The 72,089-nt window shown below is 33.3% G+C and overlaps 2 protein-coding genes and 1 non-coding gene across 4 annotated transcripts; all 3 read right to left on the reverse strand.

Moving 5' to 3' along the window:
• Positions 1 to 3,636: 3,636 nt before the first annotated feature.
• LOC126696740 (aspartyl protease family protein 2-like) lies at positions 3,637 to 6,028 on the reverse strand. The gene has a single exon (XM_050393436.1). It carries the CDS (start codon positions 5,510 to 5,512, stop codon positions 3,881 to 3,883), a length of 1,632 nt encoding a protein of 543 aa, XP_050249393.1. The 5' UTR covers positions 5,513 to 6,028; the 3' UTR covers positions 3,637 to 3,880.
• A 14,119-nt stretch (positions 6,029 to 20,147) lies between these two features.
• LOC126697978 (U4 spliceosomal RNA) lies at positions 20,148 to 20,298 on the reverse strand. Its single transcript, XR_007646347.1, has one exon. It is a non-coding gene; the product is annotated as a U4 spliceosomal RNA (small nuclear RNA).
• Positions 20,299 to 23,892: 3,594 nt separating this feature from the next.
• Positions 23,893 to 29,870, reverse strand: LOC126696741 (persulfide dioxygenase ETHE1 homolog, mitochondrial). 2 transcript variants are annotated; one of them, XM_050393437.1, is made up of 10 exons: positions 29,501 to 29,869; positions 29,266 to 29,394; positions 28,772 to 28,879; positions 27,256 to 27,390; positions 27,014 to 27,055; positions 26,846 to 26,905; positions 26,707 to 26,760; positions 26,148 to 26,172; positions 25,922 to 26,038; positions 23,893 to 24,099 (listed from the first exon to the last, which is right to left on the reverse strand). In XM_050393437.1, the coding sequence occupies exons 1-9, from the start codon at positions 29,735 to 29,737 to the stop codon at positions 25,932 to 25,934; spliced, it is 897 nt and encodes a 298-aa protein (XP_050249394.1). In that variant the 5' UTR covers positions 29,738 to 29,869; the 3' UTR covers positions 23,893 to 24,099; positions 25,922 to 25,931. The 2 variants fall into 2 exon arrangements, with proteins under 2 accessions (XP_050249394.1, XP_050249395.1); XM_050393438.1 differs by lacking the exon at positions 23,893 to 24,099 and having other exon boundaries at positions 29,501 to 29,870.
• Positions 29,871 to 72,089: the final 42,219 nt, after the last annotated feature.

Below are 72,089 nucleotides of genomic sequence, written 5' to 3' on the forward strand. Positions count from 1 at the left end.
TTCAAAATTCATTCACATTAAGCCATGTAAAGTTGTGTAAAAATATATTATTACTACAGTTATTGTATGCTAGCATTATTCATTTGCATTTATTTATTTTATTCTTTCTTTATGTATCCAAAGATGAAGAAAGAGAGTGAATGATGGTTATTGTATGCAAAAAAATTAAAACAATTAAAAAAATTAAGAAAAATTGATATATTAATGAAATATAGCAAAAAATATATAATTTGATGTGAAGTATTTTGAAAAGTGAGTATGTAAAATAGAAAAAAAATTATGATATTAAAATAAACATGAATTTTTAAACAAACTAATGTTCATCCATCCCATTTTCTTCACCAACCCCATCTATACATTACCAAGAAAAATGATAAGTTCAATGGTCACTGAGTCCATCTTAACAATACATGTAACCATATAATGTCAAGATAAAACATCATTGATGCATGATGCATCCTTTCAAAATGAACTGTTGCTACGCTATTAAACCTATCCAACTTTGAATTTCCTTATTGAATTGTTGATTTTTAGGTCCCCCCACCCACCCTCCATTTTTATGAATTTGTAATTTTATATGATAACCAGACTAGTATTTATAGGCTGATGCACATTCAAATCGATTCAATTTAAAACAATGGTCATGACTCAATAAACCCTACATAAGTACATTTAAGACATAATGTGAATTATATCATCTTATCGTGCTAGCCAATTATGAAAATTTTATAAAAATTAGTAAATAGATTGCTATACAACTATTTGAAGTTGATTCTAAATAACAATTAAAACTAAACTAAACTTTTTCGCTTCTTCCTCTTCTTACGTCCACTAGCTGAGGCAATGGAGAGTTTTAAGTTGCCCTTTTATTTCTTTGTTAGAATGAAATAAAAATACATTTTTCACCCTATATATTTAGGATAATTTTTCATTCTAGTCCAAGGAGGTATAAAAAAATATAATTTCATTTTTAATATTTAACATTATTTAAGTAACGTGTACTTTTAGTCATATAATCTATTTAATGAGTAAGTGATTTGTTTAAATAATACATGTGAATGATTTTATGAGCCACCATATAAGGAATCATAGAATATTCATCCAAATCAGTTTGAAATAAAACTTTATCATATTCAAATTTCAATACCGTCATTCCCTTTGGATTCTATGACTAACATGATTGTTAAAACTTAAAACAATCTAAGCTTGCAATCTCTATCATATATGACTACTAATCCAAATTAAAATATGCCACATACCATTTCATATATAAGAATTCTAAGTCAAGAAATATCAAAATATTCAATTTTTTTGATGTTGGAGACTTGGGAGTATAGTAAAACCATAGGGAGATGGTGAGGTCACGGCTTTAAATTCTGATTACGTTAGTTTCAATAAGAGGTTGCTTGACTATGCTTGCACTGGAGAGACCTCAATTTAAGTTTAGTCCAATTTAACTTAAGCCCAAAGCCAAACTCAAGGCCGAAAATTCCAATTCAAACTTGGAGAAACTTTGGGTTGGACTTGGACTCACAATGTGGGTCAATCTAGCTTGCCCAATTATAAGCCCTACAGGCTCCAGATGGTTTTTTTTTTTTTTTCCTGAAAATGAATGGGAAAGCTTTTGAAAGTCAAGTTGCATGTTAAAGATAATGGGGTAGTATTAATTGCCAGGTTAGTCATGATGAGAGTGATGGTTTTTAATATTTGTTTAATACTAGTTTGGTTGACCACGTGACAAAAATGATGATACCTATCCCAGATTGGTGGCAGCTTGCCAAGGAAGCCCACCTTGTCGACAAACAGGTCAAACTTTGAAATTTCAAGTTTTGTGGTCTCTGCTCTCTCTCTTCAATCCTAATTGGCTAATTGCACTTAAGGACCGCTACTTCTTGTTTTGGAAGCATGTGATATTCACGTACCTTTTGAAAATATTAAGGACATTCATAAACTTCACGCATGAAATCTGTATATTGATGAATAACAACATGAGTTATCAGATCAAATCCAAAAAGAAATTGGAAAGTTTTATAATTCTGAAATGTTAAAATCTAAAGTCTTCAGAAGTCCTTCCATTCATGTTCTGCTTAAGAAGTTTGCACTAAGGTAGATGAAATGACACCTTCAAATGAACCTCTAAATGAGACCTTGTTAAAGATATATATTCCTATAGGGTTTATGTTGATAAAGACTGTTGGAGATAGACATGGGTTGTCAGATTGATGAAAGTTTTTCTACTAGCCAAGATAGTAGGCTCTGGGTTTATGTGGTTTATTATTTGTAATAGTCCAAGAGGCTGAATTATATTTTAAGGTCTAGCTAGACCTAATTCTAGCTCATGTAATCTTTATATATACCTTATTATGATTCATTGTAATATGGATAGTTCTAATATCAAAGATGTAGCCATCAAAGACTTTAAACTATAGATGTAAGCCGGCAGACCAAACTACGTAACACCCTTGTTTTCTCTCTTTTTTTCTGCATTCTCCTTACAGTATTTTCTATTTCATTTTAATTTCAACAGACCTCATCCATCAAAAGAAACTATAAACCATCCATTAAGCTAGGCACACTTTGTGATAAACAGTTATACACAAAATAGCTCAATATACGTATTTATGAATTCATCAATTGTTGTGGTGGGACTTTCCCTCTAAGTTTTCTTGATGGCTTCAGTTAGACACGAACGATTCAAGCAAGATGCCTTCAAATGACAGTCCCTTTATGCATGTAATATCAACTCATTTAGCAAGCCACACTTCAAACATCCTTTAACAAGTGTGAATTGATGCACATATGTTTTGTAGTCACCAAACTTGCAAGAGAATGCTTGGACTAACTCTCCTCGCCAAACAAAAAGCATGGTTGTGAACCAGAACTTCAACAGTAAAGCTTGATTCACTAGTTATCTATATAGGAAAACTCTTGTTGTAACCTTGAAAAACTCTAGGAGATAATCTCTGCATGCACAGTGATGCAACCCTACCACAAACTGAGTATTAAAAGAGAGGGATATCAGTCATCTAAAGATTTTGCCTCATTTGGAGATCCACACCAGGCCTGTCAAATCCACACACAAAAGTGTTTATCTACATCAAAGTTGACATGAAGAGCAGTCTATAATACCATTAGGGAGCTCATCCCTTCTTTAAGCTTCGACTGACTGACAGCTTACTGGTAAAGCTAGAATTACTAATTTAAGAAGATATGATGATTAAAGGAACAGAATTGCAGGAAAAGAAGATTTAAAGGAATAGCAATTGGATCAACTAATGCTCCAAAACTGTGTCAATTTACGACAACTAATCGAAAATAGGAAATGACAGAAAAAGATCCAAGAATATGAAATATAAGGTAAACACCCCTAGTAGTTGACCCACAAGCAAGTAGAATGCAGAAATTCATGTAGAAAATCCCAAATAGTTGAGATAAGGTTTCTGTAGTTGTGAATCTACTAAACAATGATATAATAGGCCTTGCACCAATTATTTTAGCTAATTTCTTGTATACAAGTGTTTAATACCAATCAAGAATAAGGGATAAGCCTCAATTAATACTAAAGTAAATACATCATATCAGTCTAGCATCAGTGATCCCTCAATTAAACAACAATTTCAAATCAAAAGACATAACTAACTTCAAAAGGGAGCAGATAATATATGTATAAAAGCAATGGTACATTTTTGTTAAAGCAAATTATGACCTTGTTTCTATAATCACCTGGTCTCAAAAGATTGAAAAAAACAATGAATCTACTTTTTGTGTTATCTTTCATAGGGGAAAAAAAAAAAAAAAAAAAAAAAAAAAAAAACTCTCCCTTCCTAATCACCGTTGTATACAATTTTCCTTCCATTATCTCCAATCTTCTATAAAAACGTCAAACATCAGCACACTTCATTGGAGCATATCCCAGCCTAGACTTCTTTATGTCATACCAGATGTGAAAATTCTGCTGCTGGTAGTTTCCAATTATTGAAAGACTGGAGCGACTAGTTCCCATAATTGCCAAACAAACAATACCCTCTGGTTCAAGCGGGATGAAGTAATTCTCAACTGGGAAATTCCACACAGCTCCATCTGCAAAATGAATTTCAAATTCAGGCAGCTCTATCTTCTCAACTCCAGACACGTTGTAACAAGGACTCAGAATGGGAAAGTCTTCTAATAACGGGTACCCTCTAACCTTCTTCACAAATGCCTCCTTGATAATCTCATAAGCAGGTTCTGCAAAATAACTTAGGGTGGTACCAGAATCGATTATTGTACCACCAGCTCCTTCTGGTGACAAATTCCAAGTCTCCTCTGGTATGTTAAGCACCTCTCCTCCAACCACAATTGCTTTAATCTGAAGATAGTAGAATGTATCAACCAGATTCTCTTTACCAACAACAAATGAAGTAAAATTCAGATTGGGATGACTCAAAAGGTCCTTGTCTTCTCCAAAAATCAACTTGCTGCTAACATTTGTGTCACTATTTCTATCCACAAGACAATACGAAAATGAGTGACCATAGAGAGACTGCAGCTGGGAGGAAAAGGAGAGAGCCCCCTTTCCCAGTCCTAACAATCCTGCGGCCCCATGGAATAGGCCTCTATTCCAATGACCACACCCAAACATCACATTCTCCACCCGCCTAAATTCTGACTTCCCGGAAGGTGTAGTAAGATTAACCGTGAACGTTTCAATTGCAAAATCTCCGGTGGTATTTGAATTGTCTCCATACCAATAGTAGTAAGGACATGTTTGATTCTCAGCTTTGCAAGGCCGAGGAGGATCAGGGGATGAGACCAATTGACACCGATGATCATGGCAGCTTATATTTCTAAAAGAACTGGAATCTTTAGGATCATAATGGGGTCCATTTTGTTCAAAACAATCATAACAAGGAACACATTGAATCCAATTAAGGTCACTACCAGTATCAAGTATCAAAGAGAAATGTTTAGGAGGAGTACCCACAAACACATCCATGAAGTACTCTCCAGAGCCAAGAGTCACCCCAGATCCCAAAGTCGCCATGAGCTGCCCCGAAAGGTCGCCTGCAGAAGATTCCGGCGCTGCAGCCGGAGGAACAACTGACTTAATCTGCTTCTTTGATTGCTCCTTCTCTTTATTTAGCCTTGAAATGGTATTTTGGTTCTTCTTCTCCACAATCCTTGTATGAAGAGTCTGAATTCTAGTCAAGTCCTTGTTTGTGAACTCAGCCACAGATTTTTTAGGCTCCTTTTCTTTGCTCAGTGGATTGTGCTTTAAGTGGAGCTTCAAAGTCTGTTTATGAGGTGCATCTCTACGTTCATCTCCTTCTTCATTTAGTACTGCTTGCCTAGTTGGTTCTGAACCTCTACAACCGGTACTCGAAGAAGACGAAACGGCATTGAAGCTAAGGTGATCAGGCAATTCGATACCAGCGAAGGTAGAGCCATTACAATTGTGGATTCCGGCAACAGCTTCGAAAACTCCGAGGAAGAAAACAAAGAAAGCTAGACTGCGAGCAACCTTACCAACCATGGTGACAAGTTCTCCTTGTTTGGTTGCAGAGAAAATCCTACAACAAAGTCGACCCCAGAAAATGAGCCCGGAAAACCCAGAAAGAGCAAGCCTTTGTTGAAAAAGTCAATGCTTTGAATGAAAAAAAGCAAGTTCTGAACTTTCTTTCAATTCCAAACAGAAAAGGGTGTGTGAAGAGAAAAACCAAGAAAGTGAAAATTCAGATGAAACAGAATTTTCAGTGAAACAAGGAAAGAAGAACAGGAATATATATGAAAAAAACCAAGCAGGACTTGCTTTCAATCCCAGAAACAACAAACCCAGAAACCCAGAAAGCAATCTCTATTGAAGCTTAGAGAACTAGAATAGGCTCTGTAAAAATGACAAGGAATTAAATATTAGGTTCAGTTTTATAACAAAAAAGTCTCTTTGGAACTAGGAAAGAAAGAACAGAAAGGAAGAGAAGTCTGATGAGTTTTGGGTCTGTGTGTGTGTTTTTTGTTGTTGCTATTGAACCGATGTTAAAGACTTTGAAACCATGAAGTAGACAAACGCGGTTTGAAAGATATTTATATATTATAGATTGTTTAATTAAAACTTTCAAAGAGGAAAAAATAAAGAGTAAAAAAGAAACATTTATTTATTTATTTGAAGTATTTAAAAATGTGATTTTACCGGGTCTCCCTTGAGTGATTCTTCCTCTCTATTTCCTCCTCCATTAATTTCATATATCACTGAATGTATTTGCATTTTTTTTTTTTTTTCATTTTTTACAAGCTGTAGAAGAAGCCTCTGCTACTTCACACAAGTCAAAGAAAACGAAAGCTCTATTCTCACGCACACACTCTCTCTCTTTCTCTCTATGAGCTTAGTTTTACGTGGTCTGAGTTTTGACCTTGTCTTTTCCTAATTTTAATTCAATTAAATAGAACACGAAAATCAACCTCTCTGACCAAAATATTAAGAAAATGAATATAGTAAAATATGGATTACTAGTGAATGAGACAAGCATAGTAATAGTAAGAAATGAGAAATTATAGAGTTCTCTTATGGATCATGTCACTTGTCCATTATTCCACTAAAAAATTTTTACTTGTTTAAAATTACTGAGTCAGTAATTAATTTCTATTTTAAAAAATTTTCTAACTAATAATTTTAAACAAGTGGAAGTTTTTTAGTAGAATGGTGGACCACATCACTTGTCCACCATGTATAATTTCTCAGTAAGAAAGGGATTGTCTCATTCAAATTATTCAATGGCCTAGCTAATACCGAGACAAGCATAGTAATGATCAACTAGCCTCATCACACGCGATTCGCGCGTGCGATGAGGCTTTTTTTTTTAGTGGTCTTATTTTGTAGAAAAAAACACTGTGTAGGGTTGCATTTTTATATATATAATTTTTATTTTGAAAATCTAATTTATAAGTAAATAAATTAATTTGAAAATTAATAAGAAAGTGGTCCTATTTTTTAGGCAATGTGGGAGTTAGAGTTGCATTTTTACCAGATTGTCCTTTAATTTTATCTCTACTTAAATATAGGGGTGTGGGGTATTTTTGAACTAAAAAAATAAGAAATCCAAACGAAGGAAGCCCCTTAAATAATAGTATAGATTAATAATGATCACATTCTCAAAAAAAAATTAATACTAGTAATAATCAAAGTTATCTTTTTTTTTTTTTTTTTTATAATGTTTATTACAAAATTACAACAATAATCTTATAAATTATTGTGATTGTAAGTTTTGGTGTCCTAGTGTAACATTCATTTGGTTTGTAAGCGCTTTATTTGTGAGATATTTGACAAAAACTTTCAATGTTTTTGTCAATCAAGTCAATTTAAAATGAATAGTACCTCTAACATTTTTCAAATTTTAATTTACAAAATGAAATTGAAAAAAAAATGTTTAGATTCAAAATTAAGAGTTCTTATCTTCACAAGTATACATTGGTTTAGATTAGTATATTATGATAAATATTGAAGTCTTATATAATGTATATGGAGAAAGAATTTTTAAAATTTTTTGTGTTTTTGTTCTTCTATATTGATATAAACATATATATATATAATTCATAATTAATCTTACGAGTCACATCTTATAACAAGTTAAATATATATAGATTACTAATGAATGAGACAAGCATGGTAATAGTAAGAAAGGCATTGTCTCATCTCTCATTCAATGGCCTGGGTAATGCTGATCAATTAATAATAGTATGAATAATAAGACAAGCATAGTAATGATCAATCAATAATGATCAAACTTATCTTCTTCTTTTTTTTGGTTTATTACAAAATAATAATAATAATTTTATAAATTATTGTGATTGCAAGTTTTGGTGTTGTGTGACACTCATTTGGTTTGTATGCGCTTTATTTGTGAGGTTTACAATTGATGAAATCATGTTTTATATCTGACATAAACACTTTCAATCAAGTCAATTTAAAATGAAAAGTACCTCTAAAATTTTTCAAATTTTAATTTACAAAATGGAATTGAAAAAAAATGTTTAGATTCAAAATTAAGGGCTCATATCTTCACAAATACAAATTGGTACGTATATGGAAACAGAATTTTTAAAATTTTGTCTTTTTGTTCTTCTATATTGACATAGACATCAACCCAATATTTTTCAAATCTTTATAATAATTCATAATTAATCTCAAGAGTCACATCTTATAACGATTAACGAGTTAAAGATAAATAATTTTCTACCAAAAGAGAAGATAAATCGTTATTTTGTTAAGGAATTTTGTTTGGTTTGTTCTCAGTGATTATATTAAAAAAATATCTTCAAGTCTCTATTGGCAATTGAAAGCCTATTAACCTAGAGTGTTACTTTGTTACCGAATTTAGTTTGACTGACTCTCAGTGATTCTCTGTCTCTCTCTCTCTCTCTCTATATATATATATATATATATATATATATATATATAAAAGTTCTTGTCTCTGTTGTCAGAATAAGCTCTTTCATATTTTGGTGTATTTAAAATCTATTAACCCATAAGTTAATGAGGGGTAATCTTCTTTTATCCTTTTCCCTAACCAAGCAATGGTAATACCATCTTATTATTATTATTATTATTATTATTAATCAAAGATGGTAATTACTAAATGAGGTTTTTTTTTTTTTAATACTTAAACCTATTTTAAATATCAAAAAACTTTTGAGATGATAATAATAACTAAAAGTAGTCCATGTACGAAGAAGCAGTCAAACCCAATTTGTGCTTTGTGCTTTTTTTTTTTTTTTTTTTTTTTCTCATCTCCACAAATTTTAATGTATGACATAATGTGCGTATATAATAAGTGACCTACAGGGATAAGACGTTTCCTTTTTTTTTCCCCCTTTTGAGTTTGGACCAACGACCATTCGCCAAGCCGTGTACCTTCCCTACCATGAATTCAAACGTAAGACACTTGAATTTTTTCTCTTCAAAATTTTTAATCAACCTTCCTTTTTTTTTCTTTATATATTCAAACTTCAAACTAGATATTCTAATAACTTTTTTTTTTTTTTTCTCATTTATGTGTTCAAACTTCAAACTTCAAAACCATCATTTTTATTCCCTTCAAAAAAAAAAAAAAAAAACTATCATTTTTAACAACTTTTCCCCTTTTTTTTGGTTCCCTTTTTCTTCCCCCTCAAAAAAAAAAAAAAAAAAAAAAAAAATTCCCTTTTTCTTTATGTGTTTAAACTTCAAACTAGCCAAGCAACAAAACAATTCTCGGTTGGGTGGGGGTAGGGTTGTACAGTCTAGTGAAGCATGAGAGCATACTCAGCACAAGGTTCAACATTCTTGGCGTTTTTTTTAAGAGTAAAATACAAAATTAACTCTTGAGATTTGGATTGATAACAAATTCTACTCAGACTTTTCGGAAATATATATATATATATATATATATATATATTTTTTTTTTTTGGGTAAACCATGATATAATATTAAACTAGAAATTTACAAGTCTATTACAAAACATGCTAACTTTATTGAAATATAAAATTTATTACCTTAGCGTATACTGCACTTAACACGGTTTGAAAGTTTCTCTCCTCCTCCAAGTCTCTTTTTGCTTTCATTTTCATCTTTGATTGTTATCCATGTACAATTTACTACTCAGATACTTATTGGTGCATATAATTGTCACAATACAGTTGCTATGAGACTGCATTTTGGCAATTAAATTGACCATAAATTAGTTTTTGTGAAAATAAGCATAAATAGTGTTAAGTGTGGTTGTACTTATGAAGAAAATTGGTGTTCAAATCACAAACATAAGGTATTATAAAAGATGTTATTATCATTAGATTATCACTTAAATCCATAAAAGAAATAAGTGGCTATACTATCTTGACAACTATTCATCATGGCACTCCATATGTAATACAATGATGAAATCTTCAAATCTTTTCATTAAAATTTAATTTAAATATTTGTGTTCCTTTCAGCATATATATCACATAACCTCGTATTAATTATTTAATTTAAGCATAAGAATAAACCCAATCTATAACTTTTACCAAGTTTTAACTTAATTATCAATTTGTTAAAATTTGAAGTATGATCCTTCCATCCATCAATTTTTTACCATGACATGACTAATTATAATATTTGTCATGTTAATGATTATCATTAGTTTGGATTAAATCCAATGTTTACGGATTAAGATCCTCTAAAGTTCTCATTATAACTCTATTATGGAGTGTGTTAAACCATATCGATTCATTTTGAAACGATTGAATTAGATTTGAACACATTATCAACCAAAAAAAAATAGCTATCACTATTTTGGTATGTATTTAAACTACTAATGATGTGATGTAAGAGTAAAATTCAATCTACTTGTTTCAAAATAGATGTATAGGATTTTAGAAATTTAATGATAGAGTTACCATAAAAACTCTTGGGCCCTAATTGAGATATCCATGTACTTAGGGAATCAAGGTACAGTTTAACATTTTCCTTTCCTTCTTATCAAAGTGCCCTTAACATAAAACTGCCAAGTGGCAGATTCACATTCTTCTTAATGTCATTTTTATCGGTTGAGATCAGTCCAAGGTGATCAACGGAGAGTTTTTTTATTTTTTATTATTTTATTATTATTATTATTTTTTTTTTATGCATAGACACAAGTAGCTGTGAACAAGATCTAATAAAAAATGGAGAATGTTTGCCATAATTAAGTTGTCTAGAATGTTCAATAAACTTTAAACCTTGTACCATAAAAAAAAAAAAAAATATATATATATATATATATATATATATATATATACAGAAATATGAACACAAAGAAACCAAAAGAGAAAAACGAGGGGAGTCTAGTAGTGTGAGCAGACGCACATGCTGTTGCCGCCTTGAGCCATTTGTTTTTTGGTAATGGTATTTATTGTGTGGATCATAATAAATTGCATGCGTAGTGGTTGGTTTGGTTGGACCATTGGACTTGTAGCATTGTTGACTCCAAAAAAAAAAAAAAAAAATTACGTTTAAACTTTTAAAATAAAGAATGCTAAAGTGGCTTTGAAAGGGGAAAATTGGACCATTTTACGATTTAAGAGTGCCACCGGGTCGTGTGTGGTATAGACACTGTGGATAGTAATTTTTGTCTCCCTATCTCTTTCCATGTGATTGTGACATAGAAAAATGCGACACGACGCCCCTTTCTCTTCAAACTCCCAAGTTTAAAGAAAGTTTCAGAGGAAAGCAATATGGCTCTAACATCGATTTTTCTTTTTCTTATTTTTGAGAGCTAAAATAGGCTCCAATTCTTCCATGTCAAGTAAAATATGTTTGGTAATTCGCTGAAGGGGTCAAATATAACGACAGTCAGGTAAAAGATTTGAGATTAAATAATTTGACTTCAATGAATATGGTGAGATTTTAGACTTTAGAGTTAGAATTCAGTTTGTAATGTTGACGGGTGAAGTTTCCGTTTGATATGATTAATTTTGTCAATTTATTTTACTATTCAGCTTATTTTTGCTATTATTTATAGGCCATACTGCACTTTTTGGTATTATTCATAGGTCCTACTATATTATTTCAACTAACTTTTATCTTTATCTATAATATTTTTAATAATTTTTTTTTTTAATTTTAACAAAATAAACAAATTCTAAATAGACCTAAGAATGCTTTTCTTTCTTTTAAATGGCAAGTAGATACTATCTTTATTGTTTTCTTTTCACCGAACTATCACATAGAGGACTTTAAGGATTATTTAATCTGACAAAAAAAAGGGTAATTGATATACTTTTTTCATTTTATTTTGAGCGGCTATATGTCCTTTCTTATTTTCCTAGATCATAGCAAGCATAGGTAGGCCAGTTTCCTATCTTAATTAATTATTCCATAACCCATTCTTTCATATAAACTATAGTACATAATGATCACTGTAATTAAGAGTTGATATATCAACATTTTTCATTTATTAAACGTTAGTAAAAACAATTTTTAAACATTTTAAAATATGGGTTTAGCTTATATCCAATATTTTTTTAACTGGAATTTTCTTTTGTTTTAATGAGGAACTGTTACATTATCCACTAATTAAATAAAAAGTGGAGATTAAAACTCACTATCACTAATCATTATATATTTAAAACAAAATGACATGTCTAGTTAAGAAAGTATTGGAGGTAAGTCAAACCCTTAAAATATAAAGATGATTTTGAACAAATGTTAGAATGTGGACAAAATATGCAAATTTACTCTCTCTCTCTCTCCCCCCCCCCCCCCCACCCCCAACAAAAAAAAGAATTTCACGGTGTTGTGTAATTGATCTATTCTCTTATGAACCCTTGCCTAATTAACAGCAATGATTTTTCTTCTTTCCACTATGCCAAGGTTGAAAATCATCTTCTACAAGCTGATCCTTAAATAGGGAATACTACCCAATTTAGGTTATCGGTGTCGACTTGTCGGTGGCGGCTTTACTTGTAAGTGAAGTTGTTCATATTAAGACCCTGACTTGCAATATATATTTCACCAAAAAATTATTACTATTACTCTCGCAATCATCGCATGTATTATATGTCACTCTCTTTCTCCATTGTTCTCTTTTTTATCATTATTTTAGACTTTTTCTCACTTTATTGCATTTATTTTAGCATTTGCAATTCTCACTTTATCTCTTATCAATCATTTTTTACTTTTTTTTTTTTTTATTAGAAAGAAATTGTAAAACTTTATATATTTATGTGTTTTTTTTTTTTTTTTGTGATATCGACATATTCAAATCCTTTTTTTTATTATTAAAATTTGTATAATTTACGTTTCTTAATTTCTTATTGACTATCTAAAAAAGATTTCTTGAGCCGCCATTGATGTTTGTCTCATGGTCCAAAAAGATTTCTTGAGCCGCCACTGATGGTTGTCTCATGGTCCATGGACCATTGCTTGAAGGTTGAAAATTGAAATCATCCTCTACAATTAAGTTGATCCCTGAATAGTGAATATACTACCCAAATTTAGGCTATCATTGTCACATGGTCCATGTCAATAGACATTATTTATGTTGTTGCCTTGTTACTCTGTGCAATTTTGTGGGCCATTTTGTAAACATTTATGAGATAGCGATCGGGATTCGAAAGTGTCCGAGGGTTAGGTGAAAACGGATCAGATTTCAAAGATGTGAGGCTGCTTTGTAGAAGTAGAACATACGAGTTGGCTGGGAGTCTGCAGATCAAACTTGGTAGTTGGTACCATCATTCTCAATTCTATATAGAAAAAACTTTGCAGAACATTTTATGATGAGATACAGCATAAACTATATATTAATTTCCTCGTAGCCTTGTACTCTCCAATTCTTGTGTCCTCCAATAATTATATAATATTTTCTGACTTTTTTTTTGAGGGGCTAATATTTTCTGACTTTGACAGAAGAAAATGCACATTTGAAATCTTTTACTGTTCTAGGTGTAAAATTAGATATATCTCTTAATTTGTCTCTATATTTAATAGTAAAAGATTGGTGAGACATTAATAGTTAAACAAAAAAAACTTCTTGATTATGTCACTAACAATTGTTTCTAAGAACATGTAGAAGTCACGTTGAAATAAAGAGTCTTATCAGCTATGTGGTATTTTCTGGTTCTCTCCTGCAAGAAAACTTGGATTCAATCTGATTCATGAAACAAATTAATTAATGTCCATAACTTGGAATTAAATTATAGGAGAAGGTTTATGAGTGCACAAGAGTACAATCCGCAAATATATATATATATATATATATATTTCTAGGCTTGTAAGTAAAAAGAGACTAATGTATATTATCTCCAATTGGAAAAATATTGTTCAAATTTCATTGTGGGGTCACATTTCCACAAGTATTCCTTAGTGGCTTTTGGGCTCACATACCAACCAATTAGTATTTCTTCATGCAGCAAGGTAAAGCAAGAAAGGCCAACCACATAATCAAAAGAAAGAATGTGAGACTTTTCAGTAATTTGTGTAATTAATTGTTTATAAACAATTTGAGTAGCGTGGGTCGCTTCTAAAAAACTCCAAAAGTCCAAACCTAGTTAGGCATATTTCTCAAATGACATGCAGTCCGTTGCATCTCAACCTGCAATATTCCACAATATTGGTAACACAATAATGACTAAAAAAGAAAAAAGAGTTCTATAAGATTGTGAAAGCCAGATATCCATTAATGTGTGACTATATATGGCATTTACACTGGTAACACAACATGTTTAAAAATCATACTACCATATGAAATTCTGGAAGAGTTTTATTTTGACACACAAAAGTACTGCTACTATAGATGAAGCTGCGGCATTCCCAACACGCAATCACGTTAGGTTTACCTTCCAGATTCATTATTAACCAATTTATTATGTTGATGGAAAGTGCTTGTTTCTTGGAGAAAGTAATAAAAGATTTTTAGCAATGGGAAATCCCATTTAGATGAGATTTTCCATTACAGCTGTGTCTTCTTGTATTTGTATTTGTATGTCAAATGTGGGCATTGTTTTCTTTCAATTACCTGTACATATAAAGATGTCAAAGCACGATATCTATGCATGGACTTGGGAGGCTTTTGCTTAGATAGACTGAACTCTTTTACCGTGTCAAATCTTTTATTTCACATCAGTTTTAACAGTAAATCCTCTAGTCCTTTTCACGAGTTTAAAGTTGACAATAACATGTTAGCAAATGTTGATTATTATGTCATATCATCCATTTTAAAATCCTTTTTTTCAAGATAAGAATCAATCCCACAAGATTTATTAATTCAAGTTACAAAACTATCGTCGGCTATTAAAAGAATATGGAGTATTGTGATTGAATGGGCGGTTGAGTTAAATTTTTACTCTAATAAACAATTGCAAGTTTGTGGTTGCTACTAACCTATGGCAATTCTCTTATGTTTGTCCAGACTTTTAAGCAAAGAATTGTAAAAGTATATGTTGCGTATAGCATATGCTAAATTTCACGTTATGTATTTATTAGGTTATATTAAACTCTGAAAATGATTACAAGGAATTCTAATTATAATTTAATAATGAGTTATGTTTATTGGTACCTGAAGAGCAATTGTTAATAAACCATTTTAAGAAAATTTTGACACAATTCTAATGAGAAATGTAAAAAGCTATCAAAAAAATTTAATTGCTTTACCTTTTATTTTTTTTATAAAATATTGTTAAACATAGTTCTTAAAATAATACTTTTAGAACATCTGTTAACTTTTACCTAATTTAATTAATCTTTTTTAAGGTATAAAACACACATACAAAAACTATATATACATATATATATATATATATATATATATATATATATATATATATATAGTGATCAATGACATGGGTAAAGACATAATTAATGAGCTAATTTGAATTCAATCTTGAAAAAAGAAAGAGACAATGCTGTTTTGCTTCTTATGACAGCTATGCCATGGCATGGTGCTATCTATCACTCAATTACATCTAAATCTAATCTTTGAAAATATGAAGTCAAACCGAGGGTGTAATCATCTCAGTTAGTGAAATTAAATTCGATCTCGGAATTTTTAGCCAAAAAAAAAAAAAAATCGATCTCGGAATAGGACTATAACTATTCTTTATCTCGTAGCCAACGACTTCCTTCCTTTAAAAAATTTAAAAAAAAATTAAAAAATGGAACATATGGGAAAAATTACCTGACTTTGGTTCTTGGTAAACAAAGTTTAGATCTACTAAACGTGTGAGTTTGTTATGTGCATAGTTTACTTTGACTGGTACTGAATAAATGATAATAGAGATTGGTCTTCTTTTTCCTTTTTCTTTTTTTAAGAATATTAAAGTATAAGACACACGCGGGGAGAGAGAAAAAAAGATATTGATTCATAAAATTAGTTTAAATTAGCTTGTAACCCCATGATTACATTTAAAAATAAACAAACTTACATGCATATTAAAAATCCTGCACAAGTTAAATACTATTAATGATTATTCTTATATTTGTAGGTTCCAGTTAGTTCAACTAGTAAAATCTTTCCATATAAAAAGGTAAAATCTCAACATGAACCGCTTCATATGATGGAATACCATTGTATCTCTCTCTCTCTCTCTCTCTCTCTCTCTCTCTCTCTCTATATATATATATATATGTATGTATATATAATTGGCATTCTTATATTTTGTCAACTCTTAAAATAGCATTATAAAAAATATTATTTGGTAAAACATGCAAATTTTTCATTTTTGTTTATTTTATTTTAGAAAAAAATATTTTATTACTTCTTAACTTCATTAATTTTTGTTATTATGATACAATAAATTGTTTTATGTGTGCATTTTTCAAATAAGATATGAACAACTGTTTTTTAGAACACGGTATACTTTTTTTTAATCTATTTGAATTCATTAGAATTTTTTGTGAGAAAATCTAGCTAGATTTTTTAAAAATAGATTAGAAGTTATTTTAAATGGGATCTGAAATTGGTTTAAAATATACATAAAGTAGTTTTAAATAGGCTGAAAGTATTACACATTCAAAGGTTTAGGTAGAAATATAATAAATTTTAAATTGAGTCATTTTTTTATTATTTTATATTTTTTAAGTTTAAATTCATGAACTTATATGTATAGACACTTTTCAAAATGAAAAATGGGATGACACTTAATACAAATTCAAGTCCATTAAAATATATACATGCTTGACAATAGTGTAAAAAGCCTATTTTGTGAGGTAATGTTTTCAAGATTATTAAGTTAGTTCTAACTTTTAATACCCATTTATGACGATTTATTAAAAGCGCTAACCACGTTTGAGTTCAGTTACTTCTCATACTTATGGTCTGGCTGTTCAATCCGTTTACTTTTACAATTGGGACTAGTGGGAACTATAAGCCTCTTGTGTTTGCACCATGGTTCTTTGGGTCCTGTTATGTCTCGTGAATGGTGTAAGTTTCTTGTTCTTTTTCTTCTCCCTTTTTATTTTTTATTTTCTTAAGATATTTCAAAATTTACTATATAAACTTTACAAGCCAATTAGTCACTGATCACAAAAACGTGATTTGGACATTTATTTGTTATGTTGTTGAAGTAGCACCAATAATATTTACTACCACGTGAGTTATGCAAGCATTCTACAGTAAAATTGTAGGATTTTTTTTTTTTTTTGGTGTGTGTGCATATTTCTATGATGTTAGATTTGGATAGAATTCATGTTCTTTTTAGCGTGAAACTGCTAGATTAAGCTGATAAACACTTTTGTCAAAACTCATTCTCGCAAGTTCACACACTAACTCACATGCAATTGGGAACAAGATCACAATGGGGGTTCCCAAGAGATGTTGACCTTTTGATCATCCATGGGAAGGTGTATGTTGGTTATCAAAATCATAAAGGTAAAAAAGAGCTCTGTGGATTGTCATAATGTATGCTTGAATTTACTATTTCCTTACTCCAGGTATTTTAGTTCATGGAAATAGCCTTAGCACTAGACATTTTCTTTTAAAGGTTATTGTATGTGTTATCTTTAATGTTGAGAGGTGTCTATTGAGCAACTAAGCCCTTTTTGTTTTTGGATAATTTTTTTTTTTTAAACTCTAAATAGTGAAGGTCATAACAAAAATAGTACTTTTTATTTATTTATCATTTTTGGCTTTGAAGGGAAACCAACCAACTACTATAAATGAATTGTCTTATTATGGAACGGTTCTTATAGGTCTGTGGTCCGAGCCTTATGATAAATGCAAGTTATCTTTAGCTCTGAGCCTCAAATCATTGGAAGGTATTTGAAAATGGAATGTTACAACAAAAATAACTCTCAATCATACAAGAAATTATGTGGTACTTATGGAAGACCACATCAACAATGCCAAATGGTCCTCCACTCCAATAATATAATGTCATGTGACTAATTTAAATGAATCAGTATCCTAATCATGCACTCCAAAATTAAAATTGAAAATTGAAAACAAGAATCTTGTCAATTCCCATCTTTGGTGCTAACAATATCTCTATAGATTCTTCACCCAAAAAAAAAAAAAAAAAAAATCTCTGTGGAAAAATAATTCAGAAAAACCACCCAACAATCTAAGCAATCTCATGCCTCTGTCCACAAATACCTAAAATTAAACAGAAACACATATTGATTTGAAAATAAAAACGTCAACTTTAAACTTCAATATATGTAATCTCGTGCCCCTATTACCAAATTGAAATACCACACTTTAAACTTTAGTGTCTTTGGCTCTTTGCGTTGGGATGCGGAAGTAATATTGACAACTTCGATTGCAGCACTGATGAAACTAATTCCAATTAGATAAATACCTATTTCAACAAATTCCACACGATCACATTATTAGCTTTTTCATATATTTTAGTTAAAGGAAATTCAGGCGTTGGGCTCCACAATGCTCGGTAAAATCCATGCCCGGTATTTTTCCTCTATTCTAGTCTTCTAGAGTATTTGTTTTCAAGCAAAAGAACACCTAACGGTGAGAAAATCCAAGCCAAAAAGCCTTGCAAAACCTATTCCAGATCTGGTTGCAAGCGATTGGGGACTAGGAGAACGACAAAGCTCACCGTCACAATGGTGCCAGAGTAAGACACAGGATTGTCGTTGACTACTGATGTTGGAACTGAGATATGTTTTTATTTTGTTTTATAATTATTTTATTCGATAGGGTGTCATTAGGATAATGACTCGTTTAAACGGGACATATGGCATCATATTATTAGAGTGGAGGACCATTAGACATTGCTGATGTGATCCTCCATTAAGGACTGAATAATTTCTCCAATTATACGAGTGACATACATCTTCTAATAATTTAAGATTGAACCAATTTTCAGTTTACTTGTCATAGTGTTTATGGTAGGCTCTAAATGCACACTATTTCTGCCAAGAGACTATATTTTACTTTTTGTTAAAGCCTCATAACTATATATATATATTTTTTTTGACAGTTCCGTATAGTTAAGGACTTTAAGATTGTTTAAGGTTCTTTTAAATTTCTGTTGCGGTGAGAAATGTCTAGCATGTAGAAAGTCACATTTTCTTTTGCAATTTTCTGCTGTGCCAGACAACATCAGCACCATCTCTGTTTTCTTTGGTGTTGAAGTAACTATCCTGGACTCTATAACCATTGCAGCATCTTGGAGCATCTTGTAGTTTACTCTTTTAATGTATATTATTTGATTGTTTCAGCAAGCTATTCAAATATGGGACCTTTAAATTTAGACTCTTCATTCTATGATATAATTTACTGTTGCATTCTAAATATGTTCACCTTGTAAAAAAAATAAAAGGAGAAATTGATAAGATGTGCAAGGATTTGGCTTGTTTTATGAAACAGTAAGTTATGTGGTGGCTGGTTATAAGAAAAGCAGAAACACTTTCTATTTCAACAAAAGAAATTTCCCTTCTCTTTCCAGTAAACGTTAATTTTTATTAAAGGAGTAGCCTATATTTAGTTAAGATGGTGGGAAATGATTGTTTGCAATGGGGTTTTTTACCGGTCAGGCGGTCATATATAATAAATCTAACCTCATGTCCTAATCTTTCTGCACAACAGGTTGTGTGTTGCAAGCTGCATTTTGATTTGGGCTTCTGGTCCATTTTAGAATCTACCCTATAATCTATGTTCTCTCTCATGATTCTTGATCCATATGTGTACTGATATGGTCGGAAGCCAGCTCTTCAAAATTGGAGTTGTGAACATGAATCTCCTCAAAGCAGTTGGATTACAAGACTGGCTGATCTGTTCCATCCTGGTTTACCAAAGGAGAGAATACTTTTTGGGTTCATTTTGGGGGCTGTCATTTTTATTTTGCACTGCCTTTTTCTATTGTCTTTATGGGTGGGACTTCTTGCATGAGGCATTGCTTTATCATCTTACCCAATACCCGTACAGATCCAAGGCACAACTTCTCCATATATTTTAATCATGAAATCTTGGTGGTGGAGAAGCTCATTTCATTTTTGCCTCAATTCATTGTGCAGTTCATTCTTGTTTAGAGTTTTGTACAAGATCTCTCGTTTTGCTGGTTTTTACAGACGGTGCATTTGTGACATTCAACATGGTTTGTATGCCTGCCCTACTTGTAGTGTTTATTACTTTTTTTTTTTTCTTTTCAAACTATAAAACTCAGAAAACTGCCGAATAAAAGAGTAACTTGTAATTTAAGTAAACATTTGGAAGTAGTAATTGTAGGGCTTTACCCCGTAGGGAGCCCTTGCAGAAATTCTCAAAGGCCAGGGCCAAGCCCAGGCCTAAGAGGGGGTTTGGAAATAGTTTTCAACCAGCAATAGACGCGCCTCGGTTAGAACCTCACTAGCTGCGTCATTGCCCCGAGCGCAAAGATGCTTTGTATTTTTTGTGCTTTTGCTCTGTTTTTATATTCAGCTCCACAGCTCGGTATCTCATACACAAGCCATGTGGGACTACTGCAGTTCCCTTCTTATTATATCATCGTGCATGTTTGGTTTCTCCTTATTCATTCATTACAGTTTAATGCATAAAACGTGTTTCTCCACCAACTTGTTAGTTTTTACCAATGAATCAGTATAGAAGTCCTGTTCTAATTGCCTTCAGATGGAGAAACAAAAACCAAAAAAAAAAAAAAAAAACAAAGAAAATTTTCATAATCATAGATTGCAATTAAAACCACAAGTGAACTAATAAATCAACCCAACTGGTCTTAGTAGTAGCCATAACAACATAGACATGTATAGTTAGTAGTTACCACTCAAAACTAGAGACACACGTTCCTTTAAACAACAACAATAACAACACCATGTTCCTTAACTAATATATAAATTATGGAAATGCCTCAATTACTGATTGCACAGCAGGAATGTTTGAAGAAGAAAAAGATATTTTCTTGTCTTGTCCAATTTATGAGAGAAAGCTAGGAGGTATTAGGGGTTTGGGTTTTTTGAGAGAGTCATTAAGTCATTGTTGTAATCTTTCTATTTTATTATGAAACTTTCTATTGTTGATGTAGGTAGATTGTCAGATCATGAAAATTCTTGTGTTCTCTTTACGTGTGTATTTGTTAGGTGCAATTTGCACAACAATACTATTATTCCTTCGACACAAGTGGGGGAGAGAAAGACAGAGGAATCCTAAGTCAAACAATGAAACATTACTATCATGGTTGTTAGTTAGAAGAGTAAGTGAACAATTGGGCTGTTTCCTCTCTCTTGGAAAATTAATAATTTTAAACTATCATAGCTTTTGCTTTCTTTACCTCTCAACAAATATTCTTTATGATGTTCAGACACAAAAGAATTAAATTAAGTCCTCACTTAACGCTACTTCGCCAAGTGGCTTAAATTCTAAAGACTAGCACGTAACTGATCACATATTTTATAAACACGGCACATTTTGTAGGTGAAATTTGAAACTTTTAGCGAGTCTAATTTTCAAACACCCCCATGATATACACAGTATTATAAACTATAAAGTATAAACAACACCACCACATTTGACCTGGTGGTTCTTGACCTATTTTTTTAAGCAACACGTTGAACAGCATAACTTGTGACTGTGACATCATATAATTCTACTTATCAATCACTGTAACTCTTTGAGATTTTATATTTTCAAGCCATTTTTTATCTAGACACTAATTCTAAATTATGTCCATGACAAAACAAGTACTAACACGGTAACACACCTAATTCCTCATGTCACATGCTTACATTACGTGTTTTGGTAAGTTTAATATCTTGTAAGTGCTTTTCAATAGACTAGACTATATTTTATAATTTAAGTAGAAAGTCTTTATGTACAAGAAAAGAAATACAAAAATTCCGCAGTGTCAACCTCAACACAGTTCGACATCTATGACTAGCATGCTCAATGTTCATAAGACGAGGATCATTATTAATATAATACCTTTATAAAATTCAATTTTCTGAATATTTCAAAGACAAAACAGCTACCAGTAGGGCAAAGCTTACAAGAGAAAAAAAAAAAAGCTCAAATATTTCAAAGACACAACAGCTACTTTGAAAGTTGAAACATACTTCTTTTTTCTGGGTAAGTTCTCTCAAGCATACTTAAATAGTTAAATATCATTCTTCCAAAAGACTAGCTCAAACGCTCAATGTCCAAATTCATTCTAAAACCAAAATGAAAGGTATAGTCAAACTTCAAAGGTAAGTCCTTTTCCATTTCAACAGCTAAGAAATTCTTTTGCCAATACCTCATCTTTTAGAACTTTTAAGAAGAGAATTGAAAACATAATTTGCACAGTTCCGTGACATGTATAGCAAAGATAATGCTGGGAAGTTATGGTTAAAGTGTGTTTGGCAAAATTAAAAAGTTACTTTTAGAACTTTAAGGGCGTGTTTGGATAGAACTTATTTTGCTGAAACTGAAAACTGAAAACTGAAAATACTGTAGCAAAATAATTTTTAAATGTGTGAATAGTACCGTGGGACCCATTTTTAATGAAAAAGTTGATAAAAAATGAAATTTATGGGTCCGTGAACAGTGCACGAATGCACTGTTCACCGGAGAATGGGTCAACCATTGCGGCTGAAAAGGCCAAAAAAAAAAAAAAAAAAAAAAAAAAAGAAAGGAAGGAGGAAACGCAGACGCAGCAAATAAAAGTGCTATCCAAACTAGCACTAAAGAAGAGAATTGAAAACATAATTTGCACAGTTCCGTGACATGCATAGCAAAGATAATGCTGGGAAGTTATGGTTAAAGTGTGTTTGGCAAAATTAAAAAGTTAGCTTATTTTATTATTCAACTTATTTTTCTACTATTTACGGCCACATTGCACTTTTTAGTATTATTCATAGATCTCACTATATTATTTCAACTAACTTTTACTTTTATCTATAGTACTTTCAGCAAAAAAAATTTCAGTTTCAATAAAATAAGCGAATCCCAAATAGACCAAAAGTCAACATTTTTCATTCAATTCCACGGCTGAAGTATAATGTGCTTAAGGGCATAGCTACCAAATGGCATCTTCTCCCCAATTAATCAATCAATATTTATATACATACATATAAATATATATATATATTTATATATATATATATATATATATAAAAGTTAAACAGTTTGTTATGCTTTTATTGATCCACATCAACGGTCAAATCATTCACTAATTTTCAACATTCTCTCTTTCTTTTTTTAACTATTTTTTTTTCTTATTAACTTCCCAACTTATTGTTACATTTTCTCCAACTTTTTTATTCCCTTTACCTTTTTGTCTCTCTACTACTGTCTACTTTAATATCACTTTTTCTCTATCTCTTTATCATTCTTTATTTTTGGTTTTTCTCATTCCCATCATTTTACTATAAATTTACAATTCTCTCTTCCATTTCTGGCTTTTTTTTTTCATCTTCTTATTATATATTTATTTTAAGTATAATGAAATTTTGATGTAATTTTTCTAAGATTTATATGAAAAACAATTGATTTGAAATATGGCACTCTAGCTCAAATTTAATTATTTTTGCAACAATTGAAACAAAGTCAAGCAAAAGAAAATAATAATAATAACATACAGGAATGTAAAAAAAAAAAAAAAAAATTTGAAGAATATTTGTATTTTTATTTTACCAAAATGATATTTGCATTCTTGAGTAGGTATGAAACACGTTTATATATATCAGTCATTATATCATATAATTTTCAAATTTGTAAGTATGATGAAGTCACTACATCACTCTTACCGTTTTTCCATTTTATCTATAAAATAGAACACTCAATATTAATATTCTTACAAAGAAAATTATTGATTTTTTTTTTTTTTAATACAGCGATAGTTAGAGGTTGTCTTAAAAAAAAATTATTCAAATATTAGGGGAAATTAATAACAAGTTGCACCACATGATGTGCGGGAACTTGACTAGTAATAGATAAGGGGGGTGAGATCAAGATGTATATTTGCTTATTGAGGGGAAAAAAAGAATAGGAACAATGCAAGTTGAATTGAAGTACCGTGGACCTTACTTATTACTGAATGTGTAAAATACATGAAAGAGCCTTAGTAGCGTCACATACATCACATGTACATAGTTACATTTACCAATAGATTTTTAGTAGCGACTCTCTGGTCTGCAGAATGCATAGCTCTACCAAATTGTAGTTTTACATTGAGTGGATCTGTGGCTCTGAAAAAAACCCTCTTTTTCTGCACATAAATTGTAGCCATTAAATAAGATGTACACTACAGAAAAAGGGACCCAATCAGGATTGAATGGTTTTGAGAGCAAAATACATGGTTCTTACAAATATGGAGGTTTCAAGAGCAAAATACATGGTTCCTACAAATATGGAGGTGCGCTATTGAGCAACCTATGAAAACAAATTCCACCTAGGAGATTGGTTTGCTATTGATTGTTTTTTGAATAAATATTGGGATATTAAAAGTAGCTAGGAGTTAGGACAAGTAACAATAACAAAAATTCATTTAAAACAGCAATCCATACTAACATCTGTACAAGCTCTGGTAACATATAGAACCAAACTTTAATGGAGGTCCCCATTTATAGTCTGAACTAGTCCCTAGAAATTAATTTCTAATAACACATTAACTGGGCATGGAAGTTGTATTACTGGATGGAGTAAAGCTTCCTAAATAAACTCTTTAGTAATTGCACGTGAAGTAAATATTATCGTGTGCATTATGCAGTAAATTTTCTTAACAAGCCTACATCAAAGCACATGAAGTAAATTTTATTGTGTGCATTATGCAGTGAATTTTCTTAATAAGCCTACATCAAAGCAGCAGAGATCATTGAAGGGCTTATACATCTACACTGCAAGGTAACAAGATAAGCAAATGTCTGGTGCAAGATTTCCTATCACTTACAAAAGAAAAAATTGGATATGTATTATTTAATAAGACTAGCAACGGACATCCAGCTTATCAAAGAGAAATTTTTGCTAGGGGAAACCAAAATCAAGCATTGAATTTTAATTTTTCCAATGAACACTGGCTAAATTGGCACCTCCTCCCCCATAAGTTTAAAACCCACTACCAATTAAAAAAAAAAAAAAAAAACCCTTTAACTTTCCATATAGAGATAGAATTTTACTAAAAGCATTGCCTTTGTCACAAAAATGGAACATATTACAAAGAAAATATCACTATTAATCTGGCATTAAAAAATGGGCAATTTCTCCAAAAAACAAGGCCATGGCTTTTAGCCAACAGGATGATAACCATGAAACTCTCTGCAGGCAAAAAAGATCTTTCAAGCATTCAATAAAAAGATGTTGAAGAGTTACCATCACAACTAAGCATGTCAATTTTTTGCCCCCTTAATGCCTGGTAAGAAAGATGGAGTTCCAGCTATCAAGACATCTCCCCTAACATCCATTATTGAAAAAAAATGGTAAACCCTGTGATGTCTATAAAACCACCCACTTCCATATAGCTAAACTGGAGAGCCTGTATCTACTTCAAAAGCCCAGGTCTTACATTAAGCTTTTGTTGTGGGACCGATCCAAAACAAGATGGCCTAGTTCACTTTTAAGTCTCATATTAGGGATTTTATATTTATCTTTGTTTTTAATATAGAGAAAATTTTGAGTTATTAGTGGGTGCTTTTCCACATACAGTGCACATTTTCATGCTACTGCATAGAGGATTGTAAGAGCTTATCAGTCTTTTGGGTTCTTCACTTGAATTTTGGTAAAATAATTACATTACTTTATTTCAAGGGCTAGCATTAATTTATCTTTAGTGCTTCTAGTCGATAAAATTATTTTATGAGGAAAGAGAAAATTCAACTAAGGAGTTTCTGATATGAGACTTTGTTTGGAAGGGTAAATTGCCTAGATTTGCCCTTAATTTTTCTCTTTTTGGGCTCAACTTCCATTCCACTTGTTGTCTGATAAATTTTTGCAGCCAAAAAATCTGCTACTGGCTTAGATTCAGACACATAGAAACAGCAAATATACTATTAAAAACAAACCCCTCAACCCCATTTCTCCTCTGAAAATCATACCTGACCAGATCTAGTTTGACGTGGCCTCAACTGGCATCGTAGTCAAATCTTGCAACCCACAAACCATATTTGCAGGGACAGCAATGTCAATCATTTTTGGATAAGAAAGGTTAAGATCTGTAAAACAATTTATCAGAATATATTCAAATGATAAATGCCTAAATGTAAAATATGATATTAATCTTCAATGATATCAAAAAAATTTGCATTGCTAGATACTACTTACTTTCCATTATATTCTTGAATCCTTCCTACAAAAAAGAGTTCACAGATCAAACAAATTAATGTTATATGTGGAAGAAGTATTGACAAAAGGAAAGCCAAATATATTGATAATGGAGAAACAAAAATGATTGTATGTAAATGTTAGAAACCACGACAATATTCTCTACACCAAAACCAATGCATTCAGTTAATCAACTTCAAAAGTCAGAAATCTTCTTTCTAATAGACTAGTAATAATAATAATAGTCTATCACTTTAGTCTTTATAATAATAAACTTCAAAAGCGTTCTTTCACAACCAAGGACAAAACCAGAATCCACCTTGTTTTCAAACAAAATTAGTAAATTAAATGCCAGTGGTGAAGTTCATAAAACTACTATAGGAGAAAGCATACCTAGTGAATAATATTGAAAACTTAAATTATTTCAAGTTGTTGACCAACAATATCTTGATTAATGGATTAAGGGGGGGAAAGAGCCATATCTGTATTGTGATAACCATATTTTCTTAGAAAAATTGAATCTAGAAAACAAGAACACAATGTTAAGGCAAAGAATCACCTCATCCTTTGTGAGCCTAGGATTATAAAGCATCTCCTCCCCCACTGTGCTAACCTGGATGTCACACAAAGGTGTGGCATAAGCAGCAGTTTCAATAAATTAAATAGTCAGGAAACAGGACACAGTAGATGGTTCATACAGTGAAGCCCTTGTAATCATGGGCAGGATAGATCAGCGTATCCTTGGGCAATGTAAAAATCTGGCTCCACAAGAAAAATAATAATAAGTCTTTGCCAACTGTGTTGTGAAGATCAAAATATACACTGTTTCTTTTCTATGGAAAATGTAGCATGCTAAATGTCCTTGCCTGTGAGTGCACTGACTTGTAGAGTTGAAGCGAACTTCCACCCTGTTAGGTAAATTAATGATATCAATGATTTTTTATATTTCCTATAAATGCCCTCTTTAAAATGAACTCAATTTCTTCACACGCAAGTGTGACTTTTCTAAAATGATATTTTCTTTCATTTTAAATCATGAAAAAAAAAGAAGTTCTGTTACAAAAAGAGAAGTAACAAATAAGCAGTTTAGAAATTTAGGACAATACACCTGAAAATCAGTTCTCCCACATCCACGAATCAGTAAGGCGTCCCCAGTGAAAGCCATCCTTGGTTGAGGTTGATCAGGCCCATCCCCTGTAACATAAGTAATACAACCCAACGTATGTCCAGGAGTAGGACGAACCTGCAAAAAAGATTTTAAAAAAGATATTTACATATAATTTTGCTAGTAGTTAAAACTTAAAAGAAATGCATCCCCAGTACATGCAAACTAATCCTGCTCTAGTCAGTACAATTTCCTCACTCAATATTTTTGTGAGTAAGATTGCAGCAAAAGGGATAAGATACACAGAAAATTCGGCCATACATACAGGGAAAAAAAAATTTATGATCAACTGAGAAAATATATTACTACATCACTTACTGGCATTCACTTTTGTTTGGCTGGATTTCTAATTTATTTATTGCAACAAAAAGTAAACTAAATCCCTCAAGTTATGGAAAGCTTTTAAAATCTCAAAATCACACCTCCTTCACCCACTGTAAAGTAAGGTGGAAGGTAAGTAGTGGATTCAATACCCATGGAGTGCATGAATAAATTTCAAGGTTACAAAAAAACTTATTAAAATTTCATTTGATTCTCAATCTTTTCACAAACTAAGATTTCTTAATTACCACCTTCCTTTGCTACTATTCTGCAAATACGAATTCCTTCAGGTGCCAGGCTAGAAAGTTGACAAGACTACAAGAAAGAATTTAGAGAAAAGGGAAAAAGCTTCCACTTCCCAAATTTAGGAGTTGCATGGTCACCACACCACATTGATTGAATAAAGACCTCAAGTTCCTACCGAATGAATTTCAAAGCAGCACAGGAGGTATCTACCAGATGTAATAGGATTTATAAATTATAAACAACTTCACACTACATCTGCCCAAGGCAATAAATTTGTCTAGACATTAATGCTTAATTATTTTAATCTCACTACAAATTTCTAAATCACAGGAATGTTTGCATCAAGACACCTTATAACAAGAAACGAATTCACTGTTCTTAATAGCATGCCATCTCCTGTGGATGACCCCTTTTTTGACAAGTTGGACAGTGTTCATAATACAAGATGTGTACTAATCATCAAGGAAAGAATTTAAATAAAAGATATTTGTCTCACCGAATTAAAGAAGCTGGATCAGAAATTGTGAAGCAATGACAATAGTTTTTTATTGGTAAGTTACACATACAACCAATGGGTCTTGAGTACCCTCCATTTTGGTCTTACAAGACAAGGAGGTGCCAATTGAGGCAGAGCTCATTGGCAATGCAATATGAATTTTACAAATAAGATTAAAATTGATCAACTTTCTCCCGCCCTTAGAAGCACCCAGAAGCCAATAAGTTAATGCCTACACTCACCCACCAATTATCAAAACCAATAAATTTTCAAGTCAACCTCATATATACAACAATCATTAAAGTTATACAGTTACAAAATAATAAACCACAGATCATTTCCATTGTTCAATTGCACAAAACATATAAACAAATCAAAGGGAAAGAGCAACCCCACCTCCAAAAACAGATCACCAAAACGAATTTTATCATCAGCTTCAATCAGAACATCCGCCTTCGAATTGCTTGCTTTTGAAATGACAGATTTCACTCCAGGAACCTTAGTCTGCAAATTACATGGCATCAATGGGAAGAAACTAAATTTAATCACAAAATTTGGTTTGGCAAAGACAAATTACAAAATGGGTAATGAAGAAAACAAGCTGAATGATACGTAATATGGAAAAATTCCACACCTTGATGCTAGAATCAATAGAAAGAAACAAAATTTAATCACAAAATTTTGTTTGGAAAAGAAAAATTACGAAATGGGAAATGAAGAAAACAAGCTGAATGATATATAATATGGAAAAAAGTCCACTCCCTGATGCTCTAGCATCAATGTAAGAAACCAAATTTAATCACAAAATTTGGTTTTGCAAAGAAAAATTACAAAATGGGTAACGAAGAAAACAAGTTGGATGATATATAAAATACGGAAAAAGTCCACACCTTGATGAGGCCAGTACCAGTGACATGATCAGCATGAACGTGTGTGTTCATGGCATAAATTAGCTTCAATCCAAGCTCTTTTACAAGGGTAAGGTCTCTCTCCACTGTTTTATCAACTGGGTCAATCAACTACCAAACCCAAAAACAAAAACAAAAAAAGTAATTAATTAACAAACATTTTATCACAATTCAGAGATCAAAATGTCTAAGAGATTTGTGAGTAAATAGAAAAAACCAGAGCGGGTTTGTCAGGGTGAGACACGTCGGCAAGCAAGTAGGTGTAAGTGGAGGATTCTTTCTCGAAGAGCTGGCGGAACAAGAGCTTGTTGTTGTTGTTGTTGTTGTTGTGAGACGAAGTGGTGTAAGCCATGGCTTGGGGTCTGAGCTTGGAGTGAAGGTGAGACTGTGAGAGACTGAAGACTGGAGAAGAAGAGCAAGGAAGAGAGACGCGAAGGAGACTGATACGAAGCATTGTTGTTAATTTGTGTGTGTATTTGTAGTTTTGTAAAATGCGTAAGGTTTAATTATGGCGATCAGATCGATTCAGAATTGGACATTTTGATCTGTTTCTCCGTCAGCTTTTTTTTTTTTAGTTGTTTTTTATTGGTGAGTTTTATTTTAAAATTTAAATTTTATAAGAGCATAGCTTAAAACCAGATGTTTACATCAACCATATTGTGATTCCACATCAGATTTTTTTGAAGAGGAAAAGACAATATAGAATGACATAATTTTGCTGCAACTTGTTACATAACGGGCTGAGGAATTGTGCCATTTGATGTGATGCAATGGATAACTTTCCACACAGGATTCCACATCATTTTTTGTTTTGTTTTGGTTGTTAAGATTGTTTTTTAAGTCCTATAAAAATAAAAATAAAAAGATTGTTTTCGAAGATACCAAATGAGAGTGCCAGAAGAATATGGGCGTCGCGTCAGGAACCTTGGTTGGCCTTAGTCAGTGGGCAGACGTGGGTTTCTGCCGATCTGGCCATGCCCATTAGGAATTCAGAATTCTGCCATTCTGGTCATCCCTCACCAGTAAGCAATGATTGAGTTGAAGAAAGTTGATTGGATTAGGTGGAGAATTGCTTTTTGTTTACTCTACTCTAATCTAAGTGTATATATATGTAAAGTTTCCTCTTAAAGATTTGAACTATGACTCTTATCCTTCACACCTCACAAACACTTATACTTGTGGAGTGACCATCGCATTAAAAGTGTGTAATGGTAGGTAGAGAATTGCTAACTTAATTGATGTGTCCTAGTGATGATAATTTATTACAATTTTTACTCCTGTGTAAGATTTTAGCAATAAAATTTAGGGAGAATTACATTTTGTCACCCTAAACTATATCTCATATTACACTTTTTTTTTTTTTTTTTTGATAAACTGACTAGAGCAGGCCTAAAGCAAATTTTGTTAAAAGATGAGCAGGCCTATTGCCTTGTAGATGAATATGAGAGAAATGAACATTGCAAAACTCAAGACTTGCTGCTAATATTCCAAACACCACAGATGCCATTGAAGAAGGAGCCGAAGCATTCTCACACAAAGATTGAACAATAATCAAAGAGTCACCCTCCAAAACAAAGTCCAAAATGCCAACTTCCTTTGCAAACAACAAACCCAATCCAAATGCTTTAGCCTCAACTTCAATAGCTCCCAATGGTACTTGAATTTTTTACACTTTGCACCCTAAACTTGTCAAATGCATATTTTGCACTCTAAAATATGACCCTTATTACATTTTGCACCCTGACGTTAAGTCTGTTGTTAACTTGGATGGAAAAGTATGACATCAGATGAAATGACCCTATTGCCCTTCTTCTCAATCCATTAAAAACAAATAATAAATTTCACTTTACCACCTTAAATTATACTCTTGATTACACTTTACACTTTAAACTTTATATTTCCATCCAAATTAATAGCAAACTTAACGTCAAGATGTAAAGTGTAACAGAAGTCATAGTTTAGGGTGCAAAACGTGCATTTGAAAAGTTTAAGATGCAAAGTGTATTCTAGAATATAGTTTAGAGTGGTAAAGTGTAATTTCCCATTAAATTTATACTAATTTTATTATATCAATAATTATATATATATATATATATATATATATACATATATATATATATATAAGTCATAAAACTCTAAAGATATTCTAATTTTTGTTAAGTATCATCTATAAATTGACCCAACAATGAATATAATTAGTGGAATTTTAAAAAATTATAAATAAATGTTTGAATCAGTTTTTGATGATTGGTGATGCATTAGTTTGTAAAAATTATGTAGTAAAATATGAAATATTTTCTAGATGAGGACACAATATTTTCACAATAATTGATGCATAATAAAAATAATGCCAATGGTGAGCTAAAGAAAAAGTGATGTTACTCCGATTATAAAATGTTATGTTAATAATTGTGAAAAATGTTATATCTCTAACATGACTAAAAATGTATACAATTTGGAATGCATTCTAACATAAATGGAATGACGGTGCTTAAGCAACATGAAGTTGTTTCATGCCACATGTGCAATTGGAATCCAATCTACAATGACACTATTTTACTTGACACAAATGATGTCGATCGTTTACATTTAAGGTGTCAGGAAGTAGAGACAGAGCCATCCATGTACAAAGGGGACCATACCACATCAAGTAGGCAATCTAAATACGAGACAATTTAAATTTTGGTCAAACCACAAATAAGCAACATGTAATTTGCCCTATTATAAATCTAATGGTGTATAGACTATTACGTAATTTAAAATTTAAAATAACATGATAGTTTGTATACTATTATATTCAAAAAAACAAAATTTTAACAATGAAATAGACATGATCCTATATTGTTCTCTCTCTCTCTATATATATATATATATATATATCAGTGTTTTGGAGGTCTTTCACTTATATAGGAATTTAGCAAGTACAAGATCTAGCACCTATAATCTCTCTCTCACTCATATAGAGGGGGTGGAGGATGTGGAAATTTTTTGACCATTTCTAAGATGCAGAGCAAAATAGTTAGGTTTTTTTTTTTTTTTTGATAGAACAACATAGGTAGGTTTTGATGGTTCCTTACCCTTGTTTCCTAGGAATCGACCAATGTGTGGCCCGCAATTGATGCATCATATGGTACAACAATGGTCCGATTGGTAGTATCGTGACCGAAAAGGTTTGGAAAAGCAAATCATAACCTTATCTTCATTGTAATATATGGCTTTATAATATACACATTTCAGCCCATGTTATGAAACTGAAAACTCCAGCAAGTCCAACTTTTGGTGATACTAAAGTCGTACATAACATTTTATATTGCTTTGGTTACTCTCTTCTCTCTTTTTAATCATTTGTTTGACATTAAGATAGATAGGTAATAAACTATAAACAGAGTCGTATATGTTTATACATTTATAAGTTACACACAACTGTTTGCTTATTTCGATTCAGCTATATATCCCCCCACAAACAATTGTAAGCTGTCTCATTGGAGGAAAATTCATCATGAACTTGAGAATAATAATCTCCAACATCATAACCAAAGTTGGCCATATAAATTGGGTCACCTACATACCCAATCTCCATGTCATCAATTGGAAACATCGGAGCCATATCCATCATGTCCAGCCCATCAAAGTCATGGATTTGAAGTAGTGCATGCTGCTCCAAGCAACCCTTCCTTTCTTCTATCATGTTGTTAGAATCATTCTCTGCTTCCTGTGATTGTGTTGCATACTCTAAGGCTAAGCTATCATGCTTGGCATCCACATTCTCTGATTCATCTAAAAGTGACCTGAGAAGGGCTTCATCGATTTCTATAACTTCCAAGTCCTCCAATTCTTCGTTTTCAATGTCATAATGGCATCTCTCCGATGAATCTGAGGCCATTTAGAAAGAAAATGAGAGCCAAGAATCAAGGAAGATGAAGCTTTTATTTTTTTGAGAAGAAGGAAGATGAAGTTAATTTGTACTACTTCACACAAAATGATATGCTATATATATATACTATAGTTGGATAAACTTTCAGGTATGGTAGGCCTAAAATGGGCATGGTCATTAACAAAGTCTCGAGGATAACTAATTGACATCACTATCATATTGAAGTTTGAAAATTACATGTACCGAAAGTTTCTGAAACAAGTACAAACATACATGGAATGAGGACCGTGAAAATAGATAAAAAGAGAAGAAGAAGCTTAATTAGAAAAGATGAGAAAGTTCTAGATAGCTATTCAACACCATACGTCTTTGATTTTGATAATGTGTGGGGATAAACAATCCTCGAGCTAAAAAGCCAAAAAGCGCAAAGAAGTAGGATAACCAGTCCTACTTCTTCTAATTTCGGGTGGGACCAACGATTGTGCCTTTTCCCCTTCAATTACGTTTAGAAAACCTCTTTGTCTCTTTTTTTTCCCTCTGGAAAACTATGATTAGGTACTTGGATGGTATTGTGCAATGCACATTCAATGGATTCAACGGCACAACTAATTTCATAACAAATTTCGCAAACTGTTGAGATATCGGTTTATGCATATTTTGATCACCTTAAAATTTATTTTTGTAGCACGTCTGATTTGAGCAATGTTATCTTGTTTCATGGTGGTATTGTTCTATATATATATATATATATATATATATATATATATATATATATATATATATATATATATATATATATAATTCTTTGTTCTTTTTCATTATTATTATTATTATTTTCTCTGGTGAACTGACTCAGCGGATATAGATGAATCCATATGAAGGGTAACTCTTCTCCGCTATTGAAGCCCTAATCTTGCTCTATCACTATTCCTCCTATGTTGTTATTAGGTACTTCGAGAGTATACTCCCTTCCTTTCACATAGAGGTGGGTCTCACTCAACATAGGGTTCACCCCTATATGAGTGGAAGGGAATATACTCTCAGAGTACCCAATAAATTTCCATCCCTCCTCTATCTAGTCAGGGCATTTTCCAATTCCAATTCTCCATTTGAGGCTCCAACGCCATTGGAAATGGCAAATCCTCTTGAAACTAGCATGGATGTCATTAGTTATTTTAGATGGCACTGACTACAACACTTTTAGTCCCTTGAAATGCGTCTCTTTCTTTATGATCAGAAACGTTGGAATTTTGTCACTGGGGAAGAAAAAAAAGTGCTAATTTGCACCACAAATGGATCTAATAATTCACGTGATGGAAATTATATAAAGAGATTTTGAACATAATTGCATAGAGCCACATTCTAGATATGGTTAAAGCTCTCCTCTTGTTTGCCTCAATCCCTAAAAATTTATGGGGTGAAGAAGCGAGCATTATGCCTTTAAGAGCATTCACATTGATAGTGCTAAAATTACTTAAAAGCTTTTTTAGCAACTAAAAAATAAAAAAACAAGCTATATTTACGGTGCCAAAACTAAAGATTTTAGCAACCAAGCTACAATAAACTGCCATCTTTGGCATTTTACTATAGCTCCAAAGTTATAAATAAAAAAAAAAATAAATAAAAAGTTTTATTCCATTCTTTCTCCTCTTCCCCTTAAAATATTCTCTTTCTTCTTTTTCTCTTCAACTTCACCGTTTCTCTACCTTCTTCTCTCTCTCTCTCTCTCTCTTTATTTCTCTCCTCTCTCTCTCTCTTCTTCTCCTCCTCTCTTGCCTACCTCCTTTCACTCAAAATTAGGACAGATAAGATTGGTGTCGATATGGGAAGGTGTTGGCGTTTTGGATTGCTAGGTTTTATGGGTCAATTTGTTGTTGGTGGGCCGTTTTTTCCAAGCAGTGGTGTTGGTGGGCATTTTGTTGCTGGTGATAGTGGTGGGTGTTGGCGTGGACTCATTGGTCCATGGATTTGGGTTGAGATCTAGCTGTGGGTTGGGTTTTGATTTTGGGTTAAAATCGGGTTGTGATTGTAACGGTAGGTTGTGGGTTGTTGGAAAACTGTTATCTTCTTGTTTTATTCTTTTTTTTATTATTATTATTTTTTTTTACCATGTCTGCTTAGTTGGGAAGAAAGAGGTTTACCGGTGATGGTTGCTCTTGCAACTTGCAAGAATAAAAAAAAAAAAAAAGAATAAAGAATGAATATTTAAATGAAGTGGTAACAAAATTTAGAACTTTTGATGTGAGGTGTATTGTAAAATGGAGTGTTAAAATAGATAAAATAATTTTTTGAGTTGCTAACAGCTAAATTTTTTAACATCACCACTATGAATACTCAAAATAGAATATTTTAGAGTATTTGGGTGTGTCTTCTAGTCTTTCTCTAACGCAATGAGTGCATGCACCAACTTAGAACCTAACTCTTATTTGTGTTGTTTCCTGGATTATGGCATCAAAGACAAGGGATATTGGTTGTATGATCCTATTTTCAAACAACTTCACATTTCATGTCCACTTAGTTTGTTTTAATGGAAAATTTTATGCGAAAATAATTTTTCATTTTTTCCTGTGCTTGGTAGTATCATATAAATAAAAAAAACTATATCATAACTTCCCTTATTTAGCTTGTTGTGAGATAAAGTTGTCTTCTACTAAAATTTTATGGAAAACAACTCTATTTTCCACTAAACTTTTATGGAAAACAACTCATCACATGCTAAGCTAAATAAGAGATGTCAAAAAATGGTTTTCCAAATTTCCAACTCATTTTAAGTTTGTTATTGTAGGAGCCTGTGGATTTGGAGCCCAAGCCCACTAGGAGTAATGGGTTATGCTTCTCAAACATGGCCCAAGTCAATGAAATTTGTAAGAGGTGAGAAGGAACAACAACGATAGGCTCTGCCCGAGGACATGTACCAAGAGGAATCTCGTTTTTTTGTTTAGAAGCAAATAAATACAGGGTTCTCTCCGGGTGCTCCCGAGGAGACTGGATTGTACAAGATTGGTCCTATTCACTTTCTTCTTCCTAATTTCTTTTCTTCTATTTCTTTTTCTCTCTCCTTACTTTTTCCGATCCCCCATACAATGCTCTCACTCCCTTTCTTATATACCTCTACCTTCATTGCATCTTCACCCTTCATTTCTCCTTCACCTCCATCCTTTTGTGACACTTGTTACCTTTCACATCTGAAGCAGGTGGTGGAAGAGACCTGCTTAGTTGTGGCTTACACTATTCATGTCACTTTCTCATTAATGCAACTGATAAAGCTATTGTCTACCATTTAATGCGGATGCAGTAGGCTACATCAGGCCAACAGCTTCCCTACTGCCTACTGACTTCCACTCTCTTAAGATTCTAGCTTCCACTTAGAGTACTATAGAGTACCAAGACTCATTTCTTCTTCTCCTCGGGTGGCTTCCTCCCTTAGGCCCATGGCCTGCAGTATCACCAAGTCAATGCTGTGACCTTTCAACTTCATCCTCAATCCTTGGGTCACTGGTGCAACTCCTCAGCTTCCTCCTCGGTCCTCGGGCACCCACAATTGCTAAATATAAGAAAATAAGATAGTTTTCGAGAAAATATTTTTTAGAGAATGGTTCATTTTTTAGATTTGAACAGTCATGTAATGATTAATGTCAAAGGAAAATTATTAGGTACTTTTGGAGTATCATAAATGCATACTTCCCCCTCTCACATGAATTTAATTAGTGGGATCCACCATTCATGTGAGAAAAGGGAGTATGCATTTATGATACTCCGGGATTACACAATAATTTTCCAATGTCAAAACAATCGAAACAGTCATGTATAGTTTAAAAGCATAAAATATTCACTAGCCCATCTTGTTTTCCTTCTTTTCATTAACACTCCCATTCACTTAACTGGTAAAGTCTCTGATAGTTGAATAAGAGACTTAAGGTTCAATCCCCACCTATACCAAAAATTGATTGGTATCTTAGTCTGATAACAAAAAATTATCATAAAGAGCAGACACCATTGGTTGAAACTCTCTCCAAAAAAAAAAAAAAAAAAACCTTAAAGTTTTTATTATTTTTTTCACGTAACATATAATTAGAATTTTAAAATTTAAATTTCTTTCCTTCTATACATTTCTTTTTAAAATTTTATACTTGGAGGTTTTTTTTTTTTTTTTTTGGTTCATTTCTTCTTTTATTCCGTTATGAAAATTAAAGGGGAAAATATTATTTGAGTGGAATGAGTATTGTAGGTGTTTGAACATCCAAACTAGAAAAGAATGGGCTTTGATTGAAATGGCAAAAAAATTAATTATTGAATAAATAGCACATTCAAGCGAGTGGAAAACAATAATTAGTTGGGTATAAATAGCATGCAAATCAACCAAACCTTTTGCTTTCACATGATGAAAAATTCCTTCTCAAATAATAATAATAATGTAAAACTTGAAAAAAAATTAAACTCTAGTTCCAAAAATAAAATCTCCTGAATTTCCTCACCAATTTCATCCAATTAGCCTTTGTAATGTCCTTTATAAAATCTATTCCAAAGTTCTTGCAAATCGCCTTAAAAATATACTTCCATCCATTATCACTGAACACCAATCTGCCTTCACAAAGGGTAGATTAATTTCAGATAATATTTTGGTGGCCTTTGAGACCTTGCATAGTTTACAAAGTTTTAGGGGAGGTAATTATGGTTATATGGCACTAAAATTGGATATGAGTAAGGCGTATGATCGGGTGGAGTGGTCTTATTTGGAGGGGATAATGAGGAAGATGGGTTTTAGGGAGAGGTGGATAAATCTTGTAATGGGTTGTGTTAAAACTGTTTCCTATTCTGTTTTGGTAAATGGTGATCCATGTGGGATGATTTTTCCTACAAGGGGTATTAGGCAAGGAGACCCACTCTCTCCTTTCCTATTCCTTCTTTGTACGGAAGGTTTGAATGGCTTAATTAAGAAGGTTGAATTACAAGGTGATATCCATGGATACTCCCTTTGCAGGAGGGGTCCAAAACTAACGCATCTGCTCTTTGCAGATGATAGTTTGATTTTTTGCAGGGCAACAATGGAGGAGTGTGGAAAGGTCTTGAATATACTAAAAGAGTATAAGGAAGCCTCGGGACAAAAAATGAATAGAAGTAAAACCTCTTTGTTCTTTAGCAAGTCTATACCGGAGGAGGAAAAGCATGGAATCAAGGTGGCCATTGGAGTCCCCGAAATCTTGCACTATGAAAAATACCTCGGACTGCCCTCTTTAGTTGGCAAAGGTAAAAAAGAGAGTTTTAACTACATAAAGGAGAAGGCATGGTGGAAACTCCAAGGGTGGGAAGCTAAATTGTTTTCGCAAGCGGGAAGAGAAGTGCTCCTAAAGGCAATCATACAAGCCATCCCTACTTACACTATGGGGTGTTTCAAATTGCCATTGGGTTTATGCAATGAGATTGAGACTCTAATCAAGAAGTTTTGGTGGGGTCAAAGGGGTGATCGAAGGAAAATCCATTGGGTAAAATGGGAGGAAATGACAAAATCGAAGACTATTGGAGGTATGGGCTTTCGAGATCTTGCTATGTTCAATGACTCTCTCTTGGCAAAGCAAGCTTGGCGGCTCTTGCATGATAAAACCTCACTCTTCTACAAAGTGTTTAAAGCTCGTTTCTTCCCACATTCGACAATTATGGAGGCTGCCAATTCAAAGATGGGGTCATATGCTTGGAAGAGCATCCTTAGGGGTAGAGACATAATTCAAAGAGGGGCTTTATGGAGGGTTGGAAATGGAGAAAAAATTAACATTTGGCAGCAGCGTTGGCTGCCAAGAAAACACCCAACTCAGCTGCCAACTTGCCCTCTAGAGAGCTTTGAAAATCATACCGTAGCCACCCTTATTGATCCAAGCACAAGAAGATGGAATGAAGAGTTGGTGGATGGGTTATTTGTGACCGAGGACGCTGAATTAATTAAGAAAATCCCACTTAGCCGTAATGCAGCAAAGGACAACCTATACTGGCCTTATACTCCATCCGGAAATTATTCATGTAAATCTGGATACAGATTTCTTAAGGAAGAAGCGGAACTAGAATCAAATCCGCAAGCCCCCCCAATCTGTGAGAGGCGGCTTTGGAAGGAAATATGGCAGATGCAAGCCCCTCCAAAGATTAAAAACTTTCTTTGGAGGGCCTGCCATAATGCTCTGCCAACCAAACAAGCATTAATGCGAAGAAAGATTGTAGAGGATCCAACGTGCGAGAGATGTAAACAGGCAGTGGAGGATCTGTTACATGCACCATGGTTGTGCCTGGAACTGGATGAGGTGTGGTCAGATCAAGAAGTATGGAGTTTTTGGTGTGAAGTTGGATTCATAAGTGTTAAGGAGTTGCTACTATGGATGGTGGACAAAGGAAAGTCTCTAGAGCTTTTAGCTTTCATGGCATGGAATATCTGGAATCAGAGAAATAAAGCACGTCTGAATTTGCAAGCCAGCCCACTTCATCAGGTTACTGCTCAATCACGGACTAAGCTGGAGCAATACAGTGCTGACATTCACGTTTCAGACGTACAAAGAAGAAGTAACAGCAGTGGGGGAAATAGGTGGAAAGCTCCGCCAATAGGATTCGTGAAAGCAAACTTTGATGCAGCAAATTCTGAAGTCTCACGGCTGTCTGGTGTAGGGGTGGTAATAAGAGACTCTAATGGTGATGTTTTAGCTTCTTGTGCAGAAAAAATTGATCAAAGTTATAAGGCAGAAGACACGGAAGCCATGGCTGCACTGAAGGCTTTGACTTTCACACACGAACTGGGTTTCCAAAATGTTGTTCTTGAAGGTGATGCTTTGAGCTTAATTCAGCAGTTGAAGTCACAAGATCAGAATCTATCGTTGTGGGGTCTGCTGGTAGATGATGTGAAAGTGTATGGAACTAAGTTTAGAAGAGTATTGTATTCTCATGTTAAGAGAAATGGCAATAGTGTAGCACATAATCTGGCCAAACATGCAATATGCATATCAGATTTTCAAGTATGGATGGAGGATGTTCCATCGCATATTGTTCCGTTTTTACATTTGGATGTAACTCATTTACGTCAATAAAAGTGCAAAAAGTTCATTCTCAAAAAAAAATTAAAAAAAAAAAACTAGCATGTCTTGGTATTTTTAACAGAGACATTCATGGTTCAAATCTTCATTCCTCCAACTATCGAATTACCCAAAAAAAAAAAAAAAAAACAACTAGCTTGTGCTACTAGTATACAACTCCCGTCTAACTCTATATGGTTTTAATTGGTTTTGGTATCAAAATGTGTTGCTGGAAATGTAAATTTAATTCTCTACAAGAAAAGAATGCACTATCTTGTTCATACTTAATTATGAGCATGTGCCAAGTTAAATAATTTGTACTTGAATCCAGCTTAGTGTGAGAGCTTATCCCTCAAAGTAACGATCCACGAAAAAGCGCTAATCACATCTGCACTATACCTCAAAATTACTAGTCACAATTGAGGTTCCTTGTAATTGTTAATAAAGCCTAGTTCAACCCAATATATGCCCAAAGTGGGACTTATCACACCCCCACACACATCACACAATCAATCAAATTGGAGCATCACACTCAACCCTTATTTATTTAAATGAAAAGTCTAGAGGCACATAAAATTCACCAAAAAAAACATCTAACCTCATTTTGCTATTTGCTTTGCCGTGAGACCCAAATTAAATTGTGAAGGGAGTAAATATTTCAGTTTTTTTTTTTTTTTTTTTTTTCTAACAATGCTCTTATTTATAAATGAATGAAAAATTTTCTATAGATACAAAAAAAATCCATAATGTTGATTTGGCAGATTATTAGTAGTAGATAAAAAAATGATGTAAAAAATGAACTTAAATAAAAATCACTAACATGTTGTCAATTCAAATGTTATGAAAAATGTTGTGAAATTATTTGTGCCTTCTCTTTATAAATGGTTAAACAACCCTAACCGCACAAAGGCGTTGCAACCCTTTTTCTTAAAAAAAGAAAAGGGGGGGGGGGGGGGGGGTTCCTAAATAACACTTTAGCAGAATAAATTACAAGTGTCCACTATGTAATTAGTTACATCCATAAGTGATATAGGACCGACCATACATGATCAATGTACCTGTAATCTTATAGTTATCGACATTAATGGCATATGTATTTAATTATGTAAGTGTAGTATGGAAAGTACATATAGATTGTGATTGTTTGTGTTTGTCTCCAAATTAATAAACCAAGGACACCAATACTTCCACAATACTCAGAGGTGAAAACTTTAGAATGTGAAGTTAATAAACAACCCTTATCTATAGATCAAAGCCTTTATCCGTACAAGTGAGAAACTGCCACGCTTAAAGGACAATCTTCATTAAAAAAATGTCATTTATTGCCAAAGCTTGGACACATCAAACATCATTTCTGTAGGGCTAAAAACTACAATGATTGACGGACACATTACAATAATTTTGGTCTTTAGTGACTAAATTATCAGTGATTACCATAACATTGAGACAATAATTCATGTTTCGTCACTAAACTAAAGGGGGAAAAAATTGATATTAGCAATGACTTCAGTGTCATCTTTAAAAAACCTTCTTCTTTTTTTCTTTTTCTTTTTTTGCTGAAAATCTTTAAAAACCTTTTTTGTTACATACGATGTATATATATGCAATGACAAAGCGGTAACAAATGTCATCGCTAATAGTATGTGCAAATGACATTTAAACATCATAAAGACCAAATTTCTTGTAATGAAAAGAAATCAAGAAGATAAAGTTTGCACTATTTCATACAACGACATTTAACATATATTACTCTTTCATTTTATGTATAACATCCAATTTTTTTTGCTTTTGTGAAGGACTCTATCACGGAGATTTTAGACCTTGAATTGGTTTCAACCAGTCAAGGAGATCTTCTTTCTCTTCTTTTAAGAGCATTTTCATTTGGATATCTAAAACCTGGTAAAAATGTAAAATAGAGAATAATATTTACCAAAAAGTTACAAGATCATTCCACATCTGGTTTTATGTACTACTATTCAAATTTTTATAAATTGCTACAATATCTTCTATTTTTACGTATTTATTTATTACTCTCTCTCTCTCTCTCAATGTCGTCAACGTCTTCCCTCTCGCTCTGCTCTCCGATCAATTTGTTTTGTATTTGGTACAACTTTGTCGTCAGTGTGGTGGCAGCGACAAGATTGATTGGTTGCTAGCGGTGGTTTGGATATTGAACGGTGGGTTGCTAGCATTGGATCATGATTCATGAGAATGGGCTTCGGTACATGCAGTGTGATGGTCTCAGATTGCTGGTGGTTGTTGGGTTGCAATTTGTGGTTTTTGTTTTTGGTGATGGGTTTTGTAATGGTAGTGGTGCATGGTTTGGTTTGTGATGTTGGGTTGCGGAGGTGGTTGGGCATTGCTATAAGAAATGAAAGAAAAAAAACTTCACTATAGAAAGAATATATATATATATATATATATATATATATATATATATATCTCAAAAAAAAAAAAAAAAAAAAAAAAAAAAAAACCGACAAAAGAAATTACAAAGGGACGAATGAATGGGACAATTGCACTAGTCACATACAGCAGCAATCAGTAAAAGTTTTTAGCGTGCAGTGTGAGAAGTATTTTGGTAGGTTAGCCAAAGTGAAATGGAACGCTCTGAACGCTCTCTCTCTCTCTCTCTCTCTCTCTCTCTCTCTCTCTCTCTCTCTCTCTCTCTCTCTCTGAACAAGCGGAACTTGCCCGCAGCAATAAAGAAGTTAAAAATGTGAACCATGCCGGATTCTGTGAAGGCCAAAGCTTGGGGTCTTCATCCCCTAGCTTCGTTGGGGGTTCTGGCAGCCAAAATGTTTCATTCAGAGATAAACTTATGGGTGAAATACCAGGTGCATACACGCAGGCATTCTGTTTTGAGGAGTTCATGGATGACGATGCTGAGTTGGATGACGAAGTGGAAATGCTTAGGCAAGGTATGGTAGCTGTGAAGTTCTCGAAGGAGCTTAAACAAGAGATCCGAAGACCATGGGCGAGAGCTTTGATTGTGAAAGTATACGGTAGAGCTGTTGGATTAAATTTTCTCCAAGCTAGACTATTATTTTTGTGGAAGCCAGCAGGGCGTTTGGATGTTGTAGACCTTGAACATGGCTTCTTTCTCATAAGGTTGTCATTGAAAGAGGATGTTGAGAATGTACTGAAGAGAGGTCCTTGGTTTATAGGAGACCACTTCCTTTCGGTTAGACCATGGGAACTAGATTTCAAGCCTGAGTCAGCCAAGGTGTCTTCCATTGCAGTTTGGATAAGGCTCAGTGGGTTACCTATTGAGTATTACAATGCCAAGGCTCTCCAACACATCAGGAAGGCTATTGGCAATGTGTTAAGGATTGATACCTTTACGGCGACTAAATTTAGAGGCAAGTTTGCAAGGTTGTGTATCCAAGTTGATGTGGATAAGCCGTTTATCACTACGGTGATGATAGGTAAACTTCAACAAACCGTTACATATGAGGGTATCTATAACTTGTGCTTTGAGTGTGGAAGAATGGCCATAGAAGAGCGTTTTGTCCATTTGTTATTAGGCAGGTGCCACTGTGTGAGGAAGCGGAGGTGGGAGGTGCAAGTGATAGAGGTGCAAGCACACATGTTGTGCATGCTGCTGACAACACTAAGGTAAATATGGGACCACATGGAAAGGACGATGCCGTACGAGAGGACATGCATGAAGGATCGTATGGGCCTTGGGTGGTCGTGGCACATAGAAAGAAAGAGACAAAATTTCAGAGGAGTGGTGGGTCCTTACCTGACCACGGTCTTGCTGTTGAGTAGAGGAGTAACAGCCATCAGGTAGCTAATAGGAGGAATTGGGTTGGTGTGGAGAAGAATGATGGCTCCAACGGGCTTAAAAAGGAGACAAAGAAAAATTGTCTCCCTTAAGGATTCTGGAGAAAGCCCAAGTGGAGCAAGCTTTACATAGAATAGGTAAGGAAGCCCAAGTTGGTTCGGCCCATAATGCAGGTTTAAAAACTAAAGCTCCTAAAAGTGATAAAGCCCGTAAGGCTAATTCAGTGAAAGGCATGAAGGCTGATGCACGTGCAAAGGCTGGTTACAATTTTTGACCGGTGCCGCTAGGGAAGAAAATCACTCGCCGCCACACATGATGGGTCAAGCCAATGCCGTCGCTGGGTCTGAGTTTACCGCGTCGTCGCCTGCTGGCGCTGTGTCGCACCTTACTACGCCGTCGCCTACTGGAGAGTTCCTATTAATTGTCGTCGCTGTGTCCGAAATGGGTCAGGTTCGAAGAGGAAGCTCCGGAGTAAATTCTGGTGATTGGAGTGGCCGTGAGGTGAGCAACCTGAACTAGGAGTATGGGTTGGGGCAACATGAAGATCAAGGCATGGAAGGAGGGCTGGCTGACTGTAACGACGGCTTGATGGGCTGTCCTGGTGATTGTTCCTGCAATGGAGATGGATTACAGGTAGCTCAATCTGATCATGGTTCTTTGAGTGATGGAAGTGGGGGCTGTGTAGCTCATGGTGCGGATCAGATGGATTTGGAAGGGAGAGGCGATGGTGGGTCTTCCCAATGAGGTTTGTCAAATCCCAAATCATAAAGTCCTTATGAATAGCATTATTTGGAATTGTAGAGGTGCTTCAAAGCCCTCTTTTCAAAAGCGTGTTAGGAAGATGGTTCAAAAGCACAATCTGGTTATTTTGGTGGTAATGGAAACTCGTGTTGGGGGTAACAGAGCAAAGGAATCACTGAGATGCTCCCTTTTGATGGAGTTATTCACTTTGATGCAATTGGGTTTGCTGGTGGAATATGGGTGCTATGGAATTCTGATAGAGTTGACGTTGCCCATTTGGCCAGCACTGAACAAGAAATTCACTTCACGGTTAAGGTACGAATTTCTAATGTTATTTGGCTTTTCTCTACTGTGTACGCTAGTCCTAGGTGTGCTGAAAGACATATTTTGTGGAATAACCTTATGAAAGTAGCAGACCTTCACAATATGCCTTGGGTTATAGCAGGGGATTTTAATGAACCTTTGGTAAATGATGATAAATTTGGGGGTAGAGCGGTTAGTGTGAACAGTTCTCTTTTGTTTAAGGAGTGTTTAGATAAATGTAATATGATAGACATCGGCTTTGCGAGACCTCGTTACACTTGGACCAATAGAAGGGAAATCCAAGCTTTGATTCAAGAGAGAATTGATAGGTTCTTTGTGAACCCTCAGCGGTGTTTGCTTTACCCGGATGCTAAAGTTACCCATCTTCCTAGGTACCATTCTGATCACTACCCTGTTCTGTTAGAGATGCAACCAGGAGTAAGCAGAGGGAAGAAGAGGCCGTTTAGGTTCCAAACGTGCTGGTTGTTAAACCCTACCTTCCCTGATATTGTTCCTCAAGCATGGGGAGGTGCAAATAATTGTGTAGAGGCTGTTGATAGCTTCACTAGGAATGTTGTGGATTGGAATAAAAACCAGTTCGGGAATATTTTTACAAGGAAGAAAATTCGGATAGTTAGGATCAATGGTATTTAGAAGGCTATTGCTTTTAAACCTTCTAGTTTTCTTCTTAAGTTAGAAGTGGACCTCCTTCGGGATCTTGATCTTGTTCTCAATCAAGAGGAGGAGTTGTGGGCTCTGAAGTCTCGGGTAAATTGGTTGGTTCAAGGTGATCACAATACAACTTTCTTCCATGTTTCAACATTGGTTAGAAGGAAAAGGAATCAGATCATGGCTATTAAAAATTCAGTGGGAGATTGGATCTATGAGGAGAGTGATATCAAAGAGTTTATCAGAAGCGGTTTTAATGGGATATACTCGACATCTCATAAGACTGTTTCAAGGGAAGACCCTAGTTTTTTCCAGTGCCAGGCCAGCCTTTCGGATGGGGATAGGGAGAGCATCGGTGGAGAGGTTACTAAAACAGAAATCAAGGCTGCCTTGTGGTCAATTAAACCTTTTAAAGCCCCAGGTCCGGATGGGCTTCATGCGGGCTTCTTCCAAAAATTTTGGCCAGCAGTGGGGGACTCTATGATTGAGGAAGTTAAGCAGATTTTTAGGAGTGGGAAAGTGCCTGAGCATCTTAATAAGAATTTTATTGCTTTGATTCCTAAGATCCAAGGTCCTGAGACATTAGGTAATTACAGACCTATTAGCCTGTGTAATACGGTATATAAAGTGGTGACCAAGATTATTGTGGTAAGGCTAAGACCTTTCTTGGATGAGCTTATAGCTCCCTTACAGATGGCTTTTGTTCCGGGTAGAAAGGGTATTGACAATGTCATCATTGCCCAAGAGATAATTCATTCCCTTGAGAAAAAGAAAGGGAAGACGGGGTACATGGCTTTAAAGATAGATTTGGAGAAGGCTTATGACAAGCTTGAGTGGGCTTTATTCGAAACATGCTTACTAGGATTAACCTTTCCACAAACCTCATAGATGTAATAATGACTTATGTGTCGACGGTCTCCACTTCCATATTGTTTAATGGGGAAGCTCTGGATCCAATTCTTCCTTCTAGAGGGATAAGGCAGGGTGACCCACTTCCCCTTACCTTTTCATCATTTGCATGGATTTTCTTGACCAGTTAATAGAAGGGAAATGCAATATGAAGACTTGGCAGCCAGTTAAAGCCTCTCAAAGTGGTCCTGAATTCTCTCATCTCTTCTTTGCGGATGACCTCATCCTTTTTGCTAAAGCAGATTGGGTTAATTGCTCCGCCATTAGAGATGTTCTTGATGAGTTTTGTGATTTATCTGGACAATCAATGAATGAAGCTAAGTTGAGGGTGTATTTCTCTCCAAATGTAGACCGAGACACAATGGAATCTCTTTGTGACATTCTTGGGTTCGCTTCCACTCCATTCTTGAGGAAGTATCTTGGCTTTCCTCTAAAGTATCCTGGCTCTTCTTCTCAAGAGTACAATTTCATCCTTGATAGAGTGAAACAAAAACTTTCGGGTTGGAAGGCTAACATGCTCTCTTTGGCGGGGTGGAATGTTCTCATACAAGCCTCCTTGGCTGTTGTTCCTTCGTATGTTATGCAATGTAACCTTTTGCCTGGCAGAATTTTGGATGGGTTAGATAGAGTGAATCGAAATTTCCTGTGGGGTTCAACGGAGGCAGCCAAGAAGATTCACTGGGTCGGTTGGGATAAGGTGATAAAGTCTAAGGAGGAAGGGGGGCTTGGGTTGCAATCAGCAAAGGGCAAGAATATAGCTCTCCTATCTAAGCTTAATTGGAGGTTCCACACTGAAAAGGAGGCCCCTTAGGCTAGAGTTTTGAATTTGAAATATTATAATCCGAGAAGAAGAGTTGCTACCAATGCTAATAGGCTTTCTTGTTCTCACATATGGGCTGCGATGAAAAAAGGTATGGATACTTTCAATAAGGGTAGTAGGTGGCTGGTTGGTAGGGATAGTGGGCTTAATGTGTGGCAAAGCAATTGGACAAATGGAGGTTCTCTTAGAGGTTTGATTCAGGGTCCTATCACGAGGGAGGCTAGCCAGCTAGAAGTTAAAGACTTTATGATAGACACGGGTTGGGATTGGGGGAAGATTCCCTTTGAACTTCCTGTAGAGGTTAAAAGGTTGATTCAAGCAACCCCAATGACGTTGTTGAGTAGGGGTGTTGATAAGTTGGTTTGGTCGGGGTCTCCTAAAGGCACCTTTGATTTGAAGAGTGCTTATAGGATTGCCATGGGGGATGAATGTATAAAACCTTTTTCAGCTCTTTGGATTTGGAAAGTGAATACTCTTCCAAGGATTAGAACTTTTCTTTGGAAGTGCGCCCATAATAGCATTGGGGTTAAGGTTTGCCTTAAGAGAAGGGGTGTTAGTCATGATACTACTTGCCCTTTATGCCAGGAAGGAGCTGAAAGCATTTTACATGCTCTGAGAGACTGCTCTCTTTCAAATATGCCTGTGGAATCAGTTGGGGTTTTCACCCTCTAATCAAGCCTTTTGGAGGAGCAACCTCCAAGATTAGCTGATGTTAAATAGTAAATTTAAGCACAGTTTAGGTGCTACTCAACCTCCTTGGAAAGTTGTTTTTCCTTTTGCTGTGTGGAATGTCTGGAAGAGTAGAAATAATGTGGTCTTCAATGGCAAAAGTAGGGACCTGAAGTTAGATTTGGTGATTGTAAACCAAGCTGTAGAATTTTTTCATTGCCTTTCCTCTCCAAGGCTGCTGACCCGGAATGTTTTGAAGAGGATTAGATGGGAGAAGCCAATCCAAGGCTGGTGGAAGCTCAACACAGATGGTTCCTGTTATGGTAACACAGGTTTGGCAGGTTGTGGAGGGGTGATTAGGGATGATGCAGGTAGGTGGGTTATGGGTTTTAGTAGGAGTATTGGCATGACAAACAGTTTTGCCGCTGAACTGTGGGGTTTAAGGGAGGGCCTTTTTTTATGCGGCAACCTCAACATCAATGCTCTTGAAGTTAAACTTGATGCTAAGTCTATTGTGGATGCCTTAGGAAATCCTTCCTATGTGAATAACGTCATATCCCCCCTTTTGGATGATTGCAAGCTTTTGATTTCTTGCATCCCGCAGGTTTGTATTAAGCATTGCTTCCGTCAGGCGAATAGGTGTGCGGATAGTCTTGCTAGAATGAGCTATTGTCTAGATGCTGATTTTTCTACCTTTGATAGTCCACCTGTGGACTTAATTGATGTTGTTAAGGATGACCTCAATGGGATGTTTTTTAATAGGGTTTGTTCTGAGTTTGTTGCTGCTGCTTAGTTTGTATTGAATCTTATTTTTCACCCAAAAAAAAAAAAAAAAAACTAGTTATATATGTAAAAGCGATAAAATGTTTTTTTTTTTTTTTTTGAGATCCAATTTTTTTTTTTTCATAACTAGATGGGAATGCACTAATAGTGGAATACCATTTTGATAACATGTGTGAATCAAATTATTAAATAACTAACATGACATTATACATGATGTACTAAAATTAAATTAATAGTAATTTAAGAACTTTCCATTTAATATATATTCAATGAATAATAATTCGTGCTCGTTAGGCCTTACGTAACGTAAGCACAAACTTCAACCTCTTCATGGGAATAACCTATATATTCACATCGACATCACCATGAAAATTACGTGCACCTAATTATAATGTTGCTGAAATGAGCAGTAATACGTAGGGGGAAAGTGAAAGATCACATGAAAGCTTTAATTTGCTAAAACGTACAATTAGAATGGTCTGCTTAATTAACCAGTACCATACGACATTACACCCGCCACCGAAAGATGCACATGATTTTCCCTCCGGTCATTTTCATAATATAATGTGTGGGTAATGGGTATGACCAAATCCTTTGCAAAAAAAAAGGAAAAGAGAACATGTTTGCTAGTCAGCTAGTGTTGTCTCACACTTTCCAATTTTAGGTGAAACAGTGAGTGTGCTCTTTAATGCTATTCCTCCCTCTTCTTTTTTTTTTTTTTTTTTTTTTTTTTAGCCAAAGTTTTCCAAAGTTTCTTATTTGGAAAACTATGGTTGGGTCCTATTGCGAAATGTGCAAAAAAAAAACTATTGGGAAAAAGATATGTCATAATAATAATAAATTTTAATTCATACGTTTATTTATTATGTTTTTAAAATTAGCAAATAGTAAAGTTTGATGCTTAAACCAATGGTTTGTTGCTAGTGTTGTGTTTCTCATTAGACAATAAAATAACAAAGTGTTTGGGGGTTTAGGGGAGAAAGGGTTCGAACTGCGAGGTTAGTAGCAAGTTGTAATTATCTCTAAAAATAAAAAATAAAATAACAAAGTGGGAGAGAGAAGTAGAAAAATAATGAGAAAAAGAGTTTTTACTTAGGTGTAAATAGTTTAGGCTATAAAACATATAAATAGTGGTGATGAAAGTCAAAGCCAATAAATAATTTTAGCAATATCCGACAATTATATATAAATCCAACCTTTTTAAAATCCACAAAAATTCGAAGATTTGCTCTCAACGGCAATTATCATAAGCAACTAGCGGCGACTCCATGCCAATATGCCAGAAATGTGGTGGTCCGAAAGCCTAGTGACGAAGTTAGTGGACACAAGTCCATGAGCAGTAGAACAGAGATTGAGGATAACATGTCAAAGAAGGAGAGAATTTTGAGAGAGTGGAAGTGACAAGGTGAGAGTGAGAGTGAGAGGAGAGAAGCTGGATTGAAGGAAACGTAGGCTGAGCATTAGTATCCGGAGTTGTAAACTCGGGATATCCTATTTTTTTAGTATCAAACTATCAAATACATGCATTATCCAGGTGTCTATTTGCTAAATTTTTTACAATCCTACTACAGTACACTTCTACATTTAGAGCATCCACACAACTGGGTGTCAAATATAAAATATGCAAAAATTTGCATAATATAGCATAAAATAAACCTAGATCAATGCTTGTAAAACTTTGCATATATGCAAAACTGCTACAGTAACCAAGCATATATGCACGGTTGCTATAGCTTTGTATTGTGAGAGAACGCAAAACCTGGGTGCTCTCAAAAAAGAGATTTGGGTACTTTTAGGACACCTCTCTTTTTGGGTAAGTGATATGTAGTCACCACTTATTTTTTATACAAAAAAAATAAGAAAAACTAAATACAAAAAATACATGACTGAATTGTACCATTCTCATTGATTGAATAAAAAATACATATTTGAGAAATTGAAAATCACATGACTTTGAGTCTTAGTTACAAACTACCAAATAATTAAATGGCTTTTTGTCCTACTTACAATTTACCCAAAATAAAACAAAGATAAGACTAGATCTACCTATCCAAAAGACCTAAATTCGGAGGCTAGGCTACGGAATGGGAAGGTGTTAGTCCAGACAGAGTCTGGTCTTTTAGACTCTTGTGACCAATGTATCCCTTTATGCATGCTATGAATGATATGTTGTACATGTGAATAAAACTAAATCACACAAATTTTTTTATGAATGCATCCTCTTTTTTGTTTTAAAAAAATTCAGATCTATTGTTGTGAGTAAAAAATTAAATTTTGGGTTTATAAAAAAATTAGATCTGTTTTTGTTGTGTAAGAAAAATGTGGTTTTTAGGGAGAAAATTTAGATCTGTTTTTAAGAACTTAAAAAAAAAAAAAAATGATTTTGGTTTACAAAAGATCAAATCTATTTTTATATGTTCGAAGAAAATATGAAAAAGATTGCTTGAGAAGAGTATTTCATTCATGGAATAAATTTATGCTACATATATTGAATAAAACAAATACAATAAACGCAACCATTCATGATCTTTTTCTTTATTTCAAAATCTGCTATGTTAAAAAAATCAAATATGTATCTAAGGAAGATAAAAATCAGTTTTTGATTTAAGAAAAATTCAAATCTGCATCTAATGAAGATGCAAATCTGTTTTTGATTTGAAGAAAAATTCAAATTTACGTCTAATGAAGATGTAGAGTTGTTTTTATTTTAAGAAAAATTCAAATCTACATCTAATGAAGATGTAGATTCGCTTTTATTTTAAGGAAAATTCAAATCTACCTCTAATGAAGATGTAGATCGATTTTTTATCTTAAGAAAAATTCAGATCTGCATCTAATGAAGATGTAGATCCGTTTTTATTTTAAGGAAAATTCAGATCTATCTCTAATGAAGATGTAGGTCTGTTTTTATTTTAAGAAAAATTCAGATCTGCCTTTAATGAAGATGTAGATCCATTTTTGATCTTAAGAAAAATTCAAAACTACATCTAATGAAGATGTAGATCCGTTTTTGAGTCAAGAAAAAGAATTGTTTACATACAGATTTTTGAAAATAAGAAAGAGATCACAACAATAATAAAAGAATTAAGAACATGTTTTGACAAAATAAATCAATAATTCATGATATGAGTACTTTAAACAACTAAACTAAAAAAAAAAAAATACAAACAATCATACATCATCACAATAAAAGAAGCATTAAGAAAAGAAAAGGGTAATTAGAAACAACCTCTTGCATGGAGCACTTCTTCTTGAAAGGATGTTTTAGGGTTCAAAGAAATTTATTCAATTATCTTTGAAACCTAAAAACCCTAATTTAAGAGAGAATACCAGAAAAGGGAGATGAGAAATTTGAGAGTGTGAAAAGGTGTCTCTCCTAGAGCGTAAAAGAATGTGCTGAATTTTGAGATCCAGTCCTTATTTATAGATACTGGAATGCTTAAAAAATAAGCAACCATAGGTAGAATGCAAATCGAGATGCGTCTTTCTGCAAAAAAAAAGTCGAAAAGGGTGTGCCTTATCAGCACCCGAAGAGAATTGGGCCAAAGCCCAAAAGAGTGCAATTCAGCACTTTTAAAGTGCCGTTCAACACTCCAAAAGTGCCGAATGGTACTCTTGGGTGCTGATCGCACTTTTGTGTTTGGGTGCGTTTTGGACTCCTTTTTTAGGTTTCCTTAAGCCGATTCTTGCACTTAAAAGTGTTTTCAATCCGTATTCTAAGATTTTTATCTCTTTTTTGGATAATTCAGGTCTTTTCAGGAACAATTATCTTGTAGATAAATACTCTAAAATAAATCTTGATAAAGTTCAAATTATTCACAAATTTATTGTTATCCAATTATCCCCTTTAATCCTATATAAGCAATCCTATTTTGGACACTAATTATCAATCAAACACAAAATTATTTAATTAATTTTAATTTTTTAACCAATCAGAATTAATTTAAATCAATCATGGTGTGGTCAACTCTACCTAGACATAATGCATGCTGACCGTGCAAACTTGATCATATGATATCTTTCGATCCGATAGTCTGATTTGGAAACCGGACATACCGTCACGAACACTAGAATTTCAAGATCATTTTTATGATATGCAATGAATGAATTAATGCATGTAATGCAATCATGATTGTTGGGGTACATGGATGGTTACTCTAGTCATCTTCCTTAATTAAATCATGAGTGCAAAATCGAGTGTCTACATGTATATGATTTTTTTTTCTCTCTCCTCTCCCTTGCCTTGTTAGACTCTCTCTCACCCTCTCTTCAATATTAAGAAGAAGAAGACAATCACAACATCCGCCCAACATCACAACCAACCACCATCAACCACCACCAACATCCACCCACCATCACAACTAACCAACCACCACCACCACCACCACAGCCAACCCATTGCAACATCAATTTAATCCAAACACAATCAACATAAAATTAATGAAAAATCATCACAAACCCAACTTAAAATCAACTCAAAAAAAAATCAACTTAAAATAAAACACCAAAAAACCCATTTGGCAAAATACAAATCAACCCAAAACCCAAGCCATTGCTACCATGGAATGCTTGCCGCCGCCATGAGAGAGAAAGTGTGAGAGAGTGTGAGTGTATTGAGCTATGGAGGCTTGGTAGAGATAATTTTTATTTTTATTTTTATTTTTTTAGATTTGAAGAGAGCATCAGTTTGATAGAGAGAGATGGGGGAGAAAGAGATTTTTTTTTTAGAAATGAAAAAGAATAAGAAGAAAGAAAGAATAGCAAAAGAAAAAGAAGAAAAAGAAAGAAAGAAGAAGATGCCGAAGAAGAAAAACATAGAGGAAGAATGAAGGAGAAGAAGAAAGAAGAAGGAAGAAGAAGGAGAAAAAGAAAGAGAGAGAGAGAGAGTTCATGTGGAGTGTGTGTGTGGTAAAGTGACAGGGTTGTGGGTAAGTGAAATAATAAGAAAAAAATGTGAGAAAATATTATTTAAATAAAAGAGGGTGCATTATAGATAATCTGATGTGGGTGATTTTGTAAATTGGTTGTGTAAAATAGAAAAAGTAGGTTTGTATTGTAAAATTGAAGGAAAATTTTGCACATATTGATGCTAATGCCCTTAGACTTTACTACTCACGGATTGTAAAACTAAATATCATTATTTTATTCTGACTCTATTTTATCTTTGTCTTGTCCTTACTCCCTTTTCATTATTTTAATTATTTTTTAGGAAGAGGAAAAGAGAGAAAGAGTTGGTGAAAATAATATTTTAATGAATAGATGAGATAATTAAGAAATGGGATGTTGGGTTTGTTGTAAAATGGTATGGTATAATAAATAAAGTAGTTTTTGAGATGGTAAAATGAGATTTTTTGTAAATACCGAATGCTAATGCTTAAAAGAGTTGAGGTGAAAATATAAAGCTGGATTGATGGAGAGAATTTTTACGCATTCTTTTTCCAAATTGCATTGGATCTATTTGGCAATAGTATATGCAATTAATACTGCTTTGGAAGAAGAGGAAAAATAAATCAAATACCTTTAAGAGGAGAAAAGGAAAATAAATGCCTCTAAACAAGTGCTATGGGGAAAAATGGACTTTTACTCTTAATTTTAAACTATGCAGCAATTTATACATGTTTTGAAACTATATAGCAATGTGTCCCTCTTTTAGAACTCAATTTTCGAGTTCTCCTTAAAACTTGGCTTTACCATTTCTGAGTTATCTTATGCACCTGTCTGGTGTTTTGGCTATAACTTTCTACTCATAATTCAAATTGATTTGGGATTGGTTTCCTTTGAAAGGAAATTAAATTCTCTACAACTTTTCTAGAAATAGAGAAAACCAAAATTCAATGTTTGCAGGGTAGAAAATGTGATTCAAGTCGCCGCAAAAAAGTCATTAAGGTTTTTGAGCATTTTCTGAAGGGAAATCATATTAATACCAATCAATATTATTTAGGTTCTAATTAATACTGATCGGTATTAATCAAATTTCAATTAGTACCAATCAATACTAATAATTTCCCAATTAATACCAATTCGCATTGGTACTAATAATTTCCCAATTAATACCAATTGGCACTAATAAGAAAACTCGAAATACCAATCAGTAATAATTGGATTGGTAATAAGAAAACTTGAGTCATAAGGGGAACTCAATTTTCAAAAAATCGAGTTCCAAAATAGGGACATACACCTAAATAGTTTGAAAACATGGACAAATTGCTACATAGTTTAAAAGTTAAGGGTAAAAGTTCATTTCCCCCAGTGCTATGTATATGAAGAGGTTAGTTTAAGAACCTAAAATATATTTATTCGTTTAGAGCATGGTTATTGGTATCCAGATCCGGATCTTGGATTCATCATAGTCATGGATCTCACTATGATCTCTACTAAAGTGAAATCAGTATGGGATCTTGATATGGATCTTAAGATCTTATAGAATCTCGATCTCATAGTGATACTGAACATCATGTGCTATAAAGGAAATTTAAAAAAAAAAAAAATTGCTTATTTCGGGCCTCAAAATGGAGCCTAAAGGCCTTAAACCAATAAAAAAAATGTAATAAACATATTAGCCTAGTGGCCCTAGCCCCAAATTGATAAATAAAAAAATATTATATATATATATAAGGCAAGTGTGTCTATGGTGCTGTTTGAAACATAGTTATTTGATTTGTGTTGTTTAACTTAGAACTTGGTATTTGTGAGTTATAACTTTTGAGATTTGAACTTTGTTGATGTATTTATAATTTGGTAGTTTGTCTTTATTTATAATTTGGTAGTTTGCCTTTTATTAGTAATTTGTGTAAAAAAAAAAAAAAGTTCAATGTTTCTTAATATATATTATGAATTATAATTATATATAATTTTTTAGTATATATTTTTAATTAGAAAGTAGGATATTAGGATCTTGTGCCGATCTTACAATCCGATCCCCGAACCCTCTCACCATTTTCATGTAAAATCTCGATCCTGATAACCTTGATTTAAAGCAATAAATTATAAATCTAAGTAATACCTATTTGGTGAGAAAGATAATGATAAGTGTTATTCAGAAGGCTTGTACAGACAAACAACAATCATTACTCTTCATTTAAGATTTATGTCATTTATATGAGTTGGGTTCAAGTTATATTTATATTTTTAGAATACTAAATATTTTAACACACACACAGGGGGAGAGGAGAAGGTCTTAAAAAAACTAACAATGAAAGACCTAACTCTTGGATACATAGTATAGCCTTTAAACCTCTTTAACTCACACTCATTTTCCACCTAGTATAACTTTAAAAAATATTACACTACTCAATGTTACACCTAGTGTCCCTTTAAACAATATTACACTACTCAATATTTTTTAATTGAATGCGAATTTTAACAAATCCCCATTTGAATAACATTATTTTCGTGCATTCTCCATGCTTACAAAATTTTAAAATAATTAAATATCAATAGTCATATCATCAATCAATTGTTTAAATTCAAGTTTTTGTAATTTAAAATAATGAATAAAATATGAGTTTATAAATCGAATAGTAAATAACAACTATAAGGACTAGATTTGAGTTCCTAGCCTAAATGATGTATGAACTTAGGCCTAAAGAGCCAAATACAATAAATTTGTAGAGAGTGGGCTGGAAAACTGGGTTTTAATAAGTTAAACAACAAGTAAAGTGGATCCCGATGACCAAAAAATGTAGATAAATTGGTTTAATCTAAAGAAATTGTCCTCGGCACAATTCGAGGAGATCAGTTCTTATATATTAATTCTCAAGTTTGATTACAAATTCAGTTCTTGATAGTTACAGTATTCTTCTCTCAATTTCTCGATCCCTTCTCCATGAAGGGTCTCTTACATTATACAGTTCTCTTTGGACGATCTTGGCCCTCCATTTGTTGATCATCCAAGCCACTGCTTGAGTGTTTGTCCCATTGGATACCCTCTCAAGCTCTCTGTGAGTTGGGACAGTCAAGGCAGCACTATTCAGGAGTTTTCTCCACATTAATGCAACCAGAAAGTTAGTTGTAGAGCATTTAATGTGGTGGTAGCAGCTTTCCCTTGAGATATTTCATGGCTTTCCTCTGTCCTGTTCCTTTTAGATACTTATCCTCATCAATGGAATCGTCTAGAACGTTACTCCTGGTGTCAGACCATACCTTCTGATCTCGGCTTTGCTCAGCCGAGGATGTATTCCTCCTCGAAGGGTTACAATTAGACCTCACCTCTTTACTTACCAACACGGATTCTTAGGAAGGTGTTTACCCGTCCTCAAGCTACCTAACGTCTTTGGATTGGGCTCCTGGTCCAATATATACATGGATATGGGCTCTTGGGCCTATCACCCTTACAACAATTGATTGGCATGAATATTGGTATGCATGTTTAGAACATATAATCTAACAGTGTAATTTTTAAAAATATGAATTTAATAACAAGTTATTGGGTGGTGTAACATTGCATAGAGTTACACCAAGTGTAACTTAAATCCACCCATTTGTATATATAAGATTCATATCAATATCAAAAAGTGATATATAAAGCCAACCATTTCAAAAATCCACAAATCAAAGCCGAAGAATTACTCCAAATGGCAATACCATAAATAGTTGGCTGCAGATCCATGAGAGGTAGAACATTTACAGATTTCGGATTAGATGGGTGTGTTGAGTGAAGATGGGTTCATTTTCGAAGGAGGAGAGTTTTGACGAGAGGGAGACAACGAGGTGAGAGTGAAAGGAGAGAGAGTTTTCACTTTTGGGTTTTCACAATTAATAAAGGGATAATTACAGATTACCCACATGTGGTTTAGCCTGAATTTAACTTACCCACCCGTGGTTTCATTTCTGACACTTTGCCCATCCGTGGTTCATTCTGTTTATGCTCCGTAACCCACCTCTAATTTTTCCGTTACTCTAACAAGTTTCATCAAAAAATCAAGCAAGAAATCATATCAAACACTCCTCTCCCACACACTCTCTCATGCTTGCTCACCCACCTGAGATCTTAGATGCTACTATAGCACCCATTTGATTTATTAGTCCGAGAATCATCATTAAAGGCAAAAATCACTTATTACTCTTTCCATTACTTCTTATTTGATTTGGGTTTTGATTTGAGGAGGAGGAGCATGACTGATTTGGGTCTGGGTTTTGAGGAGTATGACGTGTAGGTTGTGATTTGGGTTTTGGTGGTGGTCGATCTGAGATTTTGGGTTGTTACGGTGGACGTGGCTTGGTTGTGGTGTCATCGTGGGTGTGGTGGATCATCGGTGTTGCTAGTGGTGGCTCCATTCCTTTGCTCAAACCCAGATCCATGATAAGCATATCATTTTCTTAGAAATGAAGTGACCGACACCCATGAACCCATTCAATGGATCAACAAAGATCATGTCTTCTTACATCCAGTTTCCACTAAAATAAAAATTGTGGGGAAGGGGATTGAGCTGGATCATGTCTTCTTACCCAGATCCATGATAAGCATATCTGAAACTAAAATAAAAATTGATTATAGAAAAAAAGAACGAAAAATAAAAATAATGGCACAGTCATGTGCGTGGTTTAAGAAAATATGAAGGCTTGGCAATCACTTAGTTGAAGCATCTTAGCTTCTGGGTTTATATACTTTGACGCCTACTCTGCTTGCAAGACGCTTCGCTCTTCAGGGTCTGTTGCCTCTGTTTCTTCTTTTCTTGTTTTTTATTTATTTTTTTGGGTTCTTCTATTTTTGCTTTGTTGGATGTCTTCTTACATCCAGCTCAATCCCCTTTCCCCACAATTTTTATTTTTCGTTCTTTTCCCCTTCAACAGATCATGTCATTTGCATCATTTATGGTTTGTCTGCATGTATTAAAATATCAATGAGTCAATGATAGTGGAAGTCTTGGATTGGGTCACCGATGATTCAAGCCTATTGTTATGGGAATTTAAAAGTTGGAATGAAGGGTGGAATCACCGTGGTGCTTGGATTTTTTGTGGGTTTTTTTATTTGCCATTGAAATCCGAATTTTATTTATTTATTTTTTTTATAGGTACAAAGATTTGAGTCTATTGTACTTTGATGGAATTGCTTGATTTGATTTGTATTAGTTTTTTGGGTGTATGTTCTTCATGTTTGTGTATGTTCTTCATGTTTATGAATTGTGAGAAACTAATACCATATTTTAATCTTGTTTTTCTTTTTCTTTTTTTGTTTTTCTTGTTTTGGGAGGAGAGAGACATAAAATGAGTGTAAAAAGACTTATTTACCCCTCTTTTCTAATAGAGGTGGGTAACAGAGACTAAACGGAAGTAACCTTAGGTGGGTAAAGTGTCAAAAATGAAACCACAGGTGGGTAAGTTAAATTCGGGTTAAACCACATGTGGGTAATATGTAATTATCCCATTAATAAATTATTTGAGATAAGATTTTTAAGATGTATTTTCATAAAACAATCAACCAAACAAGATTTTTAGGTTGGTGCTACTTATCATGTTTGTAAGTATTGGAAAATACATTTTGAAAGCATTAATCAAAACGTTTAAAATGTCTATTTGTTCTCCTACCATTTTTTACGTATACTTTAAATAAATAAAAAATGTATTGGATATATATTTAGCAAAAGTATATAAATCAAATATTGCCATGGAAGAAGAGGAAAAGATCAAGTAACTTTTTTTTTTTAGAAAAAAAGATCAAGAAACTTTAAGATGAGGAAAGGAAAACAAAAGCCTTGAACATTATATGCCACATATATGTCTGAAGAGGATAGTCTTAGGAAACAATAAAAAGTCCTGATTCATTTAGAGCAATAAATTAAAAATTTATAACAACTATTTGGTAATAAAGATCATCATAAACTTGAGCCTTATAACTCAATCGGTACTTCTTAATATTTCTAACATAAATATTCAAGGTTAAATTAATCTCTCTATCTCAACTATTGAATTATAAATAATAATAATAAGTGTTATAGAACGCTTGTACATACAAACATCGATCAGTAATTCAAGTAAAATTTATATTATTCATATGTTGTGTGTGGGGAATTCATATTAATAATGAACCAATTATCGCAATAAAAATCCTTCTGAAAGGCAAAAAAAAAAAAAAAAAAAACTGCTTACCATATCGATAAAATCTATTATCCTCATGAAACTTTAAGTACTAGAAAGTGGATCAATATTATATATCAAGCTTAATAGCTTATTACATACTAAAATATAGTTCCTTTATCAAAGGGATAGTGAACTATATATACACACACACACCCTTCCCTCTGCTTAATTACTTGCGCTTCGATATGTTGTTGACCAATAATTTAAAGCTCTCAGAATCGTATGGAATTTTCAGCAACCCATGTTGCTGGTAACCAAATTCATCAGCTGAGTTCTTGAGTAGAGCAACAATGTCAGGATGCATGAGCAGCTTGGTTGGAATAAAAATCTTTTCCAAAATTTCACCCTTGCCTACAAGCACCGGCACATACCCTTTTCGGACTTCATCTTTTTCCGTCTCTTCGTTTTTTAATCTCTGGTAGATCGAAGGAGGCCATATGTCCTTCTCTCCCATGCTCCCAAATCCAATTCAGATCACAGAACTGCATTTGTCATTTGATCATGTGCATGCGTAGCCTTTATAGCATGAGTGTAATTATTTAATTAATTCAAAGGATATAGTTTCTATATATTTTAAATTAAAAACTAAATTTATTACCTAATTCAAAGACTAGAATTTCCGTGTGTCTAGAATTATTTTTAAATAATGATAATTTAATAATGTAGATGAAAAAAAATTGTAGTTTTGTCCCAAACAAAAAAAAAAAAAAATTAGATATTATAATTTATAAGACCTTGCGTGCTTTCTGAAATTAATAAAATAAATGTCCTTTCACATACTTTTTTTTTTTTTTTTTTTTGAGAAACAAACACACACAGAGGAGAGATGGAAAGGGGTTCTAACACAATAACATACCATAACTCCACTCAAAAGTTATGATAACTTTTAAGAGAGGGTGAGACAAGTTATACTACACAACACACTCTCTTAATTAAGATACCCTTACTGTTATGGGTATTATTTGTCGCTCTTCCTGATATTATATAGTACATGTAGGACCATTGACTCATTATATCCAGCTTTTTAAAAAAAAAAAATTTTGTCTTTCTTTCTTTTTTTTTTTTTTTTTTTTTTTTTTTTTTTATATGGATGACTCATTATCTAATTGGTAATATATATGTCATAGAAATAGAACCATATAATTTCGTGAAATTCAGAATCCCTTTTTTTTTTTTTTTTTTGGATGATTGACTTTGCTCCAATGCAAATGTGCATGCTTTTTACAAGAAATGATAAGAATTGTTGCTCATCATGTATAGACAATAGCCCGCGCAAGACGGGACATATTTCATCAAATATTAGTTAGATTGTATAGAATAGACTTTGGAGAAGAGACTTTTAAATAAAAAAGAACGAGTGGCAATAAAAAAGAGAGAATATAAATGTCCTCAACAAGCAACAAAGGTAATTACAAAGAAAACAGTTCTATAAAAGTGAAAAGAAAAAAAATAAATAAATAAAAGCAAGTTCTATAAGTGCATACTTTTCGGAGATTCTGGCATTTTACCCTTAATTTTTTAAAAAATTGGCAATATACCCCTATTTGCAAACTATATAGGGGCGTGCTCCTGTTTCGATACTCGATTACACTAAAATCGAGTTCAATTAAATACTCGATTCATAGGAAATCGAGTTATGCCCGATCAAACTTTAAAAAAAAAAAAAAAAAATTGCATGGAACTCGAGTTACAGGAAATCAAGTTCAATGCAAAAATTTTTACAAGTATGATCACCCCATATTCAGGGAGCCCTATAGTGGCGTTTCTAAGCTTTATAGTGACGTTTTAAATCCCTATAGCGGCGTTTTCCTGCAAAAATTTTTTGTAAGTGTCATCGCCCTGTTCAGGGAGCCCTATAGTGACGTTTTAAAGCCCTATAGCGGCGTTTTTCTGCAAAAATTTTTTATAAGTCCCCATACTAGGTTCAAGGAGCCCTATAATGACATTTTAAAGCCCTATAGCAGCGTTTTGGAACTCGACTTCCGTAAAATCGAGTTCCATGCATTTTTTTTTTTTTTTTTAAGTTTGATCGGGCATAACTCGATTTTCTACGAATCGAGTATTTCATTGAAACTCGATTTTAAGGTAATCGAGTATCGAAATAAGGGCATATCCCTATATAGTTTCGAAATAGGGGCATATTGCTAAATTTTTAAAAAATTAAGGGCAAAAGGCTAGAATCTCCCATACTTTTCTATATATAGGCTAGGAATTTTGAGTTTCACAATTTAAATAAGAGTAAGGTTGCAAGTACAAACTATTTTATAATATTTTTACAAACTGTTAATTAATATGATAAATTGATACCGGTTATCATCTGGACCTCCCACTAACATAACTTTTTTATTTACTAATAATCACTAACCACACAATTTGTAAAATAGTTTATGACTTTAACGTTTTCCTATAAATAATGTCAACACTTTGTAAATATTTTTTTATTATTATAATAATAATAATATGAATGATCATTATATAATTTGAAACTATCATATTTTATATAAGAGATCATATAATTTTACATTAAATAATTTTTTGTGTTCAGATAGATTCTACTAATAATATTTATGTTAACTTTTGTTAAATATTAGCATTGATGTATACCATGTTGGATATGCTAAAATAGATGCGGAAGATGAAATATAAAATAGGAACATAAGAACACAAGAATTACGTACGTGATTCAGCCTTGACAACCAACTCTTATACAGAAGAAACTCTTAAGGGTTATACTCTTAATTATATGGAAGAAACCCATAAATGTTACATCTTTATTATATAAAAGTGTTATACAAAATCTATGTTACAATGAACCATAAGTATATATATAATAGACTAAATCCTAGATTTTTAGTACAAATAGGAGACTCGCTTTACACACGAAGTAAGTGCAGACTTAGACCTATACCATAAACTAACATGTCTAATATACATCTTAAGCTTTTCATAATGTCATTATTAGTGACTTATTGGGAGTACAAGCATGCCACTGTTTTGGCAATTAAATTGTAATGATTTGCACTATTGATAATACAGGAAAATTATTGTGTACTCTCTCCTCTCACATGAATGGTGGTTCCACTAATTAAATTCATAGTGAGACCCATCATTCATGTAAGAGGGGGGACTACGCATTTATATTACTCAAGGAGTACCTAATAATTTTTCAATAATGCATAACCTTGGCAGAGATCCAATGGATGTTCACTATATATTAAAAAAGTTTAAGGAGTTAGTTACATTTTAGTCATGGAATGAACGCACGCACGAAATGAGTGAGTGAGGAATACTAGTAGAAGCATGGCGAAGATTTTAGAATATTTGAATCTCAGATCCTAATAATAATAAGTGATTGATTTAGGGATTATGATTGGTTTGGAACCTCAAATCCCACTTGTGTCACTTTACTCCTTTTGTTTGGGGGCTCAAAATAAATGAAATTTTTTTCAGAAGAATAAATAACCTATTTATAGGCAAGGGTTCAACTAATCTAAAATAGATATTTAAACTACTAAATTAATATGATATATATGTGACACTCAATCAAAACAGTACTGCGGACCATTGTCACTCACAAGACCATCTTTAATTAAGGCCTGAATCAAGGCTTTCATTTTATAAAAACTAATGTATAATCCGTGCATATGCACAGTACAATTAAAACCAACACAATTACACATATATGGATTCAAATTATACATTGTTTAAGTCATAAATATATACATTAGTTTTTTACTCTTCCTTTCTTCTTTATTTATTTTATTTTTTGGATATACACATGAGTTTATTATATAGATTGGGTTTTTTATTGTTTATTTATATTAGTCTCTTCGTCTTTTGCATAACATTAACTCACCTAGAAATTAAAAATATATATAGATAGGACATGTGACGTAAAATTAGTCTACAATTATAATTTAATTTGAAATCTAATTAGATTTTCTCTTAGCTTATATATATATATATATATATATATATGAGTTGGGTTCAAGTTACACCTGGTGTAACTCTAAGCAAGCAATATTACACCACTCAATACTTTTTAATTGGATGCAAATATTGACAAATCCACCGTTAGATTACATTATCTTCGTATATTCTTCATGCTTGCAAAATTTCAAGGTGATCAAAATTAATAACCATGTCATCAATCAAATGAATTTATAGATCAAATGGTAAATAGTATTTGATTGATATGAAAATCGGCATGTATGTTAAGAATATATAGAATATGTAATTCAACGGTTGAATTTTCAAAATATTAATTCAATAACAAGTTATTAGGTAGTGTAATATTGCTTACTTAGAGTTACACCAGGTGTAACTTGAACCCAATCATATATATATATATATATATATATTAGACACTTTGTCTTTTACACAACATTAACTCACCTAGAAGTTAAAAATATATATAGATAGGACACGTGGTGCAAAATTAGACTACAATTGCAATCCAATTTGAAATTTAATTGGATTTTCTCTCAACTTTCTCTATTAATGTATATAGATTGCCCTTTAACAGCCTAATTCTTGCCTAAGATTAGGTTGACATGCATGCAAAGTCTACATCAAGCAATGATTTTCTACTGTTTCCATGGCTGCAGTCCTACTCAGTACTCACTCATTCTTATCCAAGAGTTAGTTTCAATTTCTAAATACAATACTCATAGCTAGTAATTTCAGCGTCCAGGCAAGCTCATACCTAATAGAAAATATAAGATCTTAAGCACGCCTTAGCTAGGCTTCAGACTTAAAACTATTCTTCAACACAAGTATACCTTAGAATAATCTTAGATTCTATCTTCACGGTACTATTGAGAACTCGCTATGGGATGGAATCAATAATAATACCATAAAATGAATTATACATTGATGGTTTCAATAATAAAGGCAATATGTAATAGAGTGAAAGGCTTTGAAATTTTGTTGACTTTTTTTTTAATGTTGGTACTTTTTTTTTTTTTTTTTTAAGAAAGAAGACTAGAAATTTTATTAAAAAATAGGCAAGTCTGCCTAATAAGCATCAAAGGTGTGCCATGGGACATTTTTCATCCACACAGAAAAACCAGTGACATGACGTGCATGTCTAGCTATGTTATGAGTTGCAAAATTACCATCTCTACAAACATGAGAGAACTTAACACAATGAAAGGAATGAGCCAAAGCAAAAACATCTTGGCGTAGAACAAGTGATAATATTGTTTGTTCATAAATATTTGTCAACAAAAGCAAGCTATAAATTCAATTGGAGAATCTAATGCATTACACCTAAGTCTTGTCCATAGAGCATTTACATCGATGAGTATATAATAGAAAAAGTGGTCAAATTTATACATTTTCCCCCAAAAAAAATACCCACATCAATCGGTGGGTGTATAAATGTGTATATTTACTTAGGCTATCCAAAGACCCGATCAACTCGACCCACCCGCCGTTGCCGATTGGACCCAACCTGTCGCCAACCGAACCGACTTCTGCAGCGATCAACGACGGGTATATTCCGCCAAAACCCGAGTTTTCCGGGTCGAGTGTCAGTTTTCCTTCCTCCAAAATCCGATCAACTCGATTCGACCAACCCACAAAATTTCCGGCGATATTTGGTAGATCTAGCGAGATCTATACCATTTTCGTCAAGATTTCGACGAGATTCGCCAAATCTAGCCGAGATCTTATAGAAAATGGCCTAGACTAGGCCAGATCTAGTGAGACATCAAGGATTTTGGCCGTTTTTCTCCGTTTTCATGCCGAATCTACGCCGGATTCTCACCGTTTTCCAAATTTTCAACCCCGACCGACCTGCCCGGATCCTGCTGAAGTTTCAACCGGCCCGATCCGATCATCCTTTCAGTCGGCAGTAGGTTGAGATTCCGTCCACCCGATCTGATCAGGTCGGTTGCGGGTTGGGCACAAACCCAACCCGAACCAACCCATGGACAGTCCTAATATTTACACATTTGCTACTATGGCCATGTAAATATATATAGTTATTGTAGCTATGTAAATCAATATTTTATTCTCTATCTCTCTCTCTCTCTCTCTCTCTCTCTCTCTCTCTCTCTCTCTCTCTCTCTCTCTCTCTCTCTCTCTCTCAAAAAGACAGCCAATCAACCATCCACCCACCACCGCAACTCAGCACCACCCAACCACCACCACCACAAAAAAAAATCAACGGAAAACCAAAAACCAATTGAAATAAAAAAGAAATCAACCCAAACCCATCAACGAAAAACCCGAAATCAACCATCAATGGAAAATCCATTAACCCAAACCCAAAACCTGCAATCTTGCATATGTTGTCATCGACAAATATGAACTAGCTTCTGTCACCATCACTGCGAATGGAGGTCGAGAGGAGAAAGAGATGAAATATTTGTATGTGTGAAATATGTGTGAGTTTATGGGTTTTGGATGCCTCTCTCTCTCTCTCTCTCTCTCTCTCTCTCTCTCTAAATAAGACAGCCTATCAACCGTCCACCCACCACCACAACTCAATACCACCCAACCACCACCACTACCAACAAAAATCAACAGAAAACCAAAAATCAATTGAAATCAAATGGAAAATCAACCGAAACCCATCAAAGAATAACCAGAAATCAACCATCAATGGAAAATCCATTAACCAAAACCCAAACCCTTGCAATCCTGCATGTGTTGTCCCCGACAAATATGAACTAGCCTTCGTCACTATCACCGCGTATAGAGGTCGAGAGGAGAGAGAGATGAAATATTTGTATGTGAAATATGTGTGAGTGTATGGGTTTTAGATGAGAGAGACTCAAGAGGAAAGAGAGATGAGAGATCTGAGACAATGAAAGGCGAGAGATTTCATATAAGTATAACAGAAAGAAAAAAAAAATTAAATGATTATTTAAATAAAATAGAGTATAAAATAAATAATTTGATGTAGGTAGTTTTGAAAAGTAGTTGTGTAAAATAAAAAAGTAGGTTATTATGTTAAAATAGATAGAAAAGTTTTAGACAAACTGATGCGAATGCTCTTAATTAAATATGTTTGCATATAGTAGGTTCCTGTTAGCTCAATTGATAAAGACTCTAATGGTTAAATAAGAGATTTGTGATTTAATCCCCGCCTACACCAAAAATCATTTGGTATCTTGGTTTGATGATAAAGAGTACAATTATCAAAAGTGGACGCTGTAAGTTAAAGCCCTATAAAAAAAATGCTAATATACAAAACTTACTCTCTAAGTTTTTTCAGGTTTTATTTCAGTCCTCTAATTTTGCTTTCGTTCATTTTAATCCTTTAAGTTTCAGATTTATTCAATTAAGGCATTTCTATCAACTTCTGTTAAAATTTTTTGAAAAAGAAAACTGGAAAATATTTTTCAATCATTAATTGAATTTTTTTTTAATTTAAAATTTTTGAAGAAAAAATTAAAAATTTGAAAAAGTAACCACAATATATAACAAAAGTTGATGAAAAAACCTTAATTGAATAAACTTGAAAGTTAGAGGAATAAAATGAACGAAAGCAAAGTTAGAGGACTGAAATGAAATCTAAAGAAACTTAGAGTGCCAGTTTTGTATTTTAGCCAGAAACTTAGAGGGTCAGTTTCTATATGTATTTAAAATAGACATAATTTTTTTAGACAAACTTATGCAAATGCTCTTAATTAAATATGTTTGTGTATAGTGGGTTCCCGTTAGCTCAACTGATAAAGTCTTTAATGGTTGAATAAGAGGTTTGTGGTTCAATCTCCGCCTATACCAAAAACCAATTAATATCTTGGTCTGATGATAAAGAGTACAATTATCAGAAGAGGACGCTGTAAATTAAAACCCTATAAATAAATTAAAATTAAAAAAAAAAGAGTATGTGTGCGTATATATATCATTTATAAAATATTATGTGTCTTTTTGATAAACACAAGATAACAAATTGAATTTTATAATTTTTGCAGTTAACATTAAATATAAGGAGCAATTTTGTCACTTTGGTTTTCCAATAACAAGGCCGTAGTCTTGTAGACAATTTTCTTTTAAAGAAAAAAAAAATGAAGTTGTGGAAATAAGTGACCCAAGAAAATATTAGATATAAAAGCACTCACAGCAGTGGTGCTAAATAGCTATATTGCTATTTTTTAGCACCACTGATTACAAAAGAAGAGTACAGCAGTGGAGCTATAAGCAAAATTTTTTGCTTCGCAGCTATAGTGCACATCTATCTATAAATGTGCACTGTTCATGAGAGCTAAAAAAAATATTATTTTATTTGGCCGGTGATTAAAATAAGAGAAATTCCTCTCTCTTAGTCATTCTAGCCTCTTTCTCTCTCAGTCACTCTCTCTCTCTCTCTCAGTCACTCCGTGCTCTCCAACCCACGCCTCCGCCGGCCTCAACGTCACCGACCCAAGCTTACCCAAGCCCCAAGCCGCCGAACCACGTCTCCGACCCACGCCTCCGCCCACTTCTCTTCTGCCGATCAGACCCACGTTGACACTGTCCTCCCCAAGCCGCAAGCCACCGCTGCCGCCCATCTTTCTATTCTCTTTGTTATGATTGAGTTTTTTTTTTTTTTTTAATGTATTTTCATATGGGTTTGGTGGCTGTGGTGGTGGTTGTTGATTTTGACTATGGTAGTGGTGATGGATGATTTTGACAGTGGATTTGTAGATTTTGGTTGTGGTGGTGGTGGATGATTTTGGCTTTGGCAATGGGTTTTGTGGATTTTGGCTATGAGTTTTATGGTTGTGGTTGTGGTTGTGGTTGTGGCAGTGGCAGTGGCAGTGGGTTGTGGTTTTTTTTTTTTTTTTTTTCCTATGTTGTGTTGTGGTTGCCAAAGTAGAATGGTGGTTGTGGCCGGTGATAGTGGTGGTGGTTGTGGCCTTATGGGTGTGGTTGTGGCTATGGCTGATGGTAGAGGTGGTTGTGGTTGGTGCTGTGGATGTTTTTGGGTAGTGGGATATATTATTTTATTGTAGATGATATATTATTTTATTGTGATGTTTATATTATTTTATTGTGTTGAAAACTAAAATAGATTCACTGTTGTAGCATGTGTATAGGTAAAATAAATAAAATAACTTTTGGTAGAGTTAAAAAGTTAAATTTTTAGCTCCACTGATGTGGATGCTCTAATTATATATAGGGGATAATGGCATATTTGGCAAGTTTTTGAGTGAATCTCTCAGGCCGCCCTTGCATTCAACTTATTTATCGAAAGATAAGTTGACTTAATACATTATATATAATTTGATATAGTTGATTTTCAAAAACAAAAAAAGATTTGATATATAATTTGATCTGATTCAAAAAAAAAAAAAAAAAAAGAAGATATATATAGTCACATGCCGTTTTCAGATTCTGCAGCAATGGTCTCCAAGTTTTATTTATTTATTATTTTTCTTGATTTGGCAGGTCTCTATACAAATTTATCATAAGATACGCTGACTTGATGGTTAATAATGATCAAACGGAAGCCTATCTAGCTTTTCGTAGTAAAATCAATATATATATATATATATATATATTTTATGAAAGTAAAATCAATAAATAGGTTTAGAGTTGATGGCGTTTATGACCTCTGGAAAATTCCCTTAAAGTTTGACAGTATGTTTTTATGCTTTCATGGATAAACCTAACTGCACTGCCAAAAGAGGGTCAAAATAGCAAAATATCCCTTTCGTCCAAAAGTTCCAGTAAAATGTTCCTTGTTCTGAAATTATCTAACAAAATGTCTCTATTTTGAAACTCGATTTTCTAAAAATCGAATTTCAGTAAGGAACTTGAGTTCCTTGAAAAATTTCAAATGGTGAGTTCTATAAAAAAAAAAAAAATTCTTTTTTTTTTTTTTTTAAAGTTTGATTGCCTATAATTCGATTTTCTACAAATCGAGTTTTACATTGAAACTCGATTTTTACAAAATCAAGTTTCAAAATAGGGGCATAACGCTAGATAGTTTCAGAACAAGAACATTTTGCTGGAAAATTTGGATGAAAGGGGTATTTTGCCATTTTTGCCGCCAAAAGAGCTACTTAGCTTCACCAATAGAGGAATTTGATGAAGAACAATTATCAAACATGATTGAGCAAAATTTGCCTTCATGGTTTCCTGAGACAGCACTAGCATAAAAGGATAAGGTGAGGGATAGCCACGAGCGTTAAAAATTATTTACAAATTAAGTGCAGATTTCAGCCATAAATTATATGGATACTTGCACTTTATACCTCAAACTAGTCGTAGACCCGTGCGTTGCGCGTAAAAATATTATTGTAGTTATTATTGGTTAATAGTTAGTTTTTCATTTTCTTTCAAGTTAATATATTGACTTTTAAAAAATATACAATCTAATATATTAATTCAACAACAATAATAATAATGTTGAATAAAATAATATGAGAAGAAAAAAAGTAAAAATAAAAGATATAACAATAAACACCAAATTAATTATCTCTAAATAAATACCAAATTATTTAAATCATATTATGTAATATTAAAATATTACATTCTTATTTACTATCTTAAATTCTTTACAATGCAATATGATAAATTTTAACAACCAAAGTGAAAAAAAAAAAAAAAAAAAAAAAAAAAAAAAAAAAAAAACAATTAAATCGCATCAACTTAAAGTAAAGTTCTAAAAAATACAAAAATTTCTCAACCTAAAGCAGAGATGCAAAATATATATTTATTTATATATATATATATATATATATCACCAAAAATTGAGAGAGAAAGAGAGAGAAATAAATTTTTTTGTGAAGAAAAATTATGCATATAATGGAAAAGAGAATGCCAAATGTATACTAAAAGGATAACAATAAGAAGAAACAAAATAAAGGGAAAGATGAAGAGTGATATTAAGAGAAAGGGTAGTGGGTAGATGAAAATGTAAAGGGAAAGAGAAAGGTTGGAGAAAGTGTAAATGTTAAAAAAAGTGAGTACAATTTAATTTTATTTAAATTTAAATAAAATATTATATGTTTAATTAAAAAAAGAAAATATAAATAATTTAATTATATGGAGGATGTGACTGAGTATTGAATAAAATAAGATGGAAAGATTAAAAAAGTAAAAATATAATATATATATATATATATATAACAATAAACACCAAATTATCCAAATCTTGTTATGTAATAGAATAATATATTTTATATATATATATATATATTATATTATATTTTTTAATTTTTTTTATAACGCAATAGTATAATATATAAGAATCAAAGAGAACCAAAAAAAAAAAACTTAAAACATAAAACTAAATTGTACCAACCCAACGTAGAGTTATAACAAACACAAAAATTTATCAACTTAAGCAGAGATGCAGGAAAAAAAAATACTCCAAAAATTATTGTGAGAGAGAGAGAGAGAGAGAGAGAGAGAGAGAGAGGGAGGGAGGGAGGGAGAAACAACATTTCTCTGATGGAAAACTATGTAAAGAATGGAAGAGAGAATAACAAATTTATAGAAGATGGCATGAATGTGAAGAGACAAAATAAAGGAAGATGAATGGAAAGATAAAGGGTGACATTAAGGTTGAGGGTAGTGGGGAGATGAAAAGGCAAGGGAGAGAAAGATGAAGAGACAAAATAAAGAAAGATGAAAAGTGATATTAAGGTTGAGGTTAGTGGGGGAGATGAAAAGGTAAAGGTATGAGAAAGGTCAGAGAAAGTGCAATTATTAAAAAAAAAGTAAATGTTAAAAAACAATTATAGGAAATTGGAAAGAAAAAAGATAATGACGTAGATGCTAATGTGGCTCAACGTGAGCACAGTAACATTAAACGCCACGTTTCAGCTTTTAGTAATATATAGATTATAAGAACTTATAATTGTAGAAAACCATTTTGTAAGCTTCCGTTTAACACTTTAACCTCATTTGCAGGACAAAATCATCATTTTATAATATAAGCACAAAATCATAATTTTAACCATTGAATTTTCAAATACTTAATTGAATATGAATCTAGAAATCCTAACGATCAAAACCACATATTATGCGCTTAAATTGAACAATTGAATTGCAAGATATAGCTTAATCAAGATTTAACAGTAGATGTTCTTGCGATTAAGGCCACATGTAAATGTAATTAATTAATTTTGATTGGTTCCCTAAAGTATTAATTATGATGCATCATGTGCCATATTTTTC

This window comes from Quercus robur, chromosome 8 (assembly GCF_932294415.1).
Source record: "Quercus robur chromosome 8, dhQueRobu3.1, whole genome shotgun sequence".
Classification (NCBI taxonomy): Eukaryota; Viridiplantae; Streptophyta; class Magnoliopsida; order Fagales; family Fagaceae; genus Quercus; species Quercus robur.

What these genes read in the sequence shown, in the direction of transcription:
- LOC126696740 (XM_050393436.1), bottom strand. Translation starts at nt 5,512, where the DNA reads ATGGTTGGTAAGGTTGCTCGCAGTCTAGCTTTCTTTGTTTTCTTCCTC.
- LOC126696741 (XM_050393437.1), bottom strand. Translation starts at nt 29,737, where the DNA reads ATGCTTCGTATCAGTCTCCTTCGCGTCTCTCTTCCTTGCTCTTCTTCT. An exon ending in CTGGTACTGGCCTCATCAAG is followed by an intron (nt 28,880 to 29,265) that starts GTGTGGACTTTT and finishes TGTAATTTGCAG; the next exon opens with ACTAAGGTTCCTGGAGTGAA. An exon ending in TTGGTGATCTGTTTTTGGAG is followed by an intron (nt 27,391 to 28,771) that starts GTGGGGTTGCTC and finishes TCTTTTTTGCAG; the next exon opens with GTTCGTCCTACTCCTGGACA.